General features: G+C 45.4%; 1 gene segment (V, D, J or C); it reads left to right on the forward strand.

The window, feature by feature from the left end:
- The first annotated feature begins 16,587 nt into the window (after nt 1-16,587).
- On the forward strand, nt 16,588-45,769 carry LOC142243940 (T-cell receptor gamma chain C region C7.5-like). The segment is given in 5 exon segments: nt 16,588-16,602; nt 20,456-20,582; nt 21,624-21,938; nt 23,834-23,899; nt 44,187-45,769. Coding segments are annotated over 5 exon segments (654 nt in total).
- Nucleotides 45,770-72,089: the final 26,320 nt, after the last annotated feature.

The raw sequence follows: 72,089 nt of genomic DNA on the forward strand, positions 1-72,089 counted from the left end.
TGGTGTGGTCCGTGAAACACGTGCCAGAAAAAAACGTGCATTTAAAATAATAAACATTTTTACTCACCCGGCTCCAGCGATGTCCTCTGCAGCCCGTGCAGCCTGCTGCTTCTATGCCGGCTCATTACTGTCGCGCATATTCATGATGCACGACACAGCCGACCCGGAAGCAGCTGCTGCAGGGGTCAGCGCCGGCCAGATGCTGCACCGCGGGAGCGATCAGCACCATGGAGAGCGGGAGCGGGCACAGGTGAGTTAATCTCTAAGTGCAATCACGGGCCACGGAGAACGGAGCCCGGATTGCACTTAGACAACCCACGTGTGCCGTGATTTTCGGCACACGCAGGGACATGTGCGTGTTTTACACGCCAGTGAAAAACATCACTGTTTTTCACTGACGTGTGAAACGGGCCTTAAACATACCAGAATCACTGACATACGCAGACCCATTATATTGAATGGGTCTGCTCACACGTCAGTGATTTTTCACTGCACGTGTCTCCGTGCAGCGTACCCGCGTGTGCGTGATTGCCGCACGGAGACATGTCCATTTTTTTCTGGCATCACTGATGTCCCACGGACCACGCAGTGGTGTGGTCCGTGAAACACGTGCCAGAAAAAAACGTGCATTTAAAATAATAAACATTTTTACGCACCCGGCTCCAGCGATGTCCTCTGCAGCCCATGCAGCCTGCTGCTTCTAAGCCGGCTCATTACTGTCGCGCATATTAATTATACACGACACAGCCGACCCGGAAGCAGCTGCTGCAGGGGTCAGCGCTGGCCGGATGCTGCACCGCGGGAGCGATCAGCACCATGGAGAGCGGGAGCACGCACAGGTGAGTTGATTTCTAAGTGCAATCACGGGCCACGGAGAACGGAGCCCGGATTGCACTTAGACAACCCACGTGTGCCGTGATTCACGGCACACGCAGGGACATGTGCGTGTTTTACACGCCAGTGAAAAATGTCTGTGTTTATCACTGACGTGTGAAACGGGCCTTAAGCGCATAACATTTCATGGCTTAACCCCTTAAGGAACATTGAATTTCTCATTTTTCTCTTCCGTTTTTGTCCTCCCCTTCTTCCAAGAACCATAACTTTTATATTTTTCAGTCAATATAGCTGTGTGAGGGTTTGTTTTTTTTGCAAGATGAGTTGTAATTTTGAATGACACCATTCATTTTATCATATGATGTAATGGTAAGAGAGAAAAAAAATTTAAATGTGGAAAAAAAAGCAGAAAAAAGTTAAATTCTGCAACTGTTATTTTTTTTTATTTACAACATTCATTTTATCAAAAAATTACTTGGAAGTATTATTATCCAGGTTAGTACGATTATGCACATACCAAACATGTATAATGTCTTTTTTATTTAAGTGGTGAAAAAAATTATATATTTTGAAAAAAAAAATCTTGCTTGTGTCACGACTATCTAAGCAGGGCCGGCGTCAGCACCCGGCACACCCGGGCAAATGCCAGGGCCTTGGACAGCCGGTGGAGCCCACTCGCCTTCGGCATTTCTGCTGCCCCCGGGCCGAGTTCCGGGGACCGCAGTCCTCGGCAGGAAACTGCGTCTGCTGTCCCTTTAAGGTGTGCTGTTCACTGCGATCGCTGTTTGCCCCTGGTTTGAAGTACTTCTGTGGGCGGAGCTGCCACTCGCTATGCTGCTACTCCAGTCCCACAGATGAAGAGGAGGCGCAGCACCAGCCAGCGACCCTCCGGCGCTGTCTGGGCCCCCTCTCCACCGTGATTTGAGTGGTATGTTCTACACCCCTCTCCCCTACTTGATCTGTATGTGCCCTCGCCACCGCCCGATTTATGGGCCCCAGTGAGCTGTATGGGCTTTCCCCCCCCGAGATGAATATCCTGCCCCCTGGAGCCGTATGTGCTGGCCCCCGGAGCTGTGTGTTTGAGCCCCTCAGAGCCATGTGTGTGTGGGGCCCCTCAGAGCCGTGTGTGTGGGCCCCCTAGAGCCATGTGTGCACATTTTTCACCTTTACCATCATAAGCTACAACCCCTGCATTAAAAGGAGATAACTACAACACAGTATGTCTGTCTGTATGCAGCAGAGCTGTGTGTCTGTCTTCATGCAGCAGAGCTGTGTGTGTCTGTCTGCATGCAGCAGAGCTGTGTGTGTCTGTCTGCATGCAGCAGAGCTGTGTGTGTCTGTATGCTGCAGAGCTGAGTGTGTCTGTCCATATGCAGCAGATCTATGTTGCAGCAGAGATGTGTGTATGTGTGCAGAAGAGCTGTGTGTATGTGTGCAGCAGAGCTGTGTGTCTGTGTGCAGAAGAGCTGTATGTCTGTGTGCAGCAGAACTGTGTATGTGTGCAGCAGAGCTTTGTGTATGTGTGCAGCAGAGATGTGTGTATGTGTGCAGAAGAGCTGTATGTGCGTGCACAGATCTGTGCAAGTGTGCAGCAGAACTGTGTATGTGTGCAGCAGAACTGTGTATGTGTGCAGCAGAGCTGTGTGTATGTGTGCAGCAGAGATGTGTGTATGTGTGCAGCAGAGATGTGTGTATGTGTGCAGCAGAGATGTGTGTATGTGTGCAGCACAGATGTGTATATATTTACTCTGGGGAGCAGAACTGTGTATGTGTGCAATAGAGCTGTGTGTATATATACTCTTTCGGCAGCAGAGATGTGTGTGTGTGCAGTAGAGCTGTGTGTATATATACTCTTTCGGCAGCAGAGATGTGTGTGTGCAGTAGAGCTGTGTGTATATATACTCTTTCGGCAGCAGAACTGTGTGTATATATACTCTTTGGGCAGCAGAGATGTGTGTGTCCATGTGCAGTAGAGCTGTGTGTATATATACTCTTTTGGCAGCAGAGATATGTGTGTGTGTGTGTGTGTGTGTGTGTGTGTGTGGTGTGTGTGTGCAGTAGAGCTGTATGTATATATACTCTTTGGGCAGCAGAGATGTGTGTGTGTATGTGTGTGTGCTGTAGAGCTGTGTGTATATATACTCTTTACGCAGAGATGTGTGTATGTGTGCAGTACAGCTGTGTGCATTTACTCTGGGCAGCAGAGCTTTGTGAATATGTACTGTTTGGGCTGCAGAGCTGTGTGTGCAGTAGATCTGTGTATATATACACTTTTGGTAGCAGAGATGTGTGTGCGCAGCAATGCTGTATGTATATATATCTTTGAACAGCAGAGATGAGTATGTATGCAGCAGAGCTGTGTGTATATATATACTGTATGTATATATATATATATATATGTATATATATATATATATATGCAGCAGAGCTGTGTGTGTTTGTGTCTGTACATATGCAACAGAGATGTGTGCAACAGTGCTATGTGTATGTGTGTGTATGTATATGTAGGGATCAGAGCTGTGCGTGTGGACCCCCATAGCCATCAGAGCGGCCCCCCAGAGCCATATGTGCAGCCCCCTAGAACACTATGCCACCCAACCCAGTAATGTGTACACCCCCAGAGATGTTTGCTACTCCAGTAACATCTATGCCTCCCTCAGTAACATCTATGCCCTCCAGTAATGTCTATGCCCCCTGCCCCTCCTGTGATGTACAGTACAGACCAAAAGTTTGGACACACCTCATTCAAAGAGTTTTTTTTATTTTCATGTCTCTAAAACTTGTAGATTCACATTGAAGGCATCAAAACTATGAATTAAAACGTGGAATGAAATACTTAAAAAAGTGTGAAACAACTGAAAATATGTCTTATATTCTAGGTTATTCAAAGTAGCCACCTTTTGCTTTGATTACTGCTTTGCACACTCTTGGCATTCTCTTGATGAGCTTCAAGAAGTAGTCACCGGAAATGGTTTTCCAACAGTCTTGAAGGAGTTCCCAGAGATGCTTAGCACTTGTTGGCCCTTTTGCCTTCACTCTGCGGTCCAGCTCACCCCAAACCATCTTGATTGGGTTCAGGTCTGGTGACTGTGGAGGTCAGGTCATCTGGCGTAGCACCCCATCACGCTCCTTCTTAGTCAAATAGCCCTTACACAGCCTGGAGGTGTGTTTGGGGTCATTGTCCTGTTGAAAAATAAATGATGGTCCAACTAAATGCAATCCGGATGGAATACCACGCTGTTGCAAGATGCTGTGGTAGCCATGCTGGTTCAGTATGCCTTCAATTTTGAATAAATCCCCAACAGTGTCACCAGCAAATCACCCCCGCACTATCACACCTCCTCCTCCAAGCTTCACGGTGGGAACCAGGCATGTAGAGTCCATCCGTTCACCTTTTCTACAAAGACACGGTGGTTGGATCCAAAGATCTCAAATTTGGACTCATCAGACCAAAGCACAGATTTCCACTGGTCTAATGTCCATTCCTTGTGTTCTTTAGCCCAAACAAGTCTCTTCTGCTTGTTGCCTGTCCTTAGCAGTGGTTTCCTAGCAGCTATTTTACCATGAAGGCCTGCTGCACAAAGTCTCCTCTTAATAGTTGTTCTAGAGATGAGAAGGTGTGTCCAAACTTTTGGTCTGTACGGTATATATTGTTGCCCTCAGACCCTCCTATGATGTATAAACAGCAGAGTCAGTGTGCACTGTGCGTGGCCATGTCTATTAGTGACAGCCATCATGCAGCACAGCCACATGCCCAGGAGGAGCTGGATGGAGACAAGCAGGAATGTGTCTGTATGCATGTATGATGTGTATTTATGTATGTCACTGTAAATGACTCTGTATAGATTTGTCTGTTTATATGTATTTTTGAGAGTTTGTCCTCAAATATGTATATGTACCGTACGTATGACTGTATGTGTACGTATCTGTGTCTGCGTGTGGAGGGGCCCACTGAGACTCTTCTTCCGCCCGGGGCCCACAAAAACCTGGAGCCGGCCCTGTTTCCGAGAGCCGTAACATTTTAAATTTGGGGATCTAGAGCCATGTGAGAGCTTGTTTTTTGTGCCCTGAGCTGATGTTTGTATTGATATTACTTTGGGATATATCTGATGTTCTGTTATTACATTTTTTCTCCTTGCCGCAGCTGAAAAACTGCAATTCTACTATTTTTTTCTCATTACATTGTTTACTCGTCGTATCAATTTAATTTATATTTTGCTAGACATTTCTGAAAGCAGCAATACCAAATATGTGTATTTTTTATTTTTTAAAATATTTTATTCTTAATAGGGCAAAACTTTAGTTTTTTATTTTTTATTAGATTTTTTAAATCCTTTTTTTTTTTTTTTTTTTTTAAACTTCATACTGTTTTCACTAGTTACCTTTAGAGAACTTGAAGCTACGATATTCCACATCAGCGCTGCTCTGTACAGCAGAAATCACAATCTCTTGTGCAGAGGCGTATCTAGGCTTTCCGTCACCGGGGGTAAGAATCCTGTTTGGCGCCCATCCCCCAAGTGGTTTGGGTAGTTGTTATTTGACCGATCATTCCTATGCTATTTGCACACTAAAAGTTACCTGCCAACAAGCTGCACTTCCTAATTCCCTCAATTTTTAGTAAACAATCGAGAGAAGTTGGAAAAAAAGCAAGTTTTCACATGACTGTAAAGGCTGCTTTACACCAGACAACCTATCGTGCGAAAGATCGTCGGGGTCACGGTTTTTGTGACGCACATCCGGCATCGCTGGCGATGCCGGCCTGTCTGACACCTCCTAGCGACGCAGTATCGCTCACAAATCGTGAGTCGTGTACTGGTCGTTAGGTTCCATAATATCGTTTAATTAGTTGATCATCGTTTCCGTGGTAGCACACGCTGCTCCGTGTGACACCCCGGGAACGATGAACAGCAGCTCACCTGCGTCACGCGGCCGCCGCCGGCTTTGTGAAGGAAGGAGGTGGGCAGGATGTTTACGTCCCGCTCATCTCCGCCCCTCCGCTTCCATTGGCCGGCGGCCGTGTGACGCCGCTGTGACGCCGAACGTCCCTCCCACTCCAGGAAGTGGACGTTCGCTGCCCACAGTGTGGTCGCACGAGAGGTAAGTACGTGTGACGGGGGTTACCGACTTTGTGCGACATGGGCAGCGATTTGCCCGTGAAGCTAAGAGGACGGGGGCGGGTACGATCGATTGTGAAATTGCACAATCGGTCGTACCGTGTAAAGCAGCCTTAAGGGGTACTTTGCACACTGCGACATTGCTAGCCGATGCTTGCGATGCCGAGCGCGATAGTACCCGCCCCCGTCGCACATGCGATATCTTGTGATAGCTGCCGTAGCGAACATTATTGCTACGGCAGCTTCACATGCACTTACCTGCCCTGCGACGTCACTCTGGCCGGCAACCCGCCTCCTTCCTAAGGGGGTGGGTCGTGCGGCATCACAGCAACGTCACACGGCAGGCGGCCAATAGAAGCGGAGGGGTGGAGATGAGCGGGACGTAAACATCCCGCCCACCTCCTTCCTTCCGCATAGCCGGTGGAGGCAGGTAGTAGATGTTCCTGGCTCCTGCAGCTTCACACACAGCGATATGTGCTGCCGCAGGAACGAGGAACAACATCGTACTGACATTATGGAAATGACCGAAGCTACACAGATCGCCGATTTACGACGCTTTTGCGATTGTTTATCGGCACATCTAGGCTTTACACGTTGCGACATCGTTACTGGCGCCGAATCTGCGTCACTTTCGATTTGACTCCGACGATATCGCAGTAGCGATGTCGCAACGTACAAAGTACCCCTTAGAATGAAAATTGCATGAGTGGAGTGTCCAAGTGATGACTGCTTAAACTAGAAAGCAAAGCTGAATTCTAACAAGGAATTTATTAAACGTTGTTAGAACTGAGGATACTACAGTGCTTCATTTTATAATTTAAAGGGATTGCCCAGGTTTAAGATGAAGATGTGCAGTCAGTCTAGGTGACTGTGACTCGCCGCAGAGTTATGGGGTACTCAGTCACGGGCAGTGTACCACTGGAACGGGTCACTGGGTGGCCGTTGCCCGGTTCCGTGACCCTGGGGGGTCGCTTTAAAAGGGGTTATGTACAGGGGAATATTTAATAAAGTTTATGTCGTGACGCCACTTGCGGGTTGCGGTTATGGAGATAGAACTGCCGCTGCAAAATCTCTACGCTGGGGCTGATGTTGACGGCAGCCTAGATGTTGGGCCCTCCGCAAGTAGGTGATGGAGTTAGGCATGGAAAGAAGGTAGGCCACACAAGGGATTGCAGTGTAACTGGTTCTCTTTACTCACAGCGGTTGGTAACTGGTACCCGGAAGAAGGCTGGTGCTCACCTCTGGTTCTCTTAGTCCCAGTGCCGGGCTGGTGACCTGGTGGCTTCTTCCCCCTGCACCTTTCTCAAGTTGGTGGGTCCTCATGGCTTGGAGTGTCTGGGGGTCCCCTCCTGTTAGTCTCTCAGTCTCTGGTTCGTACAGCGGGCAGTGTGAACCCTGTAGGGTCGGTGTTCCATTCCCTGGTTCTCCCATTACTGCTGGTGCCCCTGGACTTCTAAGGTCAGTGAGGTCCTGGATGGTCCACTCACTGTGCATATTTTATCAGGTCTGCCTGGAGCGTTTGCCTGACCTAGGGCTCTGTACCCCGTCGGTGCAATAGTTCCGGGAGTACTCCACCGTACTCCACCGGCAACCACACGTCTGGGCCCTCAGGTCACCGTTACACTCTCCTGTCAGTGCGGATACGTCTGTCTCCTCTCACTTCCACTTACTAACTGTCTGACTGTCCGTCCCTTCCCACCTGGTTGTCGTCTAGCGGACTGGTTCTGCTCAACCCCTGGGTGGCCATCCATTGGGTCCAACTCTAGTCTGTCACCAGTCCTTGGGGAAGGTAAAAAACTGGGATTATAATGTGTTTTGCTGTTACCGGCACTGGTCTTCCAGGTCCCTGGGGGTAGGCCCTGCATTTTTGACAGGATGCAGTACCTTGTAGTGCCCTGATGGCTTCAGGGGCGCTACAACTGCAACCTTCTGAACGCCCACAGCACGTGCACTGCACACCTTTAGGATTCTCTCATACCAGTTGTAAGAGTGGACAGTCATGTGAACACAAGTGTGAGATTTGTATACTTCTGGCCATATTCTGATTAGAAGTGTCCGATCTCACTTAATTCATTTTGATTGACTAAGGAGTCGGACATGCATGTCTAGCCGGCATGTGATCACATGTATGTAAATTGCATATTTTTTATTTTGTGACCTCCCATTATCATTGCTGGCACCAGAGAATCTTGACAGGATGCAGTGTTTGCTGTGAGAATTCAGAAGTCTACAGTCACATAGAGTGACTCATTACAATTTTGGATGGCCCTTTTAATGCTCCTAAAATAAATAAAAACATAGTAATCCTTTACTTGTCAGACAGCACAATACTTTATTAAAGAGGCTGTCCACTACTGTAACATTGATTACCCATCCTTAGTATAGGTGAACAATGTCTGATCATCTGGGGTCCGACACGTGGCACTCCAGCCAATTGGCTCTTATAGGTGTCGGCAGCGGCAGCAGGTGGCAAAAATGGACCCCGGCTAATCAGTCACTGATGGCTTATCCTAAAGATACAGTAGGTCATCAATATTTAAGTAGTGGATAACCTTATTAACATAGTCATGTATAAAGCAATCTTATAAGGTATGACTTTTTACTTGTGTACAGAATCGGAACTAGTACTAGCACAGGAATACATCACCAGAACCACCAGAGGTACAGAAAAACATAATTAGAACCTGCATCAGTACAGAAACACAGCATCACAACCACCAGCAGTATAAAAATTCATCATCATCAGAACCCCCAGTAGTACAGAAAAAAATTCATATAACCTCCATCAGTAAAGAAATGCATTCATATAACCTCCATTAATAAAGAAGCACAGCATCAAAACCCTTATCAGTACAGAAATACATCACCAGAACTATCAGCAGCACATGATATATTAATTGTAATGTCAGGTTAGTCCCATATACATTTGTATTGCATGAACCTACAACTTCCAGTACATCTTTAACAATGGTAAGGATTAGTGATGAGCGAGTACTAAAAAGCTCGGGTGCTCGAGGCTCGGGCCGAGCATCCCAAGATACTCGTGTACTCGGCCCGAGCACCGAGCCCAATGTTATCCTATGGGAGACCCGAGTATTTTTATGAAATGACCCCCGGCAGCATGTAGAAACCCTAAAAATGTCACAAAAGTCTCAGAAGAGTGCTCAAATGACATGGCAACAGCATGGGGAAGATCCCTTGAAGCATTTATCACTCAAAAGTCACAGCTGTGAACAATTTTGTCCGCGTTTTACGCCATTTTTACGGACTCACCAGAAAACCTTCCAAAATGACACCAAAATGAATTTTCATGGCGGAAATGTTAAGGGCACATACCCAATAGTGAGATAGAGCTGGTGTATGTTACTTTTGGAGATTTCATGAAAGATTTTACGTGAAAACATTGTGTGGCACTTCGATGTCCCTGAGAAGAGATGTACATGAAGGCCTCTTGAGTCTAATGTGCCCATTTTGAGGAAGTGGGTCTATTGTAGTATAGCCCTTTGGCAGGGCAGCCAAAAATTGGGAGGCTCCACGCTGTCCCTGGATAGAGACGTGCATGAGGGTCTGTAAACCTAAAGTGCCCATTGTAAGGAAGTGGGTCTATTGTAGTATAGCCCCTTGGCAGGGCAGCCAAAAATTGGGAGGCTCCACGCTGTCCCTGGATAGAGACGTGCATGAGGGTCTGTAAACCTAAAGTGCCCATTGTAAGGAAGTGGGTCTATTGTAGTATAGCCCTTTGGCAGGGCAGCCAAAAATTGGGAGGCTCCACATTGTCCCTGGATAGAGACCTGTTAGGTTCTTAGTGCATCCGTGCTTGCATTTAAAAACCGCACGTGTGTGCCTGTTGGTGGCAGCGTTCAGGTGCACTTGTGTGCGTTTTGCACAAACTTGGATATAACGCACAAGTCTAGTGAATACACATCAGCACAGCATTGCAAAATGCGCAAGGGCGTTGGCAACGAACAAGGAAGTGGACGTGATGGTGGTGCATGCAGAGACCGAGGTCGTGTGCAAGCTCTAATTTCGCCACAACAAAGGGCCACATCTACTTGCTCGCACATCCTGTCCCAAATTCTTGGGGACCGCAGCAGTACACCGCTCTTGAACCAAGACCAGTGTCAACAGGTTGTTAGTTGGATAGCGGATAATGCTTCCAGTCAGACTGGCACCACCACAAACACTCTGTCTTCCACACGGTCAAGTGTCAGTAGCCGTGATACTGCACTGCACATTTCAGAACCTGATCCTCCTTCCTACCACCAGGCTGAGTACACGTCCACGGAAATTACTGATCCCACACTTGGACACTCGGAAGAGCTGTTCACGTTTCCATTCACACATTCTGGCCTCTCACCAGCTCCTGTTGAAGTGGGCCATGACGAGATTGTATGTACAGATGCCCAAATATTTGAGCAGCCACGTTCTCACGAAGTTGGCAACGTGTCTCAACAAGGGGTGGACGATGATGAGACATAATTGTCAGGAAGTCAGGAGGAGGAGCAGGGTGCGGAAGAGGAAGACGACGTGGTGGATGATCCAGTAACTGACCCAACCTGGCAGGAGGATATGCAGAGCGAGGACAGCAGTGCACAGGGGGAGGGAGGCGTAGCATCCCAACAGGCAGTAAGAAGCAGGGTGGTGGCCCCAGGCAGACGTCAGGCAACCGTTCCCCGGAACAACAACATGACACAAGGTGCCTGTACAAATGTTAGGTCTTCCCGAGTCTGGCAGTTTTTTAAGTTGGCTCCAGATGATTCTAAAAAGGCCATTTGCAACACCTGCCATGCCAGCATCAGCAGGGGTACCAAAACTAGCAGCCTGACCACCACCAGCATGATCAGGCACATGTCAGCCAAGCACCCGACTTTGTGGGATGTACAACAGAGTCGAGGAGCAGTGCTTGCTGATGTCACTGCTACATCTTCGCTTGTTGTGCATGCGAACCAATCCCCTGTCCATGCTGCCCGCGAACAAGCCTCCTCCGGCCCTGCACCTGCAGTTGCCCACGCAGAACTAACACCATCATCAAGCACGTCCTTGTCCCAGCGCAGCGTTCAGTTATCCATTCAGCAAACCTTTGAACGCAGGCGCAAATACACTGCCAACGCCCCACATGCCACACTTCTAAATGCTAACATTTCGCGACTGCTTGCGCTGGAAATGTTGCCTTTTAGGCTGGTGGAGACAGAAGCATTCCGCGACCTGATGGCGGCAGCTGTCCCACGTTACTCGGTCCCCAGCCGCCACTATTTCTCCCGGTGTGCCGTCCCCGCATTGCATAACCACGTGTCACAAAACATCACACGTGCCCTGAACAACGCTGTTTCAGCCAAAGTCCACCTAACCACAGACATGTGGACAAGTGCTTGTGGGCAAGGCTGCTACATCTCGTTGACGGCACACTGGGTTAATATTGTGGAAGCTGGGACCCAGTCTGAGCGAGGGACGGAACACGTCCTTCCCACACCAAGTTTTGCAGGCCCTACCTCAGTCAGGGTTTCACCCACACACTACAGCTCCGGAATGTCATGCTCCTCAGCCTCCTCCTCCTCCTGCGCATCCTCATCCACTTTACCCTCCACACCAGTCCCAAGCTGGAAGTGTCGTGGGCGGAGGAGGGGACGCTGCGCTCTCCCACTGCTCGGGTCCGGCTGCCGCTGCTCTACGGCTGCTGCTGCTCGGTGGCTCGAGCGATGGCCGGATCCCGGGGACTCGAGCGGCGCTCCTCGCCCGTGAGTGAAAAGGGGTGGTTTGGGTTTTGGGGATATTGTCCGTGACGCCACCCACGGTTGTGGTGATTGTGTGGACACCACCGCTGCTCTGGACGGGGATCCCGGGAGCCTGTGACAGGGAGCAGCTTTGTTGTTATTTCTCCCCTCCGTGGGTAGGGGGGTTGGTTGTCCCGGGGCCCGGTGATGGGGTAGAGATGGATGACAGGCGGGTTGCGGGGCCTGATGAGGTGCAGGTTCGCAGGGGCAGCGCTGTGCCGCACGGCACGGAGGTACTCACTCAGCCCAATGATGATGACACAGTTCACGGTAAAACAAGCGGCTGGATGGACGGGTCCCTCGGACGGCTGCGGTTGTTCCTCCCTGCAGGTTAGTGATGACTGTCTCTCCCTGCACCTAAGTTCAGTGTTGGTAGCGATGGGTTCCCACCGGTAACCCGCTCCCCGACCTGGATATGGGCCGGAGGAGCCCCTTTTGCCCACAGGCGCTGGCCCTGGGAGACGGTTGCCCTTGGCGGTGGCGGTGTCTCCCTTTCACGGTTGGACGGTTGCCTTCTATTGGGACTTGGCTGTTTGGAAACCCGGAGGTCCCCTTCACTAACGGATTTGGCAAATTCACGGTGACACCAAGCCTTGCCGGGATCCGAAAGGCCCCTGCCAATGGTGCTGGCTTCTCTTTGTATACCGGTCCGGTACCGCCGGGTCACCACCCGTCCACGGTCCTTACGGCAGACTCCAATCGGCCTCCACTGCAGACGGTCACCACATCCTGCCAACCTTGCTGTCCTGTCCGGGCCACACACCCGGACCAACTTCAGGCTCTTTGCTGTCACTTTTCTCCTCTCTACTACTTTCCTCCTTCCACTTCCTTAGCTTAACTCTCACTGCCTGTGTTTTCCCTCCTCCAGGACTGTGAACTCCTTGGTGGGTGGAGACCAACCGCCTGGCTCCACCCCCTGGTGTGGACAACAGCCCCTGGGGAAGGCAACAAGGATTTTGTGTTTTGACTATGATGTGCCTGCAGGGAGTGTGGGGTGTGTAAGTGTTGTGCTCTGTGGCCCCTGGCTTGTCCAGGGCGACACAGAAGCACTGCAGCACTACCTCGGCGAAGCGGCAACAGGCTGTGCTGAAGCTAATCTGCATAGGTGACAAACCCCACAATGCAGAAGAGGTGTGGACAGCTCTGAAACATCATACAGATCACTGGCTCACACCTCTGAACCTAAAGCCAGGAAAGGTTGTGTGTGACAATGGCCGGAACCTGGTGGCGGCTTTGAGGCGAGGCCAGCTGACACATGGTCCATGCGTGGCCCATGTGCTCAACCTCGTGGTTCAGCGGTTTCTAAAGTCATACCCAGAGCTGTCTGATCTGCTGGTAAAAGTTCGCCGCCTGTCTGCACATTTTCGAAAGTCACCTACTGCTTCAGCCGGCTTGGCGGCTTTCAGCGCCATTTGCATCTTCCGGCTCACAGACTGGTGTGTGATGTCCCCACGCGTTGGAATTCAACTCTGCACATGTTGGTCACGATATGTGAGCAGAAGAGGGCAGTTGTTGAGTACCTGCATCACCTAAGCCGCAGGGAAATGGGTCAAACTCCCCACCACACATAACACCTGAGGAGTGGAGATGGATGTCCGACCTATGTACCATCCGCCAAAACTTTGAGGACTCCACCAAGATGGTGAGCGGCGATGACGACATTATTAGCGTCACCATACCGCTTCTCTGCCTTCTAAAATGGTCTCTGCTCAAAAACAAACATGATGCATTGCAGGCGGAGCGCGATGAGTTGGAGTAAGAAACAGTAGTGGGTGTGGGTGATAACACACAGCCCAGCCTCGTCTCATCACAACGTGCAGTAGAGGACTATGATGAGGAGCAGGATGAAGACATGGAGCAACTCTCCGGCCAAATTGAGGATATGACATGCAGTCATATCCTCGGTTCAGCGTGGCTGGCCAGAGGACAGGGTAGATGATGAGGAGGAGGAGGAGGACAGCATGTTCAGTCATCGTGTTGGTCAGGATACTGAAGTGATGGCTGTTAAGAGTCTGGCACACATGGCTGACTTTATGGTAAGCTGCCTGTCTCGTGACCCTCGCGTTAAGAACATCTTGGCCGACAATCATTACTGGTTGGTAACACTGTTAGACCCACGCTAAAAGGAGAACTTTATGTCTCTTATTCCCGAGGTGGAGAGGTCAGGCAAAATGCAGCAGTTCCAGAAGGCCATAGTCACGGAAGTAGGCAAAGCATTCCCCTCACAAAACGCTAGCGGCATAGGTCAGGAATCAGTGGACAACCAAGGCGTACAGCCGAGAGGGGCACAAGTCCAATCCGCCAGAGGTAGGGGAACAGTCTTTAAGATGTGGGACAGTTTTCTCAGCCCCTCACATACCACAGCCCCTGAGGTGCGGGGTAGTGCCACAAGAAATCCTAAGTTTGCCCAGATGCTCAAGGAGTACCTTGCAGATCAAACAACTGTACTCCGACATTCCTCTGTGCCTTACAATTAATGGGTATCCAAGCTGGATACGTGGCATGAATTGGATCTCTACGCCTTGGAAGTCCTGGCCTGCCCTGCCACTAGCGTTTTGTCAGAGCGTGTTTTTAGTGCCGCAGGTGGAATCATTACAGATAAACGCACCCGCCTGTCAACTGAAAATGCTGACAGGCTGACTCTGATCAAGATGAACAAGGGTTGGATTGGGCCAGACTTCACCACACCACCAGCAAATGACAGCGGAATTTAAAGTTTGTAACGGGAATTTGCCATGTACCTCCACTCACCCATGGTAACACACTTCTGGACTTTGGCTAATCGCTGGACTGCTCCTCATTCTCCTCATGCGCCATCATGATGACCGTTACAATAGTTAGGCCATTGTTTCAGGTATACCCCCAGTGGTACATTTTTTCGCCCATTCTTTCAGAATGAGCATTACAACGACAGGAGACCCGCTCCTTTGCAATAGGAACAATGTTTTGAGGCCCTCATGCACGTCTCTATCCAGGGACAATGTGGAGCCTCTAAATTTTTGTCTGCCCTGCCTAAGGGCTATACTACAATAGACCCACTTCCTTACAATGGGCACTTCAGGTTTACAGGCCATCATGCACGTCTCTATCCAGGGACAATATGGAGCCTGACGCTGCCACTGACAGGCACACACGTGCGGTTTTTAAATGCAAGCACGGCCGCACTAAGAACCTAACAGGTTTTTAGGAGCGACAATTACTGAGAAGTCTGACACTATCAGACACTGCTGACTGACGTGTATTATACACTAGACTTGTGCATTATATAATAGTTTGTGCAAAACGTGCACCTGTACGCTGCCACCGACAGGCACACACGTGCGGTTTTTAAATGCAAGCACGGACGCACTAAGACCTAACAGGTTTTTAGGAGCGACAATTGCTGAGAAGTCTGACACTATCAGGACTGTTTTAGACTGTGTACACCAGCCCCAGATATGATGAAGGCTGGTATACGGTCACCACTAGGAATGGCTATATACCCTGCCTGCCTGCCTGTATACTGCTACAATAGTCCTGACAAGGACTCTTCTGGTCACTAGCCTGTATTCCGACCTGGCTATACCCTGCCTGTATACAGCAACAATAGTCCTGAGAAGGACTCTGCTACTGTACTCCGACCTGGCTATACCCTGCCTGCCTGTATACAACTAGAATAGTCCTGAGAAGGACTTCTGGTCACACTGTTTGCAGCCCTGCTACGGAAATAACTATAAAGGGCCGCAAACCTTTCCCTGAAGCAGCAACACTCTCCCTGCACTGACTGTCTGGATGGCTGTGTGCAGAGCACAGCGCGCCCGCCGGTATAAAGGCTCGGTCACGCTGTGCAGGCCGGCCAATCACTGCAATTCCCCAACTAACAGGGCTGTGGCATTGCAGTGGTCTGCCAGCCAATCCCTGCATGAGGGCTGGCTCTCAAAAGAGCGCCAACATGCAGGGATGAAGACCACGAGTACAGCTCGAGTATCGCGAGATTACTCGGTCCCCGCCGAGTAGCCCGAGTACAGTGATACTCATGCGAGTACCGAGTAGTAACAAGCATACTCGCTCATCACTAGTTAGGATATACTGGAAGTTATCAATCATCATCAAACTGCAGACCATACAGGACCCACATTACTGAGGAGAATTAGTCAGTATTGGAAATAAACATTTACATCCAGGTACATTAAAGATTATGTTGTCTCTAATTGGAGTCATCTTTTTTTTCTTCATCTTGTCCAGACACCATGATAACTTTTCACATCCACAGCTTGTCTCTACAGGCTGCCATCTTCTCTCGTCTTCTGTTGCACAACCTGGCATGATACCCTTAAAAATAGCAGAATCATTATAGCTCTCCTATATAAAAATATCTGCCTTATACTGTACCCCTGAATAATTAATTGTCCCTCACTGCGTTCTCTACACAAAATATGATGCACACACTGTTCCTTTAATGGTGCATGCCCTCCACACTGCCCTTTCCTTTCCAAACTGAGGTCGATCTTCATACTGTTCTCTACACTGTTTTCCCCTATACTGCCCAGTATTTATACTGTGCCCCCTCATCACACACCCCCACCTTGCTATGGTCTCAGGCTGTCCCTCCATGTTGCCTGTGACGGGGTCCTTCTCCCATATCACACAATCAACAGAGCGAACAATCCAATGGTCTTTTATACCAAGCAAATCAAAAGATTCATAATATAGTCCACCAGACAGAGGGTAAAGTAGTCCAGTAATGGCATAAATGTCCCAGGGATCAGTCACACTCCTCTAGCAGTCCTTCTCCAGGGAAATCGGGGTTCCTCACAGTCTCTCTGAGGTGTCAACTTCCCCCTAAGAGGTTCAATCTTGCTTCTTCTCTCTTGCAAGTCTCACCCAGTATGACAATCCCCCAGGTAAGTAGAGCATTTAGGTGGATCCCATACACCTCTCTCCCAGACCTAGGGACAGAAACACAACAGGGGGTGATTACCTACAGACAATACAATGTACACACAAGCAATACAGAGAATGGGCAGTGAACCACACCTAAAATATGAACCTACACAACATGATACACAACCCCCCCATATTTCATCATCACATTACCCCCTCACCTTACCATCCCCTTACTACCCAGTCTCTATTGTATGCCTCCTCACAATTTTTTCATCCCATACTGTCTCCTCACTACCTCCGAACTCATCCCCCTCTCTCCTCATATTGTCTACGCACACATTTGCATTTTGTTCCCCATACTGTGTCCGCATACATTTCCCCATTGCACCCCATACTGTGTCAACGCCCATTCTGCATCTTTGCTTCCCATATCATGTCCTCAAATTTACCCCCTCATGCCCCATACAGTCTTTAAATTCCCCCTTTCCTCACTATACTTTGTCCTTGAAATTTCTTTCCCCGTTTGCTCTCCATACCGTGTTTGTATGCACTGCCCCCTCATTCACCATACTTTGACTTTATACATTACCACCTCACTGCTCATTCTATGTCTGTATACATTCCAACTCTCTCCACATACTATGACTATATACATCCCTCTCACCCTCTGTCCCCATACTGTGACCACATACTTCCCTCCTCACCATCTCTCCCCATACTGTTTCCATATATTTCACTCCTCACCCCCTCTCCCCATACTGTGTCCCCTCACCCCCTCTCCCCATACATTCACTCCTCACCCCCTCTCCCCATACTGTGCACCCCCTCACTGTCTCTCTCCATGCTGGCATGGCTATGATTGGCCAGGGAAATCTCTGTAAACAAAAAACCCCAAAAAACGAGTGGGCTACAAATGGAAGTTAAATGTAGTAAGAGTAGGATAGTTATACATACCATGCTGACTGGAGGATCACACTGCATTCAGACTCTTTTCTGGCCCTGCTGATTAAGGTTCATCAATATTCACTGCTTTCCCTGAATTCCCTTTGTGCCATTTTCTGTGATTGTTTCCAGACTGCTATACTCACCCCTTACCCTGTGTCCACATCTGTGACTGGTCGCAGTCAGTTTTCTGTATAGTAGAGAAAAATAAATAAATAGATCATTTTAAAGAAACTACGTAGGCTCCCAGGATATTTTGATAGCCAGAGTAGGTACAACACCTATAGGCTGCAGCCCCTACCTGAGAGCTTTTCCGTGGCTGGAAATCAAAATAAAGGGGGGAATCCATAGGTTCCCCCCAGTTTTCATACTCAGCCATGGTAGAGCAGACAAGTGGGGGCTGGTATTATCAGGATGGGACCAGCTAAGGTCATTGGCCCCACAGCCTAAAAATACCAGCCCGCAGCTGCCCAGAATTGTATCCATTAGATGCGACAATGCCAGTGCTTTACTCAGCTCATCCTGATTGCTCTGGTGCGGTGGCAATCGAGGTAATATAAGGAGTTAATGACAGCTGTGATTTGTCAAAAAAGAACAGCTACCATCAAGCCCTAGATTAGTAATGGGAAGAGTCTATGAGACCTGCCAGAATTACTAATCCTGGAAGTGAAAATAAATAAAAACACAAACACCGTTTCATTTTAAATAAAATACACACACACTCTTTCACCACTTTAATAACCCCAAAAACACTTTTGCAGATTCGATGTAATCCATATGAAGTCCCACGATGATCCCTGCTCTGCTACATACTGAAGTCGCAGCGCGAAGGCACATTAGAAAACATTGCCACCCACTATGTCTTCCGGCAGACACTAACTGAGCTACAGCTGTTAGGAGTAATGTCACTGAGTTTATGTTCTGTCACAGCTGGAGGTTGCCACGGTCCCCCACTTTTGACCACAGTTAAACTCTCACCTCAGGTGAACTCATTGAGCTCAATGAGACCTGCATCTCCTGGCAAAAAGAACACTTTTTTTGCCAAGAGATGCAGATTTGGTACAGGAATATGGTGTAAAAATTTCAAACACCAAATCTGCATCTCTTGGCCAAAAAATGCACAAAAATGGTTTTGACACTGTTTCAGTGCGATTTTCTGCCAGAAAGTACAAATTTGGTGCTGAAATGTCTGCACCAGATTTCAGCATCAAATTTGCACCTCCTGGTAGGAAACCACACCGAAATGGCATCAAAACCATTTTTGTGCATTTTTTTGTCCAAGAGATGCAGATTTGGTGCTGAAATTTATACACCATATTCCTGCACAAGATCTGCATCTCCTGGCAAAAAATCAAAAGAAATCAAAGCTGCATCATTTTGGGTTTTTTAAATTTTTAATTTAAATAATTTAAAAAAGACACATAGCATCCCTCTTATTTTGATACACAGCCAAGGTAAGCACACAGCTGGGGCCTGCGTATGCTTTATCTGTGTTGAGTATCATAATATGGGGGGATCCTACCGCAATTTATTTTATTTATTTATTTTTACACCACGATGGGGACATATACAGCATCCGTGATTGGTTGCAGTCAGACATGGTGTCACAGAGGTTTGGGGCGTGGTCTGGCTGCAACCAATCACAGATGCAGGGACTGCCAGTGTGCTGTGGAAACAGTTCATATACATGAGGTTAATGAGCGGCTCCGGAAGTATCATTACAGTCGTTCAGGAAACTGATAAGTATAACACGCTTGCTCTAATCCCCCTATCCCTTCTACCACAATTTTAAAGCACCACTTTCGGTCCCCTTTAGACTTTTATGGGGACCGGCGTCTGGGCAGAAAAAGGTATCAATTCTGGGCCAAAACTGGGTATCTGTGGGTTCACCCATCACTACTCCTGATCTGAACCTTATTGAACACCTATTATTTGGAATTTTTAAGAGACAAGTTTAGCATCACTCTCCATCAAGCATCCAGGATCTAAAAGAGGTCATTTTCGCAAAAATGTAAATAAAATAGATGTAATGTGTTGCCAATTTGTTCATTTCATGCCTAAAAGACTTGGTGCTGTTCTTATTGAAGCCATTCCATTAAGTTTTTTATTCATTAAATGTGTATATACAGTACAGACCAAAAGTTTGGAAACACCTACTCATTCAAAGAGTTTTCTTTATTCTCATGACTGAAAATTGTAGATTCACATTGAAGGCATCAAAACTATGAACTAACACATGTGGAATGAAATACTTAACAAAAAAGTGTGAAACAACTGAAAATATGTCTTATATTCTAGGTTCTTCAAAGTAGTCACCTTTTGCTTTGATTACTGCTTTGCACACTTTGATTTTTTTTCACAATTTGAATAAACGTAAAACTATACATGTGTTATATCTACAGATTCATACTGACATAGGGAATCATAATACCAGGTCAGTTTTCCCATATAGTGAACATTGTAAATAAATAAATAAATAAAAAATTTTGCAATTGCACTTTTTTTGCAATTTCACTGCATGATTTTTTTTTCCCATTTCCTTGTACAATATGTGGCAGAATAAATGTGGTCATTCAAAAGGCAACTCTTTCCGCAAAAAGCAAGCCCTCATATGGCTACATTGACAGAAAAATAAAAAAGTTATGGCTTTTTCAAGAAAGGGAGGAAAAAAAACAAAAAAGAAAAATAGAAAATCGCAAGTGGTTAAGGGGTTAAGCTAAACCTCCATCCATTCATTATATACTAGATGATGCATGAAAAGAAGACTCCTAATTGGTTTGATTAGTCTGAAATTCAGCAGTATCAGCAATGTTCAAACCGGTGACTAGCTGGCTTATCACAATTTATTATAAACATTTCAGTATCTGAGCAGCTGCATAATTTCCCGTGCCGGCTGACAATTATACAATAAACCACATTTAACAGTAGAATGTTTCAAGACTCGTACAAGTTTGCATTATATATTTTTGTAAGGAGAACTTGCAGAGTGATTATTATAAAGTGTTTGGATCTGGAACCAAGCTAATCGTTGTCAATAACACTGACCCAAGTAAAAGTAAGTAAAGATATTTTGCATATATCTCATAAAAACAAAATCCACGTTACATTGTTTTTAATGACATCTTCCTTATCTATCTAATAGATGTTTAAGTTTTCTTGTATTAAAAATGTACATTAATATGTATAGACAATGCAGATGGCTTAACTTTTAGCTTCCAGAACTCAGAAAATCATAAATGCAAAGATATCCTAAAAACATCAGGATTTAGATATTACTTAATCACAAGTCAGTTATTTCTCTTCTTTTATTTTTTTTAGTATATTTGTATATATATTCACATTTACTTTTGAGGTATCATTAAGTATATGCACATTATTGCTTAAAAATGTGTGTGAATGTGAACATATATTAAACACTTTGGTAAATAACTGATTTTGGAATATAATAATTCATTCATTCTTTCTACATCATTTGAAATTTTTTAATATAGAATTCTTAGACAAATACAAGACTGGATATAGGAAAAAATGGAAAGTAAAAAGGAAAGACATATATTACTGGATGTTTGACAAAAACTTAAGGCATCTGCATCTACATAATTAATGCAAAAAAAATATTGTTATTAATAGCGCAAAACAGTTTATACAACATTTGAGATAAAGGAATTCTCTATCCTTCTATGTAATGGTGTATAAAATATTTACAGTATTTATTATAAAAAGTAATTTACGTTATAAATTACAGTACATATATGTTTAATAGGGTTATGATTTTCAAATATTCACCGGGCTTCCTCTTTATACTGTATATTTAAAAATGAGCAATGTATAAAAATGACATTATTTGACAATATTTTGCGATATAACATAACTAAAACATTTCTCTAAAATTAGTTTTTGTTGATTTCAAATTTTCAATTCCAAAGTTGGAAAATATATTGATAGATGCTTGATCTTCTACTTTATGAGAAAGTTATATTGACTGTCAATGTTAGTATATCATAGCACCAACATATCTTTTATTTTGCATGGTCATTTTATTATCAAGTTTATTTTTTTATCTCACTAAATTATTAGCTTTGATTCTTCTTTTTAGGCCTAGACGCAAAAGCACCAAGTGTGACTATCTTAGCGTCATCCAGAAGAGATGCGAAGACAAAACGCTCTTCAATTTTACTGTGTAACTTGCAGAATTTCTTCCCTGATGCAATTAAAGTGGAGTGGAGTGTAGATGGAAACAATGGGGAGCTGAAATCAGAGCAGGGGGAAATTATAACCGACGCATCCAGCCAAATGTCCTCATTGTACACCTGGATTACAATAAAACAGTCTGATATAGGCAAAATATATAAATGCAGGTACAAACACGAGAAAAATGGGAACGCATGGCAAGAAGTAGAGTATAACACAGGTAAATCTTATCTTTTACAGACTTTTCTTTCTAATTTTTTATTAACATATAGATAGTACAATGTTAAAACTCATTATTAAACTGTCATTCAACAAATAGGAATTTGTCATTTTCCACTGTTGCTGTTAAAAAGAAAAAAAAATGTACAAAAGGTATTTGCATAAAAAATTTGTAGCTTTGTGCCTTTTTGGAAACAACCGTCAAGCAGCCCTCAATAAATTTATTCTGATGCACATTACAAAGCTGCCATAAGTTGTAGCAATGAGCTGGCACTACTGTCATGTTCTGTTACTGGTACATGAAAATAAGAAAACTGACAGCACTTTCTAACAGACAAGTGTGAACAAGTGCAAACTGAACATGAAATAAGCTAACAAATAAACAGCTGCACTCTGAGATGCTAAGGTATACAGACATTGAGTATAGGAACTTGGATATATATTACTGTTAAGGGAATAAGATACAAGATATGCCTTGACGCTGGCTGCTGGGCTCGCATAAAATTAGTCTTTTGTATATTTTGTATACTCTAAGTGTCTCAATTCTTAAATGCATTTCCTCAACAGTAATATATTACCAAATTCCTATCTTCTATGTCTGTATATCTTAGTGTCTCAGAGTGCAGATTTTTATTTGTAAATGTACTGGTACATAGACAGCCCAAAGATGTACAAAATTTACAAAATACTAAATTTGATTCTCCTTACTTCAGTGGGATTTTCATATAAGACTAGCATGTTAAATGTGAGTTCTGATGAGTTCCATCCATATATTATGTATGTTTCAGACTAACATTTAGTACTGTTAATTATTTGAAAGGGTATTCACATAGTTGAAGTTATCCCCTATTCTAACTTTACGAGTCCAACTGCTGTGATTCCCAGTGATCTCAAGAAATGGGTTCTTCAGAGTTCTGTCTAAATGGAGTAACGTTGTGTGTGCTGAAACCTCACTCCATATATTATTTATGAGGCTGCTGGAAAATGCCAAGAATAGTTCTCAGTTATATTCAGAAGTCAGTTTTTGGGATTGCAATGGGACCACCAGTGATCAGTTATAGGGGATAACTACATTTTGGCACAACTCTATAATATCCAGTATGTTTATAGTAGTCAGAACATTTTCTGTTACAGAACTTTAACCACACTATAATAATGATAAATTCTAAAATGGTGACTGCCTAGGGGAACTAAGTTACGCAACTATATAAAATTTACAGATTTGTACCATAAACTGTTCAGCACAGTTCTTACATAACCTGTATGAACAATTTGCTTTATTAGACATCATGTTTTTGGTCTTTGCCGAGCCTGCATACACTATAATCTCCACTAATTGTTACAATAAAGGGGTTTATTTATGAAAAAAATGTGGCAAATAACTTCCAGCAATCTGCGACTGCCACTGATTGTCAGGGTATGATTGGAGCTGTAGTTTCACTGCAGCTGGAGAGCCATAGGTTGCTGATTCCTGTCCTACAGTCTGTGCTCCATTTGCAGTCTACAATTATCTTCTTCATGACGTCCTGAAGCATATTCATGCCAACTTCAAATTTTGAATTAATCTTATTTATGATCAAAAAGAAAAGAAAGGTCCAGCGAATGGGCAAAAAATAAGATAAAAAAAAATTATTGAAAAATATTAAAAAAAACATAAAAATAGCAATAGTGGAATAATAATCTGAAATTGTCAAAAATTATTAATTAAACGACTACTCGCTTCAGCTGAGGAACCTTCTTCTGAGGTCATACATTTGTTTCTTGCTGCGCATCTCATTTATGGAAGCTATTCTTTTATGAACACTTTATAAGAACCTCTGAAATTTACTATTTGACTTATTTTATGCTGTATATTTCCTATTATCTATTTTTTTATATTCTTTTAATGTTTTACAGAACATTTAAAGGATGACAACAGCAATTTTAAAAGCACAGATGTCAATAACTGTACATATACTTCAGGTAACTATTGTGCAACTACAAATTTCTACATGTTTCATGCAAAATATTTTGACATAAAGGGGGTGTTCAATTTTGAGCATTTATGGTATACTAATAGTATATTTCATGAGTGTCCATTAGATGTAGGTCTCACCACATGATAAATCATGAATGTATCAGATCAGACTTATCCTCTCAAACTGGAATAAATGTAATTATAAATCTTGTAAAAACAACTCAATATCCATTTAATTTTCTCACCAAAATGAGCATTTACAATACGATCTACTTGGCCTTAATATATACTAGAAGAACACACGTGGATTCGTTCACGGATAATGATATGTTAAATTATTGGTTACGCTTGCAGGTTTATATTTTCAGTTGACAGTTTCAGCATTTAAAATTTGTTGTTTCAACTGTTTTTTTTTGTTAGCTTTTGTTTATTTTTACAAATTTGTCATAATACTGAGGAGAAGAACAACTACTTTGTGAACAATTTTTTATTAAATATTCACATTTACTCTCTTTTCACATAAAAAAAATTAAGAGGGGACAGCTTGGTGCAAACTGTCACTCCCCACCCAGTGTAAACTATGAGTGGTTAGCGGACAGACAAAGGAGTAAGACTGATTTACAGATACACATCTGTCTATTGTAATGCTTTTTGGTAAGCAACATTTTTCGCTTTACCTTCAGGTGCATACATATGAAAAGATTTATGCAGTTACCATCCTAGAGCAAGAAATGTACAGTTGACCATGACAAAAAACAGGCTCTCCAATGCCGACTACTTTGATTGACCTTGTGCTTTGTTTATAGTCATATCAAGTTGGAATGGGAACAGCAGGGCTTAAAATGGAAGGGCATGCCATTTGGTAGTAATGGACTACTCGGAATGTAAACATTTTCTCCATTAGCGTTTCCCAGAAAAACAGTATCTTCAATAATGTTGGACATGAGTAGAGATGAGCGAACCGGTCGCGGTTCGGCTCGAGGTCGGTTCGCCGAACGGAGGTCTCGTTCGAGTTCGGCTCGTCGAACGTTCGACGAACCGAACTCGAACTGCATAGGAAACAATGGCAGGCAATCACAAACACAGAAAAACACCTAGAAAACACCCTCAAAGGTGTCCAAAAGGTGACAAACAACTCACAACACACGGGAAAGTGACAAGGACATATACTCATGTGAAAACAAAAGAGCTGGACAAGGAAAAAGAGGAGGACACACAGATATATGAGTATATGCAAGGAAACATCGATTCCATTATTGTGCAACTTGAGCCCTGCTCATTTTAGGCTTCCAATCTGGATAAATTGCCTGAGCTCGCCACGTACGCCTTGGGGATCTTGTCTTGTCCTGCAGCCAGCGTTCTCTCGGAACCTGTCTTCAGTGCTGCTGGTGGTCTGCTGACAGATAAGCACACGCGTCTGTCCACTGACAATGTGGACATGGCTCTCAGAGGACTTTTCTTCCCCTGGGTCAGCCAGGGGACGGGAAAGGCACGCGTATTTTTGAGAGTGCTTCATGCAAAGCATCTTTTTCTTTTTCAAAAGGGGGCTCAACCGATGCCAGTCAAGTGGGGTGTGTGTGGCCCAGTTAGTGGAAACGAGGGAGACTGTGGTTGGAGTCCCCTCGCTGTGTCTCTAAAAGAACCAAGATGAACAAGTCATGGCTCTCAGAAGACTTTTCTTCCCCTTGGTCAGCCATGGGACGGGAAAGGCACGCGTATTTTTGAGAGTGCTTCATGCAAAGCATCTTTTTCTTTTTCAAAAGGGGGCTCAACCGATGCCAGTCAAGTGGGGTGTGTGTGGCCCAGTTAGTGGCAACGAAGGAGACTGTGGTTGGAGTCCCCTCGCTGTGTCTCTAAAAGAACCAAGATGAACAAGTCATGGCTCTCAGAGGACTTTTCTTCCCCTGGGTCAGCCAGGGGACGGGAAAGGCACGAGTATTTTTGAGAGTGCTTCATGCAAAGCATCTTTTTCTTTTTCAAAAGGGGGCTCAACCGATGCCAGTCAAGTGGGGTGTGTGTGGCCCAGTTAGTGGAAACGAGGGAGACTGTGGTTGGAGTCCCCTCGCTGTGTCTCTAAAAGAACCAAGATGAACAAGTCATGGCTCTCAGAGGACTTTTCTTCCCCTGGGTCAGCCAGGGGACGGGAAAGGCACGCGTATTTTTGAGAGTGCTTCATGCAAAGCATCTTTTTCTTTTTCAAAAGGGGGCTCAACCGATGCCAGTCAAGTGGGGTGTGTGTGGCCCAGTTAGTGGAAACGAGGGAGACTGTGGTTGGAGTCCCCTCGCTGTGTCTCTAAAAGAACCAAGATGAACAAGTCATGGCTCTCAGAGGACTTTTCTTCCCCTGGGTCAGCCAGGGGACGGGAAAGGCACGCGTATTTTTGAGAGTGCTTCATGCAAAGCATCTTTTTCTTTTTCAAAAGGGGGCTCAACCGATGCCAGTCAAGTGGGGTGTGTGTGGCCCAGATAGTGGAAACGAGGGAGACTGTGGTTGGAGTCCCCTCGCTGTGTCTCTAAAAGAACCAAGATGAACAAGTCATGGCTCTCAGAGGACTTTTCTTCCCCTGGGTCAGCCAGGGGACGGGAAAGGCACGCGTATTTTTGAGAGTGCTTCATGCAAAGCATCTTTTTCTTTTTCAAAAGGGGGCTCAACCGATGCCAGTCAAGTGGGGTGTGTGTGGCCCAGTTAGTGGAAACGAGGGAGACTGTGGTTGGAGTCCCCTCGCTGTGTCTCTAAAAGAACCAAGATGAACAAGTCATGGCTCTCAGAGGACTTTTCTTCCCCTGGGTCAGCCAGGGGACGGGAAAGGCACGCGTATTTTTGAGAGTGCTTCATGCAAAGCATCTTTTTCTTTTTCAAAAGGGGGCTCAACCGATGCCAGTCAAGTGGGGTGTGTGTGGCCCAGTTAGTGGAAACGAGGGAGACTGTGGTTGGAGTCCCCTCGCTGTGTCTCTAAAAGAACCAAGATGAACAAGTCATGGCTCTCAGAGGACTTTTCTTCCCCTGGGTCAGCCAGGGAACGGGAAAGGCACGCGTATTTTTGAGAGTGCTTCATGCAAAGCATCTTTTTCTTTTTCAAAAGGGGGCTCAACCGATGCCAGTCAAGTGGGGTGTGTGTGGCCCAGTTAGTGGAAACGAGGGAGACTGTGGTTGGAGTCCCCTCGCTGTGTCTCTAAAAGAACCAAGATGAACAAGTCATGGCTCTCAGAGGACTTTTCTTCCCCTGGGTCAGCCAGGGGACGGGAAAGGCACGCGTGTTTTTGAGAGTGCTTCATGCAAAGCATCTTTTTCTTTTTCAAAAGGGGGCTCAACCGATGCCAGTCAAGTGGGGTGTGTGTGGCCCAGTTAGTGGAAACGAGGGAGACTGTGGTTGGAGTCCCCTCGCTGTGTCTCTAAAAGAACCAAGATGAACAAGTCATGGCTCTCAGAGGACTTTTCTTCCCCTGGGTCAGCCAGGGGACGGGAAAGGCACGCGTATTTTTGAGAGTGCTTCATGCAAAGCATCTTTTTCTTTTTCAAAAGGGGGCTCAACCGATGCCAGTCAAGTGGGGTGTGTGTGGCCCAGTTAGTGGAAACGAGGGAGACTGTGGTTGGAGTCCCCTCGCTGTGTCTCTAAAAGAACCAAGATGAACAAGTCATGGCTCTCAGAGGACTTTTCTTCCCCTGGGTCAGCCAGGGGACGGGAAAGGCACGCGTATTTTTGAGAGTGCTTCATGCAAAGCATCTTTTTCTTTTTCAAAAGGGGGCTCAAACGATGCCAGTCAAGTGGGGTGTGTGTGGCCCAGTTAGTGGAAACGAGGGAGACTGTGGTTGGAGTCCCCTCGCTGTGTCTCTAAAAGAACCAAGATGAACAAGTCATGGCTCTCAGAGGACTTTTCTTCCCCTTGGTCAGCCAGGGGACGGGAAAGGCACGCGTATTTTTGAGAGTGCTTCATGCAAAGCATCTTTTTCTTTTTCAAAAGGGGGCTCAACCGATGCCAGTCAAGTGGGGTGTGTGTGGCCCAGTTAGTGGAAACGAGGGAGACTGTGGTTGGAGTCCCCTCGCTGTGTCTCTAAAAGAACCAAGATGAACAAGTCATGGCTCTCAGAGGACTTTTCTTCCCCTGGGTCAGCCAGGGGACGGGAAAGGCACGCGTATTTTTGAGAGTGCTTCATGCAAAGCATCTTTTTCTTTTTCAAAAGGGGGCTCAAACGATGCCAGTCAAGTGGGGTGTGTGTGGCCCAGTTAGTGGAAACGAGGGAGACTGTGGTTGGAGTCCCCTCGCTGTGTTTTACATGCTTTTAGAAGGGCATGACATGGCTTGGAGGTTGACTTTCATCATCTGCAAACTGTTGGCTACCAAAATGCTGCCTTTCCAACAAATGTGGTTATAGACAATGAGGAACATACTGATGAAGATGAGACGCAGATACCCGATTGGGATGACAACTTAAATATTCGGTCAGGGCAAGAAGAGGCTCTGTCTGAGGGGGAGGGGAGTGCAAACACAACAATTGATGATGAAGTCCTAGATCCCACCTACTGTCAACCCACAGTCAGACACTCGAGGAGGTCAACAGAGGCGGTGGAGGAGGATGCAACCGACGTCGAAGTAACCTTGCGCCTTCCTGGATACAATCGGAGCACTGGTAGCACGTCTACAACTGCATCCTCAGCCAACACTCTGCCTCTGAGCATTATTCGGGGTGGACCAACAGGTCGCATGGCCTCTAAGCCTTGCCTAGCCTGGTCCTTTTTTGACATAAAAAACGATCGCCCTAATTATGTGATCTGTAACATTTGGCATGGTTATCTTAGTAGAGGTCAAAACCTCAGCAGTTTGACAACTTCTTCCATGAATCGTCACATGAATAAATATCATATGGCCTGGTGGGAAGCTCACTGTGCTGCAATGCGGCCTAGCGGAGCCAACCATCCACCGCCTGCCCCTTCCAGTGCATCCGCGCGCTCGTCATCTTCTAGGACTGTGGGGACAGCTGTCACACCTGTTTTTCCACCCACAACTTCCACCACTGTAAACGCAACAGGCAGTTTGCTTGGTAGGTCGTCAGTTGGTTTGGAAGGGGAAACAAGTGATTGTGTACAGCTCTCTCAAACATCGATAGCACCAACGTTGGATGAAGGCAACATCATGTTTCCGCCTGCACTTTCCTCACAAACCTGCATTTTTCCAGTGACACCCTACTGAACACCGTCTACACACAGCAGCCAGATCTCTGTCCCTCAGATGTGGTCAAATAAAAGGCCACTTCCTGCGACCCATGACAAAGCTAAGAGGTTGACTCTATCCCTCTGTAAGCTGTTGGCTACCGAAATGCTGCCTTTCCGCCTAGTGGACACACAGGATTTTAGAGACCTTATGTCTGTCGCTGTGCCCCAGTACCAGATGCCTAGTCGCCACTACTTCTCTAAGAAAGGTGTGCCCGCGCTACACCAGCATGTCACACACAACATCACCGCTTCCTTGAGAAACTCTGTGTGTGAACGGGTGCATTTCACCACCGATATTTGGACCAGTAAGCATGGACAGGGACGTTACATGTCGCTGACTGGCCACTGGGTAACTATGGTGATAGATGGTGAAGGGTCTGCTGCACAAGTCTTGCCGTCCACACGACTTGTGTGTCAATCCTCTGTCTGTCCAAGTTCCGCCACTGCTTCTGCATCCTCCACCTCATCTGGGTCCTCCACCTCCGCCCCAAGCCTGCCTGGTCAGGCCACCAGCGTTCTCACTGCGCAGAAGGAATCACGCAACCCTCATTACTATGCTGGCAGCAGAGCGCAACGGCATCAGGCGGTCTTTAGCTTGACATGTCTTGGGAATAAGAGTCACACAGCTGAGGAGTTGTGGTCAGCTCTGCGGTCCGAGTTTCATAAATGGTTGTCTCCACTCAACCTGCAGCCTGGTAAGGCCGTGTGCGACAATGCTGCAAACCTGGGTGCGGCACTTCGCCTGGGCAAGGTGACACACGCACCTTGTATGGCTCACGTGTTGAACCTTGTCGTCCAGCAATTTTTAACACACTATCCCGGCCTAGATGGCCTTCTGAACAGGGCACGAAAACTGTCTGCTCACTTCCGCCGTTCAAGCGCCGCAGCTGAGCGACTTGCATCGCTCCAGAAGTCTTTCGGCCTGCCGGTTCATCGCCTGAAATACGATGTGGCGACACGCTGGAATTCAACTCTCCACATGTTACAGCGACTGTGGCAGCACCGCAGAGCCATGGTGCAATACGTCATGACGTATAGCCTGGGCCAACGAGATGCAGAGGTGGGGCAGATCACCCTGATGGAGTGATCTCAGATCAAGGACCTATGCACCCTTCTGCACAGTTTCGACATGGCGACGAATATGTTTAGCGCTGACAATGCCATTATCATCATGACGATTCCAGTCATTTACATGCTGGAGCACACGCTAAACACTATTCGGAGTCAGGGGGTGGGACAACAGGAAGGGGAGGAACTACAGGAGGATTCATATGCGCAAGACACAACAACATCACCAAGGTCCAGATGTTCATCATCACCAACGCGGCAGGCATGGGACCATGGGGGACAGGGATCAACAAGGGCGCATGGTAGCAGGAGAGATGTTGAGGAAGGTGCAGGAGGACATGAAGATATGGAGGACGAACTGTCCATGGACATGGAAGACTCAGCAGATGAGGGGGAGCTTGGTCAAATTTCAGTTGAAAGAGGTTGGGGGGAGATGTCAGAGGAAGAAAGAACGGTTAGCACCTCTATGCCACAAACACAGCGTGGACTTGGTCCGCATGGCTGCGCAAGACACATGAGTGCCTTCTTGTTGCACTACCTCCAACATGACCCTCGTATTGTCAAAATTAGAAGTGATGATGACTACTAGCTTGCCACACTATTAGATCCCCGGTACAAGTCCAAATTTTGTGACATAATTCCACCCATAGAAAGGGACGTACGTATGCAGGAGTATCAGCAGAAGCTGTTACTCGATCTTAGCTCGGCTTTTCCACCAAACAACCATGCAGGTGAAGGGAGTGATTCTTCCAGTTGTAACTTGACAAACATGGGACAGCCTCGTCATCTTCAACAGTCTACCCGTACCAGTAGGACCGGATCTGGTGCTGGTAACAGCAATTTTATGGAATCTTTTAATAATTTTTTTAGACCCTCCTTTGCAAGGCCACCAGAGACAACAAGTCTGACACATAGTCAACGGATGGAGAGGATGATACAGGAGTATCTCCAAATGAACATCGATGCAATGACTTTTCAAATGGAGCCTTGCTCCTTTTGGGCTTGAAATCTAGAAAAATGTCCAGAGCTCTCCAGTTACGCCTTGAAGATTTTGTCGTGTCCAGCTGCCAGCGTTGTGTCTGAACGTGTCTTCAGTGCTGCTGGGTGTGTGCTGACAGATAAGCGCACGCGTCTGTCCAGTGACAATGTGGACAGACTGACGTTCATCAAAATGAACAAGTCATGGATCCAGAAGGAATTTACTACACTTGTGTCATCCTGGGGAGAGTAAATGCTTGTGGATTTGGAATGTGCTTGATGCAAATCAAAACATCCTGTTTGCAACTAGGGCACAAGTGCTGCCACTGAATGGGTGGGTATGTGTGGGGCACAATTTTTGGAAAAAAGGGAGGCTACGCTTGGAGTAACCCTTGCTTACATTGTTTTTAAAAGGAGACAAGATGACCAAGTCATGGTTCAGCAAAGACTTTATCTACCTACCCCGGTGTCATGCTGGGGACGGTTAATTATGGCGTATTTTTGAATGTGCTTGATGCAAATCAAAACATCCTGTTTGCAGCTATGGCACAAGTGCTGCCACTGATGGGGTGTCTGTGTGCCCAATTTTTGGAAAAAAGGTAGACTCCGCTTGGAGTAACCCTTGCTTGCTGTGTTTTTTAAAAATGATACAAGATGAACAGATCTGAAGGCAAGATGAAGGCAACATCATGTCTCCGCCTGCACTTTCCTCACAAACCTGCATTTTTCCAGGGACACCCTACTCAACACCGTCTACAGACAGCAGCCAGATCTCTGTCCCTCAGATGTGGACAAATAAAAGGCCATTTCCTGCGACCCATGACAAAGCTAAGAGGTTGACTTTATCCCTCTGTAAGCTCTTGGCTACGGAAATGCTGCCTTTCCGCATGGTGGACACACAGGATTTTAGAGACCTTATGTCTGTCACTGTGCCCCAGTACCAGATGCCCAGTCGCCACTACTTCTCTAAGAAAGGTGTGCCTGCGCTACACCAGCATGTCGCACACAACATCACCGCTTCCTTGAAAAACTCTGTGTGTGAACAGGTGCATTTCACCACCGATACTTGGACCAGTAAGCATGGATAGGGACGTTACATGTCGCTGACTGGGCACTGGCAAACTATGGTGAGAGATGGAGAAGGGTCTGCTGTACAAGTCTTGCCGTCCCCACGAGTTGTTTCAATCCTTGTTCTGTATGTAGAAGTTAATACACTGCTTCTGCCTCTTCAACCTCGTGTGGGTCCTCCACCTTGGCGCAAACCCTGTGTGGTCAGGCCACCCTTCCTTGCAACTGCGCACAAGGACTACCACACACCTCCTTACTATGCTGGCAGCAGAGCTCAATGCCATCAGGCGGTCAAAGTTTTACTTTGAAATGTATGGGAAATGTGAGTCACACCGCTATTCCAGAGAATAGTAGTCAGGCAGGGTCAAAACATTAATTGAGGAACAGGAACAGAATGGGACGGCCATGACTTAATCAGAAAACAAGCAGAGGTGAAATGCGGATCGGCCAACAAGGTACATAAACAGCAAGCAGGAAAAGTAGTCAGGTAACAAGCACACAAAATCATAAAACTGAACTGGGGGTAAAATTAACCAGAGGTTCATAGCTATGTCTGGCAGTGGTCTGCAGACAGGATGGGCATAAAAAAGGGTGTGGTGTCTTCACATTGGTTGTAGCTGAATGATGGTATTTCATCTGTGAGATACCCACCAGCTACATTCAGCCAGAGATTCTGCATCTGTCAAGGTAATGCAGCCCAGTGGGTGAGCATAACCTGCGTCCACCTGCGCCGCTGGCATCGACTCCTCTCCCATCATCAGCACTATGCATGAAAGGAACACGTTGTCACCTGGCGACTGGAGTACAAATTGCCGGAGCGGACTCCGTTGGTGACTTAACAGCCGTGTGCGTCAATGATGCAAACCTGGCTGCGGGCCATCCTCAGGGCAATGTGACACACGTGCCTTGTATGGCTCACGTGTTGAATCTGATTCTCCAGCAATTTTTAAAACACCATCACGGCCTACATGGCCTTGTGCAGCGTGCACGCTCGCTATGTGCTCACTTCCATCGTGCGCACACAGCAGCTCCACAACTTTCATCACTCCGGAAGTCTTAGGGTCTGGCAGTTAAACGCCGGAAATGCGATGTTCTGACACGCAGGAATTGGAATCTGCACATGTTGCAGCGTGTGTGGCAGCACCGCAGAGCCCTGCTGAAATACGGTATGACATATAGCCTGGGATAACTTGATCAAGAGGTGGTGCAGATCACGCTGCTGGAGTGGTGTCAGATCAAGGACCTATGCACCCTGCTACACAGTTCACAAATGTCGACGAAGATGTTTAGCACTGGCAATGTCATTCTCAGCGTGACAATTCTGGTCATCTACATGATGGAGCACACTGTAATTATTATTCGGAGTCAGGTGTTGGGACAAGAGGAAGGGGAGGAAGTACAGGAGGAGTCATATGCGGAAGGGATAACAAGATCTACGAGGTCCAGATGGTCAGCGGCACCTATGCGGCAGTCATGGTGAGGGAGAGGGATTAACAAGGGCGCATAGTATCAGCAAAAAGTGTTGATGAAAGTGCAGGAGCCCATGAAGAAATGGAGGACGAACTGGCGATGGGCATGGAAGACTCAGCAGATGAGTGAGAGCTTGCTCACATTTCGGTTGTGCGAGGTAGTGGGCAGAGGGCAGAGGAAGGATGCACGATTCTCACCTCTCTGCCACCAACACACCAAGGACTTGGTCCTCCTGGATGCACAAGACACATGAGCGCCTTCTTGCTGCACTACCTACATAACCCTCGGATTGTATGAATTTGAAGTAATCCTGAATACTGGGTTGCCACACTGTTAGATCCCCGGTACAAGACAAAATTTGGCGAACTAATTCCTGCCATAGAAATAGACGCACGTATACAGGAGTATCTGCAGAATGTGGTACGCAATCTTAGATCTACTTTTCCACTAAACACCAGTGCTGCACAGAGTGAATCTCAACGCTTTGTCATGGATAGGAGGAAATGGTCTTTTACTTGTCCACATGGGAGGGACCGAGGGATGGCTGCTGTGCTGAGATGGCGTTGAGTACGGTGTCCCTGCACAGTTGCACTTTTGGTCATATCCCAAAATGAGTTGAAAAAGGACAGATGCTGTTGGAAAGGGGAACAGGTGTGTTGGAAAGGGGAAAAAAGTTTTGGTCCGTGGATTTGGTGGTTAAGCAACTGTAACATTTGCTGAAGAAACAACATCTGTTACAGTGGGACTGGCAGATTTGGATAAAGTGGTATATAATCTGTGACCGCTATATAACGAAAATTAATAAGAAAAGAAAGAGAAAGGTATATATCCCCATCAGCAGTCAGTGTCCACCGTGCTCCCAGTTGGAAAAGGAGAGGTTGGCAACTTGAAGGTTTGGTGGAGGATACAGAGCTGTGTGGCTATGAAACTAATAGTAGCCTGAACCGAGTTAGACGCCATTTGGATCTGGAGACTGTGAGCCCTGTTAACGTCACAGGGTCCACATGCCCACCCAGCCCAGGAACTCCCTGTTAACAACACAGGGGCCATTGAGTACGCTGACCGTGTGCGTAGGGGGCACACCTGTGGACAGCAGGCGCATCAGCAGCAGCAGGCCTGTTAATGCCACTGGGCTGCACAAGCAGGACTGTTAGGACAGGAGCTGGTCTTAACCGTTCTGCGTTACCAACTGTGGTGGTGGCCTGCATCCACCACCCTATCCCTGCCTACCTCTGGCCTAAAGCCGCAATGGGTTCAACACATGGAGGTGTGCTCTTTCGGAGCATAATAGAAGACTGCGCACCTCCTTGTTGGCTCCAGCCCCTTTTATAACCTGGGTCTGCCCCAAACCAGGGTGAACCACAATGCACCTCCTGGAGACAAAAGTAGAGTGACACGTCATCAGTGGCATAACTAGCGTCCTATTTGGAAACGCAACTTCAATTATGACCTCATGGCTGCCATGACCCAAACACCTCACCAGTCATCGTCTGACCATCAATAATGCGGTGACAAGTCATAGGTGTGGGCCTCTGCAAGCCATTTGGGAGGACACCTGATGCCCTGTGGTCTATATGGGACCCCCACATCAGGGCCAGGGCCAAACAGTTCATTACCGGACCTAGTCTCTGATGCAGGAAGTGCCTGAGCATGCTCAGTAGCATGAAATACAGTCTCTGAAAAAAGACTATCAGCTTTAGCATGGTGTCTAGGCACAAAACAGGACTTAGACCCGGCACGGAATGCAAGCACCTGTGCTAAGAGGCTTTTCACACTTAGTGTGGGAGCATGCGCTGTATCCCGAAAAGAAGACTTAGCGTCAGGAATAACACAGTCAGGCTGAGCATACTCACTACGCGAAACACTGTAATTATGCTGCAGCTGGGGTACATCGGCACACGCATGCGCACTAGCTGACTCTCCACACTTAGACGTGGAGGGGAAATTTGTCTTGGAGATGCTGTCTATGAACAGAAGGAAAAGCTAAAGGAAGCCTGACTTTCTATCCCTCCGAATTATGAAATGCATCAATGAATTCCATGAGTTTGCTATAACATTAGCGTATCAAAATGTGCATGAGGGTGTGATGTAGAGGTGCTAGAAATAGCTTGTCACCAGTGGGGCACTAATGGAATACAACAGCCAGTTCTATGATGCCACTAAATGGCAGTATTTTGTGCTATCATTATAGCTTATTAAAAACAGAGCAGGAGGTTGTCATGCAGAGGTGCTGCACATAGATTTGCAGTAGTGTGAATAGACAAAAGTACAATAGCCACGTTTAGGATACAACTAGGTACAGTGAGTGTTTGCTAGTATAATGGCTGAGTTTAAAAAAGTTTGAGTGTGCAATGCAGGCAGACATGCTGCAAATATGTTTACAATAGTGTGAATAGACAAAAGTACAATAGCCACGTTTAGGATACAACTAGGTACAGTGAGTGTTTGCTAGTATAATGGCTGAGTTTAAAAAAGTTAGAGTGTGCAATGCAGGCAGACGTGCTGCAAATAACGTTCCAATACTGTGAATAGACAAAAGTACAATAGCCACGTTTAGGATACAACTAGGTACAGTGAGTGATTGCTAGTATAATGGCTGAGTTAAAAAAAGTTAGAGTGTGCAATGCAGGCAGACGTGCTGCAAATATCGTTCCAATACTGTGAATTGACAAAAGTACAATAGCCACGTTTAGGATACAACTAGGTACACTGAGTGTTTGCTAGTATAATGGCTGAGTTTAAAAAAGTTTGAGTGTGCAATGCAGGCAGACATGCTGCAAATATGTTTACAATAGTGTGAATAGACAAAAGTACAATAGCCACGTTTAGGATGCCACTAGGTACACTGAGTGTTTGCTAGTATAATGGCTGAGTTTAAAAAAGTTAGAGTGTGCAATGCAGGCAGACGTGCTGCAAATATCGTTCCAATACTGTGAATTGACAAAAGTACAATAGCCACGTTTAGGATACAACTAGGTACACTGAGTGTTTGCTAGTATAATGGCTGAGTTTAAAAAAGTTTGAGTGTGCAATGCAGGCAGACATGCTGCAAATATGTTTACAATAGTGTGAATAGACAAAAGTACAATAGCCACGTTTAGGATGCCACTAGGTACACTGAGTGTTTGCTAGTATAATGGCTGAGTTTAAAAAGGTTTGAGTGTGCAATGCAGGCAGACGTGCTGCAAATATCGTTCCAATACTGTGAATTGACAAAAGTACAATAGCCACGTTTAGGATACAACTAGGTACAGTGACTGTTTGCTAGTATAATGGCTGAGTTTAAAAAAGTTAGAGTGTGCAATGCAGGCAGACGTGCTGCAAATAACGTTCCAATACTGTGAATAGACAAAAGTACAATAGCCACGTTTAGGATGCCACTAGGTACACTGACTGTTTGCTAGTATAATGGCTGAGTTTAAAAAAGTTAGAGTGTGCAATGCAGGCAGACATGCTGCAAATATGTTTACAATAGTGTGAATAGACAAAAGTACAATAGCCACGTTTAGGATGCCACTAGGTACACTGACTGTTTGCTAGTATAATGGCTGAGTTTAAAAAAGTTAGAGTGTGCAATGCAGGCAGACGTGCTGCAAATATCGTTCCAATACTGTGAATTGACAAAAGTACAATAGCCACGTTTAGGATACAACTAGGTACAGTGAGTGTTTGCTAGTATAATGGCTGAGTTTAAAAAAGTTAGAGTGTGCAATGCAGGCAGACGTGCTGCAAATATGTTTACAATAGTGTGAATAGACAAAAGTACAATAGCCACGTTTAGGATGCCACTAGGTACACTGAGTGTTTGCTAGTATAATGGCTGAGTTTAAAAAAGTTAGAGTGTGCAATGCAGGCAGACGTGCTGCAAATATCGTTCCAATACTGTGAATTGACAAAAGTACAATAGCCACGTTTAGGATACAACTAGGTACAGTGAGTGTTTGCTAGTATAATGGCTGAGTTTAAAAAAGTTAGAGTGTGCAATGCAGGCAGACGTGCTGCAAATAACGTTCCAATACTGTGAATAGACAAAAGTACAATAGCCACGTTTAGGATACAACTAGGTACAGTGAGTGATTGCTAGTATAATGGCTGAGTTAAAAAAAGTTAGAGTGTGCAATGCAGGCAGACGTGCTGCAAATATCGTTCCAATACTGTGAATTGACAAAAGTACAATAGCCACGTTTAGGATACAATTAGGTACACTGAGTGTTTGCTAGTATAATGGCTGAGTTTAAAAAAGTTGGAGTGTGCAATGCAGGCAGACGTGCTCTGCAAATGTCTTTGCACTAGTGGGACTATAGCAAAGTCCAATAGCCACGTTTAGGATGCCACTAGGTACACTGAGTGTTTGCTAGTAAAATGCCTTAGTTTAAAAAAGTTGGAGTGTGCAATGCAGGCAGACGTGCTCTGCAAATGTCTTTGCACTAGTGGGACTATAGCAAAGTCCAATAGCCACGTTTAGGATGCCACTAGGTACACTGAGTGTTTGCTAGTAAAATGGCTTAGTTTAAAAAAGTTGGAGTGTGCAATGCAGGCAGACGTGCTCTGCAAATGTCTTTGCACTAGTGGGACTATAGCAAACTCCAATAGCCACGTTTAGGATGCCACTAGGTACACTGAGTGTTTGCTAGTCTAATGGCTTAGTTATAATGAGTTGGAGTGTGCAATGCAGGCAGACGTGCTCTGCAAATGTCTTTGCACTAGTGGGACTATAGCAAAGTCCAATAGCCACGTTTAGGATGCCACTAGGTACACTGAGTGTTTGCTAGTAAAATGGCTTAGTTTAAAAAAGTTGGAGTGTGCAATGCAGGCAGACGTGCTCTGCAAATGTCTTTGCACTAGTGGGACTATAGCAAACTCCAATAGCCACGTTTAGGATGCCACTAGGTACACTGACTGTTTGCTAGTATAATGGCTGAGTTTAAAAAAGTTAGAGTGTGCAATGCAGGCAGACATGCTGCAAATATGTTTACAATAGTGTGAATAGACAAAAGTACAATAGCCACGTTTAGGATGCCACTAGGTACACTGACTGTTTGCTAGTATAATGGCTGAGTTTAAAAAAGTTAGAGTGTGCAATGCAGGCAGACGTGCTGCAAATATCGTTCCAATACTGTGAATTGACAAAAGTACAATAGCCACGTTTAGGATACAACTAGGTACACTGAGTGTTTGCTAGTATAATGGCTGAGTTTAAAAAAGTTTGAGTGTGCAATGCAGGCAGACATGCTGCAAATATGTTTACAATAGTGTGAATAGACAAAAGTACAATAGCCACGTTTAGGATGCCACTAGGTACACTGAGTGTTTGCTAGTATAATGGCTGAGTTTAAAAAAGTTAGAGTGTGCAATGCAGGCAGACATGCTGCAAATATGTTTACAATAGTGTGAATAGACAAAAGTACAATAGCCACGTTTAGGATGCCACTAGGTACACTGACTGTTTGCTAGTATAATGGCTGAGTTTAAAAAAGTTAGAGTGTGCAATGCAGGCAGACGTGCTGCAAATATCGTTCCAATACTGTGAATTGACAAAAGTACAATAGCCACGTTTAGGATACAACTAGGTACAGTGAGTGTTTGCTAGTATAATGGCTGAGTTTAAAAAAGTTAGAGTGTGCAATGCAGGCAGACGTGCTGCAAATAACGTTCCAATACTGTGAATAGACAAAAGTACAATAGCCACGTTTAGGATACAACTAGGTACAGTGAGTGATTGCTAGTATAATGGCTGAGTTAAAAAAAGTTAGAGTGTGCAATGCAGGCAGACGTGCTGCAAATATCGTTCCAATACTGTGAATTGACAAAAGTACAATAGCCACGTTTAGGATACAATTAGGTACACTGAGTGTTTGCTAGTATAATGGCTGAGTTTAAAAAAGTTGGAGTGTGCAATGCAGGCAGACGTGCTCTGCAAATGTCTTTGCACTAGTGGGACTATAGCAAAGTCCAATAGCCACGTTTAGGATGCCACTAGGTACACTGAGTGTTTGCTAGTAAAATGCCTTAGTTTAAAAAAGTTGGAGTGTGCAATGCAGGCAGACGTGCTCTGCAAATGTCTTTGCACTAGTGGGACTATAGCAAAGTCCAATAGCCACGTTTAGGATGCCACTAGGTACACTGAGTGTTTGCTAGTAAAATGGCTTAGTTTAAAAAAGTTGGAGTGTGCAATGCAGGCAGACGTGCTCTGCAAATGTCTTTGCACTAGTGGGACTATAGCAAACTCCAATAGCCACGTTTAGGATGCCACTAGGTACACTGAGTGTTTGCTAGTCTAATGGCTTAGTTATAATGAGTTGGAGTGTGCAATGCAGGCAGACGTGCTCTGCAAATGTCTTTGCACTAGTGGGACTATAGCAAACTCCAATAGCCACGTTTAGGATGCCACTAGGTACACTGAGTGTTTGCTAGTCTAATGGCTTAGTTATAATGAGTTGGAGTGTGCAATGCAGGCAGACGTGCTCTGCAAATGTCTTTGCACTAGTGGGACTATAGCAAAGTCCAATAGCCACGTTTAGGATACAACTAGGTACACTGAGTGTTTGCTAGTAAAATGGCTTAGTTTAAAAAAGTTGGAGTGTGCAATGCAGGCAGACGTGCTCTGCAAATGTCTTTGCACTAGTGGGACTATAGCAAACTCCAATAGCCACGTTTAGGATGCCACTAGGTACACTGAGTGTTTGCTAGTCTAATGGCTTAGTTATAATGAGTTGGAGTGTGCAATGCAGGCAGACGTGCTCTGCAAATGTCTTTGCACTAGTGGGACTATAGCAAAGTCCAATAGCCACGTTTAGGATGCCACTAGGTACACTGAGTGTTTGCTAGTAAAATGGCTTAGTTTAAAAAAGTTGGAGTGTGCAATGCAGGCAGACGTGCTCTGCAAATGTCTTTGCACTAGTGGGACTATAGCAAACTCCAATAGCCACGTTTAGGATGCCACTAGGTACACTGACTGTTTGCTAGTATAATGGCTGAGTTTAAAAAAGTTAGAGTGTGCAATGCAGGCAGACATGCTGCAAATATGTTTACAATAGTGTGAATAGACAAAAGTACAATAGCCACGTTTAGGATGCCACTAGGTACACTGAGTGTTTGCTAGTATAATGGCTGAGTTTAAAAAAGTTTGAGTGTGCAATGCAGGCAGACATGCTGCAAATATGTTTACAATAGTGTGAATAGACAAAAGTACAATAGCCACGTTTAGGATGCCACTAGGTACACTGACTGTTTGCTAGTATAATGGCTGAGTTTAAAAAAGTTAGAGTGTGCAATGCAGGCAGACGTGCTGCAAATATCGTTCCAATACTGTGAATTGACAAAAGTACAATAGCCACGTTTAGGATACAACTAGGTACACTGAGTGTTTGCTAGTATAATGGCTGAGTTTAAAAAAGTTTGAGTGTGCAATGCAGGCAGACATGCTGCAAATATGTTTACAATAGTGTGAATAGACAAAAGTACAATAGCCACGTTTAGGATGCCACTAGGTACACTGAGTGTTTGCTAGTATAATGGCTGAGTTTAAAAAAGTTAGATTGTGCAATGCAGGCAGACATGCTGCAAATATGTTTACAATAGTGTGAATAGACAAAAGTACAATAGCCACGTTTAGGATGCCACTAGGTACACTGACTGTTTGCTAGTATAATGGCTGAGTTTAAAAAAGTTAGAGTGTGCAATGCAGGCAGACGTGCTGCAAATATCGTTCCAATACTGTGAATTGACAAAAGTACAATAGCCACGTTTAGGATACAACTAGGTACAGTGAGTGTTTGCTAGTATAATGGCTGAGTTTAAAAAAGTTAGAGTGTGCAATGCAGGCAGACGTGCTGCAAATAACGTTCCAATACTGTGAATAGACAAAAGTACAATAGCCACGTTTAGGATACAACTAGGTACAGTGAGTGATTGCTAGTATAATGGCTGAGTTAAAAAAAGTTAGAGTGTGCAATGCAGGCAGACGTGCTGCAAATATCGTTCCAATACTGTGAATTGACAAAAGTACAATAGCCACGTTTAGGATACAATTAGGTACACTGAGTGTTTGCTAGTATAATGGCTGAGTTTAAAAAAGTTGGAGTGTGCAATGCAGGCAGACGTGCTCTGCAAATGTCTTTGCACTAGTGGGACTATAGCAAAGTCCAATAGCCACGTTTAGGATGCCACTAGGTACACTGAGTGTTTGCTAGTAAAATGCCTTAGTTTAAAAAAGTTGGAGTGTGCAATGCAGGCAGACGTGCTCTGCAAATGTCTTTGCACTAGTGGGACTATAGCAAAGTCCAATAGCCACGTTTAGGATGCCACTAGGTACACTGAGTGTTTGCTAGTAAAATGGCTTAGTTTAAAAAAGTTGGAGTGTGCAATGCAGGCAGACGTGCTCTGCAAATGTCTTTGCACTAGTGGGACTATAGCAAACTCCAATAGCCACGTTTAGGATGCCACTAGGTACACTGAGTGTTTGCTAGTCTAATGGCTTAGTTATAATGAGTTGGAGTGTGCAATGCAGGCAGACATGCTCTGCAAATGTCTTTGCACTAGTGGGACTATAGCAAAGTCCAATAGCCACGTTTAGGATGCCACTAGGTACACTGAGTGTTTGCTAGTAAAATGGCTTAGTTTAAAAAAGTTGGAGTGTGCAATGCAGGCAGACGTGCTCTGCAAATGTCTTTGCTCTAGTGGGACTATAGCAAAGTCCAATAGCCACGTTTAGGATGCCACTAGGTACACTGAGTGTTTGCTAGGAAAATGGCTTAGTTTAAAAAAGTTGGAGTGTGCAATGCAGGCAGACGTGCTCTGCAGATGTCTTTGCACTAGTGGGACTATAGCAAAGTCCAATAGCCACAGATAGGATGACACTAGGTACACTGAGTGTTTGCTAGTCTAATGGCTTAGTTATAATGAGTTGGAGTGTGCAGAGGACAAGAGGGTACAGTGGCAGGATTGTGGTGCTCTGGGTAGAGGAATGGAAGCCTGCCTTTCTATTCTCTCCTAATGGTGAAATGCAGGGAGGAAATCCCTGACCTTGGCTACACAGACGCTGTTGCTGTTTGCAGGACCTGTCACCTATGGCTCTCTGACCCTGCCGGTTTGAGCCCTTAAAAGGACTGCTATAAAGTGCTCTCCCTAAGCTGTCTAACGCTGTGTATGCAGCGCATACAGCTGTATCGGCTATAGGACTCAGGAGGACGGAGCTGCGACAGTGATGTCTGACACCAAAGACGCAGAAGGCAGATAATGACGTCCTGGAAGAAAATGTCCGGTTTTATAATGCAGGGACATGTGACATGGACATCCTATCACACATGCCGTTGCTTCTCTGGCTCAAAGTCCACTTAGCTGTGTGTGTGTCTGGGATTGGCTGACATGCTGGCCCGCCCCACAAGACGCGCGCGCTTAGGGAAGGAAGACAAGAAAAAAAAAAAAAAAATGGCGATCGCCATTATACAAACAGCAGTCATCTGAAGGCGCTGTTCACGCACACTATACACTGAAATGTGATAATAGTGTGATTCACAGAGTGACTTACACTATTACAGCAGAAACCAAGCTATGATTTAGCTTGTTTTTTGCTGCTAGAACCGTTCTCGAACGTTTCTAGAACTATCGAGCTTTTGCAAAAAGCTCGAGTTCTAGTTCGATCTAGAACATGCCCCAAAATCACTCGAGCCTAGAACTGGAGAACCACGAACCACGAACCGCGCTCAACTCTAGTGTGTATATAAAGCCCACAGCAGTTTCTATATATATGTAGGTGTATACAGCCTGCAACAGTCACTATTTTATTTATATATATATATATATATATATATATAATTATATACACATACACATATGCAGCCTGTGTAGTCACATATGCAGGGCGTTTTCCAAGAGTGGGAGGTGGGGCTGTGGAATGTTTGAGGGGTGGAGGCGGGGCTGCGGCATGAGCACATTCTGAACTGGGCCCAAAAATGTTGCCAGTATGGGGCCCTGAAATTCCTGGTGACAGCCCTAAGTAGACCTGCAAGAGAGCGGGCTCAGTGGGGATTGGATGGCTGAAAGACCCCCCCTCCTGTCCAGTGAGCCATTGGTTCCTCTCCCAGGCTGCCTGACAAAATTAAGTTCGGCTTTCCGGTAGCTTCTAAAGACTGGTAAAGAAAAAAAAACCATGAAGGGTATTTTTTACTGCCAGATGCTATAGCAGCAGAAAAAAAACACAAGCTTTTTGCTATCTGTGAATTTACAGACTGTTGGCAACTTTGACATGGGGCCCCCCAGCTCACAGGCTACATGGTTACTGAATGGTCTGCCGCTGTGTGGTGCATGCCCCTGCTGTCACGTGTGGGTTAGGAAACCAGCAGCTGGTTCATGAATTCTTGTCCATACTCAGACTGTGACATATGGATGTGGGAATGCAACATAAAGGACTTGAGGGAAAAAGCTGGTCATACCCTAAAAACATTACAATATAAAACAATTCAAACTAACAGACTCATATTTTTTTATCTTGCAGGTGGTAGAATTGAAGCAGAAAAAAAAACTATAATCATTCGGACGGCACAGCTCATCTACGCTCTACTACTCTTAAAAGGCTTCATGTATTCTCCACTCCTGCTGTTCTTTACTTATAAAGCCCCAGAATGAATACTTTCTTCTAAATTCAATACATAAAGAATAAAAAAAAAGCTTGTTGGTTAAAGAGGAGCAATGGCTGGATTTTCTAAGTTAAAACTGAGTACATCCTCCAGTTGGCGCTGCTCCACTGATTTTGGAACAGTTTCTCTTTTTCTTACGTGCCCATCAAAAGTCATGTTCTCGAGTAATATTGGTGCAAATTCTATTATCAACCAATTGTGCATATACCACAGAACGTCATTGTGAGCATGACTGTGTTTTGATTGATCAACATCACAGACGAAAAAACAAATGATCAAAGAGAAGTTTTGTTTTATACGTCCAGTAAGCTGAAAGGGAAATTTGCACCGCTGTTTCTAGGGGGCATAAATTTGGACCTGTTAAAAAACTGCTCTAGAATCAATGGATCAGCACCAACTGGAGGAAGTAATCTGATTAAATGAATTACATCTAGTGAAAGATTCTCTTTAAGATAAAAATAAACTTGCTTCTGAGTTATGCAGTACTGTTACACTTCTATATGTACTATTAATAAATACCAAATATACTGTTATTAAAAATATCATTTAATAAAATGTCATTGGTAATCAGTATATCTGTAAAACACAGCATAACACAACACATAATATTATATGTCAGTAAAAGGGATATTTTCAAACAATTAAATTCAAGAATTATATAGAAATTACAAAGAATAATTCTAATAGTTACACCAACTACCACATATGTGTGACTGTGACTCAGCTGATCTTTAATTTTCCTTTAACTCCTTTACCATCATTCAATATTACATATTTCGTTTTCATTTTAACTCCCCTTCTTCCTAGAACCAGAGCATTTATATTTTTCCATCAATATAACCATTTGAGGGCTTGTTTTTTGTGGGACGAGTTGTACTTTTGAATGACATAATTTTTTTTTGCCACATATTGTACTGGAAAACACAAACAAAATCCAAGTGCGGTGAAATTGTAAAAAAAAGTTCAATTCCACAATTGTTTTTTATTTACCATGTTCAGTATATTTCCTGGCAATATGATTCCCCTGCTCAGTACGAGTTTGTAGATAGCAAAAATGTATAGTTTTATTTTTATTTAATTGGTGAAAAAATGTTCAGAAATATGTAAAAAAGAAAAACTGAGCTTTTGTCGCCATTTTCCAAGACCCATACCGTTCTCATTTTTTGGGAATTGGAGTTGTGTGGGGTCATATTTTTTTACGTCTTGAGCTGATATTTTTAATTATACAAAGTTTTGGTTCTATGCATTGTTGATCACCTCTTATTGCATTGAAATGTTGCGGTGACAAAAAAAAACAAACTAATTCTTGCCTTTTTGATTTTTTTTTCTCAACTAGGCAATTTTTTAAAATGCTTTATTTTCAATGGGGCAGAAGGGGGATGATTTGAACTTTTATGTTTTTTATTTTTTCTTATTTTCTTTTTAAACTTTTAGCTGATTCTGTCCGATTGCTTCTGCTGTAAAGAGCCGTGCTTCAACATTGCTCTGAACACCAGAAATGCTGATCTCCTGCGAGTGTTGGCGCTCTGTGAGATATAATAAAATATTTACAAAAATGTGATGGGGTGTACTCACTTTTCTGATATACTGTATACATACTGTATCTATCCACTGAGCAAAAATATAAACACAACAGTTTTGTTTTTGCTCCCATTATTCATAAGCTGAAATAAAAGATCTAAGATTATATCTATATATACAAAAGGCCTTTTATAGTCCAGGCTGCACTCCAGAGCTCAGATGAGAGCTCCGGAGTTCAATCCAGTTAACCGCAGCCAGGAGTGGTATTACTGGAGGTTCCTCCAGTAGCCAATCCAACACTGCTTGCATGGCCAGCATACTGACCAGACATGTCCCCATTGAGCATGTTTGGGATGCTTTGGATCGGCATATATGATAGCGTGTTCAAGTTCCTGCCAATATCCAGCACCTTCGCACAGCCATGGAAGAGGAGCGGGTCAACATTCCACAAGCCACAATCAACAACCTAATCAACGCTATGTGAAGGAGATTGCACTGCATGAAGCAAGTAGTGGTCACACCAGATACTGACTGTTTTTTTGACCCTCCCCCTGGACCCGCCCAATACTGTAAAACCATAAATTTTAAATTGGCCTATTATTGTGGCCAGCCTAAGGCACACCTGTGCAATAATCATGCTGTCTAATCATCACCTTGATATGACACATCTGTGAGGTGGATGGATTATCACAGCAAAGTTGAAGTGATCACTAACATAGATTTAGACAAATTTGTAAACAACATTTGAGAGAAAAAGGCTTCTTGTCTACATATGAAAAGTCTTAGATCTTTCAGTCCAGCTCATGAACAATGGGAGCAAAAACAAAACTGGTTGGGAGCAAAAACAAGACTGTTGTGTTTATATTTTTGTTCAAAAAAAAATTAAACAAAAAAAAAAAAAATATATATATATATATATATATATATATATATATATGTCGCACCCCAGGGCTTTGGGGTACTCGGTCCTGGGCCTGGTTTCACTGGGGAATTGTCACAAGTGTAATGGCCGGTGCCCGGTTCCTTGACCCTGGGGGGCTCGCTTTCAAAAAGGGGGTATTTACAAGGATTATAATAACGTTTTTATCGTGATGCCACTTGCAGGTCGCAGCTATATGGATAGAGCCGCCGCTACACAGTCACTCACTGCTGGGGCTGATGTTAATGGCAGCCTGAGTGTTTTGGCCCTCCGCAAGTAGGATGATAGTGTTTGTAGCTGCCGGAGCGCGGGACGGCGTCGCCAGTAAATAATGGGAACAAGGCAAGAGCTTCGGTTCATGTGTTTTACTCACTGGTTAAGAGATTGCCTGAGAGCATATTGGTTCACTGCTGGTAAGTCTCTGGTTATCCGGTGCAAGATTCAGATGGTTACCTGTGTCAGTGTAAATGTCCTGTTTCTCCTCGCTGTCCAGCGATCAGCAGAAGGAACCTGGGCTGAGCTCCAGCTCACAAGGCCCAGGTTCCACAATGGAAAGATAAGCTGTGTGTCTCCTGCATCCAGTCTGGTCTCATGGGACATCCCTCCAGAAAGCTATCTATGTGTCATGGCTACCTTCTCTTATACCCCATGCGGCAGTCGCCCCCCAGTGGTTGTCCTGGTGACCGGGAAGTCCCATACTACTCGATGGCTAACTCTCCCTGTCCACCCAAGTCCACCCCCCTGTGGGGAAGGCACCTAACTGCATGTGAAACGAGTCTGGTGTGAGCACCGGCAAACCACCTGTCACTTATCCTAGATGGATACTACTCCTTAACTCAGTTACATTACCCTGTGGCGACCAGAGCCTCAGGAACGTCATATATATATATATATATACAGTGCCTACAAGTAGTATTCAACCCCCTGCAGATTTAGCAGGTTTACACATTCGGAATTAACTTGGCATTGTGACATTTGGACTGTAGATCAGCCTGGAAGTGTGAAATGCACTGCAGCAAAAAAGAATGTTATTTCTTTTTTTTTTTTTTTTAAATTGTGAAAAGTTTATTCAGAGGGTCATTTATTATTCAACCCCTCAATCCACCAGAATTCTGTTTGGTTCCCCTAAAGTATTAAGAAGTATTTCAGGCACAAAGAGCAATGAGCTTCACATGTTTGGATTAATTATCTCTTTTTCCAGCCTTTTCTGACTAATTAAGACCCTCCCCAAACTTGTGAACAGCACTCATACTTGGTCAACATGGGAAAGACAAAGGAGCATTCCAAGGCCATCAGAGACAAGATCGTGGAGGGTCACAAGGCTGGCAAGGGGTACAAAACCCTTTACAAGGAGTTGGGCCTACCTGTCTCCACTGTTGGGAGCATCATCCGGAAGTGGAAGGCTTATGGAACTACTGTTAGCCTTCCACGGCCTGGACAGCCTTTGAAAGTTTCCATCCGTGCCGAGGCCAGGCTTGTCCGAAGAGTCAAGGCTAACCCAATGACAACAAGGAAGGAGCTCCGGGAAGATCTCATGGCAGTGGGGACATTGGTTTCAGTCAATACCATAAGTAAAGTACTCCACCACAATGGTCTCCGTTCCAGACGAGCCCGTAAGGTACCTTTACTTTCAAAGCGTCATGTCAAGGCTCGTCTACTGTTTGCTCATGATCACTTGTAGGACTCTGAGACAGACTGGTTCAAGGTTCTCTGGTCTGATGAGACCAAGATCGAAATCTTTGGTGCCAACCACACACGTGACGTTTGGAGACTGGATGGCACTGCATACGACCCCAAGAATACCATCCCTACAGTCAAGCATGGTGGTGGCAGCATCATGCTGTGGGGCTGTTTCTCAGCCAAGGGGCCTGGCCATCTGGTCTGCATCCATGGGAAGATGGATAGCATGGCCTACCTGGAGATTTTGGCCAAGAACCTCCGCTCCTCCATCAAGGATCTTAAGATGGGTCGTCATTTCATCTTCCAACAAGACAACGACCCAAAGCACACAGCCAAGAAAACCAAGGCCTGGTTCAAGAGGGAAAAAATCAAGGTGTTGCAGTGGCCTAGTCAGTCTCCTGACCTTAACCCAATTGAAAACTTGTGGAAGGAGCTCAAGATTAAAGTCCACATGAGACACCCAAAGAACCTAGATAACTTGGAGAAGATTTGCATGGAGGAGTGGGCCAAGATAACTCCAGAGACCTGTGCCGGCCTGATCAGGTCTTATAAAAGATGATTATTAGCTGTAATTGCAAACAAGGGTTATTCCACAAAATATTAAACCTAGGGGTTGAATAATAATTGACCCACACTTTTATGTTGAAAATTTATTAAAATTTAACTGAGCAACATAACTTGTTGGTTTGTAAGATTTATGCATCTGTTAATAAATCCTGCTCTTGTTTGAAGTTTGCAGGCTCTAACTTATTTGCATCTTAGTCAAACCTGCTAAATCTGCAGGGGGTTGAATACTACTTGTAGGCACTGTATATATATATATATATATATATATATATACTGATATATATATACACATACCGTATTTTTCGCTTTATAAGACGCACCTGATTATAAAACGCACCCCCAAATTTGGTGAAGGAAAAGAGAATTTTTGTTTTTTAATGTTAAATGGGGTCCATCTTATAATGCCCGTGTCCGTCTAACAAATCATATAGGGTATATGTCCCACATAGCCCCCATCCTAAAATTAGCCCCCCTTAATCTGGATATGGCCCCCTTATATTGAATATAGCCCCCTTGTGCTGGGACACGTCCCCCTGTGCTGCCCATGGCCCCTATAGATGGGACACCTCCCATGTGTTTGATATGGCCCCCATCCTGCTGCCCATGGCCCCTATAGATGGCACACCTCCCCTGTGTTTGATATGGCCCCCATCCTGCTGCCCATGGCCACTATAGATGGCACGTCTCCCCTGTGTTTGATATGGCCCCCATACTGCTGCCCATGGCCACTATAGATGGCACATCTCCCCTGTGTTGATATGGCCCTCATACTGCTGCCTATGGCTAATATAGATTGCACATCTCCCCTGTGTGTGATATGGCCCCCATACTGCTGCCCATGGCCACTATAGATGTTACATCTCCACTGTTTTAGATATGCCCCCCATACTGCTGCCCATAATAAAATAAAACACTTTCCTTACCTTCTCAGCGCTGTAATCCCTGTGTCTCCCTCCGTGGGGTTGAGCTCCGGCTTCCTCCACTTCCTGGTTCTTGCTGCCAGTCATGTGATCGGCACGGCAGAGTGATATCATCTCTGCATGCCTTATCACAGACAGCAGCAGCAGGAGACTGGGAGATCAGCGCTGGAGGTAAGTAAAGCTTTTTTTATTTTACTATGGGCAGCAGTATGGGGGCCATATCTAACACAGGGGGATCATGTGCGATCAAAGGGAGCACAGTCAGATATAATATGCCCCGCTGCACCAGCCAATGAGCGCGATGCGGTTTCAGCACCACGCTGATGGACAGCGGCTGTGCATATTATTTGAGCGGGAGCAGGAGATCTAACGCTGCCGCCCGCAGCTTTCACCTGCCCCCAGCACCGCTCCAGAGCGGACCCTGCAGTATATATATATACAGTTAGGTCCAGAAATATTTGGACAGTGACACAATTTTCGCGAGTTGGGCTCTGCATGCCACCACATTGGATTTGAAATGAAACCTCTACAACAGAATTCAAGTGCAGATTGTAACGTTTAATTTGAAGGTTTGAACAAAAATATCTGATAGAAATTGTCGGAATTGTACACATTTCTTACAAACACTCCACATTTTAGGAGGTCAAAAGTAATTGGACAAATAAACCAAACCCAAACAAAATATTTTTATTTTCAATATTTTGTTGCGATTCCTTTGGAGGCAATCACTGCCTTAAGTCTGGAACCCATGGACATCACCAAACGCTGGGTTTCCTCCTTCTTAATGCTTTGCCAGGCCTTTACAGCCGCAGCCTTCAGGTCTTGCTTGTTTGTGTGTCTTTCCGTCTTAAGTTTGGATTTGAGCAAGTGAAATGCATGCTCAATTGGGTTAAGATCTGGTGATTGACTTGGCCATTGCAGAATGTTCCACTTTTTTGCACTCATGAACTCCTGGGTAGCTTTGGCTGTATGCTTGGGGTCATTGTCCATCCGTACTATGAAGCGCCGTCCGATCAACTTTGCGGCATTTGGCTGAATCTGGGCTGAAAGTATATCCCTGTACACTTCAGAATTCATCGGGCTACTCTTGTCTGCTGTTATGTCATCAATAAACACAAGTGACCCAGTGCCATTGAAAGCCATGCATGCCCATGCCATCACGTTGCCTCCACCATGTTTTACAGAGGATGTGGTGTGCCTTGGATCATGTACCGTTCCCTTTCTTCTCCAAACTTTTTTCTTCCCATCATTCTGGTACAGGTTGATCTTTGTCTCATCTGTCCATAGAATACTTTTCCAGAACTGAGCTGGCTTCATGAGGTGTTTTTCAGCAAATTTAACTCTGGCCTGTCTATTTTTGGAATTGATGAATGGTTTGCATCTAGATGTGAACCCTTTGTATTTACTTTCATGGAGTCTTCTCTTTACAGTTGACTTAGAGACAGATACACCTACTTCACTGAGAGTGTTCTGGACTTCAGTTGATGTTGTGAACGGGTTCTTCTTCACCAAAGAAAGTATGCGGCGATCATCCACCACTGTTGTCATCCGTGGACGCCCAGTCCTTTTTGAGTTCCCAAGCTCACCAGTCAATTCCTTTTTTCTCAGAATGTACCCGACTGTTGATTTTGCTACTCCAAGCATGTCTGCTATCTCTCTGATGGATTTTTTCTTTTTTTCAGCCTCAGGATGTCCTGCTTCACCTCAATTGAGAGTTCCTTAGACCGCATGTTGTCTGGTCACAGCAACAGCTTCCAAATGCAAAACCACACACCTGTAATCAACCCCAGACCTTTTAACTACTTCATTGATTACAGGTTAACGAGGGAGACGCCTTCAGAGTTAATTGCAGCCCTTAGAGTCCCTTGTCCAATTACTTTTGGTCCCTTGAAAAAGAGGAGGCTATGCATTACAGAGCTATGATTCCTAAACCCTTTCTCCGATTTGGATGTGAAAACCCTCATATTGCAGCTGGGCGTGTGCACTTTCAGCCCATATTATATATATAACTGTATTTCTGAACATGTTTTTGTAAACAGCTAAAATAACAAAACTTGTGTCACTGTCCAAATATTTCTGGCCCTGACTGTATATATATATATATATATATATATATATATGTACACCACCCCATATACTCAGTTTATAAGACACACCCCCTACTTTCCCCCAAAATTTGGGGGAACAAAGGTGCGCGAAAAATATGGTACATTACATACGTAAAATATATATATTTTGTAAGGTCCTCGACTCGTTAGGTTGCGTTTAAGGTGAACATTGGAGGCGATTTAAGTAAAACGTCCAGACTGCTCTATAAAAACTCCATAAAAGACACACAAAAAATAAATGGCCTTTCAGTGGAGGAAAAACAGGAAACATACTCCAAGCGCAATAAAACTTCAGTGACATGCAGTAAGAAGAATCAGATCAGGTCACCTTTTTAATCTTGACGTGGATCATTGTTCCTGGGCGGTGCACAGAGAGCAAAACTTCTTGTTCAAAAGTGAAAATCAATGAGAGGCCTTCTTACCTCCACACCTGGACTTCCTTATGTTCACCATACCATGCTCCGGGGTGGAAATATGTGAGCAGTTAGTCCCACTCATCTCTCTGATTGCTCGTAAATCCGACACCCTGCTGCACCCTATTGACACTCTCAGTACTACACGTGCTGGAGCTTGCTTCCGAGGTTACATCACTGATAGTTACCTCTGTTATACATGTCTCTACTCCATGACATGTTCAGTGGCCATCTTACATACTCCCCTTTCTTCACAAAGCAAGGGGGCTTGGAATCTTCCACCATCATACAGTAAACGTCAGCACTGTCATGTAGTTTCCTGGGCCTATGCTCTACATGCAAGCTAAAGGCCTGGAGTGCTGAGAACCATTTGGTCACTCGGGCATTATTCTCTTTATTTTCTCGCATCCATCATAGTGGGGCATGGTCTGACATTAACCTAACTTAAAGTTTCCAGAATGCCCATAAATGGCCTAACTTGCTTCTTTGAGAGTGGTTGTGGCCAATTCTGGATTGCATCTATCTTATTCACTTGGGGCTTGATCTCACCCTTGCCTACAACCTAACCCAAGTACTTTGTGTCTTCCATCCCAATGGCAAATTTCTTTGTGTTAAATAAAAAACATGTCTTCCTTAAAGCATCAAATATTGCCTGGACTTTGCTCAGATGGCTTCACCAGTATTGGCTGAAGCTCATAAGTTCATCCAGGTAGGATTCTGCGTACTTTTTGTGATGAGCTAGGATTCGGTGCTTGGCTCTCGGGAAGGTGGCTGGAGCTCCTTGCAACCAAAATGGCATCCTGACATACTGGAAACAATCATTTGGTATTGAAAAGGCTGTCTTTTTCTTGCCATTTTTGGATAGGTAAATCTGTTAATACCCTTTGGTGAGGTCCAGGGTGGTAATGAATCAGGCTGGCAGAAGCCTATCAATCAGCTCATTCACATGGGGCATTAGATTTTTGTTGAACTTGTAAACCACATTCAGCTTCCAGTAGTCATTGCAGAACCACCATTCTCCATTTGGTTTCAGAAACAAGGCCTCTCTTGGACTCTTCAATTACTTATACGTTCAACATCCGCTTCACTCCCTTTGTGATTACCTGTTGTTGGGCCTAGAGAATCTGATACTGTTTCGAACTTACTCGTACAAGAGGTTCCATTAGGATTTTGTGTTCGATGACCCAAGTACAACCTGGCAATTCTGAGAACAAGTCTCTGCTCCATTGAAGCAATTCTTGGAACTGCTGCTTTTGGGCATGTGAAAGCATCTTTTCCACCTTGACATCTTCCACACTGGCTTTGAATGTAGCCACGAAACACTGAGCGTCCACAGGTTTCCTATCCTTCCATGGTTTTATCAAATTGGCATGGTACATCTAGTAGGGCTTCCCTCTTCCTGGTTGGTGGACTTTATACTTGACTTCAGCAATCTTTTTGACTACTTTGTAAGGTCCTTGCCATTTGGCTAGAAACTTGCTCTCTACCGTGGGTACCATAACCAGTAGCCGATCCCCAGGGCTGAATTGTCTCACCCTTGCTGACCGATTCTATACATCTTGTGCCTGAAGGAGGTGCTATCCCATGATGGGGATTACATCAGCAGTCCTCTGCTGCATTTGTGCCACATGTTCAATTACACTCCTGTAGGGTGTAGTCTCCGCTTACCAGGTCTTCTTTGCTTTATCCCGGAGTCTATTGAAGTGTCAGTCATATAAGAGTTTAAATGGGAAGAGTCTAGGAGAGGCATGTTGGACGTCTCTGATGGAGAATAACAAATAAGGCAGTGGACAGTCCCAGTCTCATAAGTCCTTCTTTACAACCTTCTTTGGCATGGCCTTCAAAGTTTTATTAACCCATTCCATCACACCGACGGTCTGAGAGTAGTATACCAAGGTCCTAAATTGTGTGATCTGCAGGGATTTGCACTACTCCCTCATGACCTTCAATATGAATGTAGTCTGTTGGTCCATCAGGATCTCTTTCGGTAGTCATGTTAGGGAAAAGTTCTGGACTACTTCTCTTGCTATACTCTTGGCAGAATATATATATAATTTATTTATATATATATATATATATCTACAACATAAATTAATGAACCCCATTGCTCATTAGTTTTAGTAGAAAAATGTAAAAATCTTTTGCTGCTTCTCATTAAGTCGTGTTTGACTCACACGATTATAGGATCACATCACCTGGCATGGTAGCACAATCTCCTGACAGGAGCGGGTCGGCTGTATTTCTATGCAACTGAGACGCTCCTGTCCGGAGAGTGTGCGGCCGTGCCAGGTGATGCGATCCGATAATTGTGCGAGTCATATGCTCATGTGAGTTTACTCTTATTCATGTTTGCATCAAGCCAAACTGCCAAAGAACCTCTACTAAGAATTAAAGTTGATTTTCATGCAAGGGTTGAATAATTGGGAGACTGCAGTTGTCATTATCAGTGGTATTTTGTGGCAAATTTGGAGAAACCACTAACCTACCTAACTATTCGTACTCGCTATACTCATAAAGAGTACTGTCTAATACTCGCATATTCATTCAGAATACAATGTACAATGCAAGTCAATGGGGGAAAACTTGCAAAGTAACGAGTAACCCGAGTGCGAGTAGCGAATAATGTGGAACTCGGATTAATCGTTACTTTGTGAGTTTTTCCCATTGACTTGCATTGCACACATTATTCAGAACGAATACGCGAGTAGTAGACAGCACTCGTTATGAGTATAGCGAGTACAAATAGTTAGGTACTCGCTCAGCTCTAGTGGCAAACTCAGAAACAAATCCAACACTTGTTAAGAGACAACCTGGTGCCTCATTGTCCTTACTATATAAACAGATAATGTTAGCAGTATAATACTGACAAATTTTCTTCTAATTTACCCTCCATGAGCCTGTGCAGATACATTATTCTCATTAACCAAATATCTTGTCAATTGATTCATCATGTTTTTGTATGACACATATAAACCTGCAAAAGGATAAGGGGAGCCAAAAGGGTTATCAAATGTATACAAAAAAATATTTATTAGTTCAATATGAATACATTCAATGATAGATAATAAACATAGGAAACAAAGAATATGATGCCAATGCTTTTATAAATTTAATTATAAAAAGATCATAATACAATGTAGTTTACATTATCAGGTGTGATAAATTCAGTACAATTTAGTTGATCTTTAGAGATGGACCACATAAACTGTAATCAGCCTGTAATCTAAGGATCTTGTGCTGATGTCCGATCTAGTTATTTTTAAGTATTATACAACACATAGGATATTAGAATAGAAATGCCGCGAATATGTATGATTTCTGCTATGAAGATATTTTCTTTTTTTTTATACAATGTACTTTAGATTTAGTTCATATATAGTTAAAAAGCTTGTGCATACTGTAAGTGAAAAATGCAGAAAAAATACACAAACCACGTGTTGCAGCTGAGTAGAAAAAGAATGGAGAAGGATGTCGTAAGACTAAATACTGTTAATATGTGCTCAGAAACGTCCACTGAAATGTCAGAAGTTGCACCTTGTTCAGTTTTCAAACATAAATTTACCACAATCTGAATGCACCACAAACAGCATTTTCTCATGGTACTTAGAAACCAAGCGACTGTACATTATATTCACCACAGTCTGAAGCAGGAAACATACGTGGGCTAGAGATATCAGATCTCAAATGGATTCCACTTAATAATCTTTATTTATCTTTTTTTTGGTACTTGTAGTATTTGCAGACTATGTAGCATTTGAACAATTGCCCCCCTTTGAACTTTATCACTTTATTACTTCTTTAATGGAGCACTGGGTGTGCATCTGCACATTTGACCAAGAACAACATCTTTATGGACTTCCCAAATTCTTCTAGTTTTGCATGAGTTTCCTGCATGTATCTGGAGAACTGTAACACATGGAGAGCCATTATTTTAGTAGGGAAAGTATATGAATACATAAGGGCATTCAGAAATGATTAAACTGCTTTAATTGAAAAAATTGCATGGAAAAAAGCAAGCATAATTCAATCTGTTGTTATTCTCCTGCATTGAGAATTTTATCTTTCATGGTGTACAGCTGGTTTCCATGTGGCTCAACCAATAGTGCATGTCCAGACTCTGGCAGAGAGTATGCAGTAGCTACATTACCAGAGAGGGGTTAACTCCTAACATACCAGTCACCACTCTAAGGCCCGTTTCACACATCAGTGAACAACATTGACGTTCTTCACTGACGTGTAAAACACGCACATGTCCCTCCGTGTTCCGTGATTCACGGCACACGTTTGTTGTCCATGTGCAATCCGTGATCCCGTGATTGCATATGGACATTACTCACCTGCCTTCGCTCCTGCTGTCCATGGTGCTGAACTCCTTGGCTCTCCAGCGTCCGCCCACCGCTCTCTGCAGCTACTTCCGTTTCGGGTTTTCCTGCTCTCATGAATATTCATGAGCCAGGCAGGAGCTGCCGAGAACGGAGCAGGCACAGCGAATCGCAGGCCAGGTAAGCTGAAAATTTTGAATACTTAATATGTCCGTGATTTTCTGGTACGTGTTTCACTGATCACACACGGACCACACCATAGTGTGGTCCGTAGGTCATCAGTGATGCCAGAGAAAAACCGACTTGCCTCCGTGCAGAATCACGGCCAAGGGTGCACGCTGCACGGAGACACGTTTAGTGAAAAATCACTGATGTGTGAGCAGACCCATTGATTAGAATGGGTCTGCGTATGTCAGTGATTCTGGTACGTTTTAAAAAAAGCACAAACGTACCAGAATCACTGACGTGTGAAAGGGGCCTAAGGCCCGTTTCACACGTCAGTGAAAAACACTGACGTTCTTCACTGACGTGTAAAACACGCACAAGTCCCTTCGTGTTCCGTCATTCACGGCACATGTGGGTTGTCCATGTGCAATCCGTGATCCGTGATACGTGATTGCATATGGACATTACTCACCTGCCTTCGCTCCTACTGTCCATGGTGCTGAAGTCTCCAGCTCTGCAGCGTCCGCCCACCGCTCTCAGCACCTACTTCCAGGTCGGCTGTTCCTGCTCTCATGAATATTCATGAGCCAGGCAGGAGCTGCCGAGAGCAGAGGCTGCAGAGCGAATCGCAGACAAGGTAAGTTGAAAATATTTAATATGTCTGTGATTTTCTGGTACGTGTTTCACTGATCACACACGGATCACACCATAATGTGGTCCGTGGGTCATCAGTGATGCCAGAAAAAAACTAACTTGTCTCCGTGCAGAATCACGGCCACGCGTGCACGCTGCATGGAGACAAGTTCAGTGAAAAATCACTGATGTGTGAGCAGACCCATTGATTATAACGGGTCTGCGTATGTCAGTGATTCTGGTACATTTAAAAAAAAGCACAAACGTACCTGAATCACTGACGTGTGAAAGGTGCCTAAAGCAAACTGTTTCCTATACAGCAGCTAGTTGCTCACCTCACTCCCCTCCCTTTCGGCTTCTGATGAGCTGTTCCTATAAATTTTGTAAAATCGCCAGCCTGCAGCATCAGTTTCTCCCATGCAGGTCTCCTAATCATGGATTTCATTGTTCGCAGCTGTGTGCTTGTTCACATGCTCTATTATATGTAGATCCAGTGATTTCAATGTAGGCTCCAGAAAAATTTACTGAGGGCTGAATGTGTTACAGTAAAACTAGTGCTCTACTACTGCTGCTAAGCTCTGCTCACCAGACATGTCACTCAAGGAGAAGAGCCTGCCCTGCCAGAAACCAGAAAGTAAGGGGACTGTAAATAGACTGCTTAGTATTGAGCTGATCAAGAGACAACTTGAGAATACCCCTTATATTTCATCTTAATTTAAAAGCTGGCCCATGAACATCTAAACTATTTATCCAATACAGAATTCCCTTGATACTGTTGTTGAGTAATTTGTAATGCTCGAGTGCTTGTCTAAAGTAACGAGCATAATGGAAAGCAATGGGAAACGCTAACATTTTTACTGCGACCCTCTCAGGAGGACCGGGGGGAAGGAAAATCGCTAAGATGGATGGAAACAGCTCAAATTGAATGGGATCAGCATGGGGAAGACACCTGGACACATCTCTGACTACCAGGATGCTGCTGGGAACAATGTTGTCAGATTATTATGTCACTTTTACAGACTGACAATAAAACATTCCACGGATTTAAAAGCAAAAAAATGTTAGGAAACGTGGTTTCCTGTATAATGACTTGGATATAAGACAAAGGTAACTTAAAAGGAAAACCGCTTGCTCTACCCCTTAGGCTATGTTCACACTTAGAATTTTTGCAGCTTTTTTACACTTTATTTTTGCAATTGCTTTCAATGTTTAAAATATACTGCAATAATGCTAAAAGAATTGACATTCTACTTTTTTCAAAAAGCAGTTTTCTATTTCAGTCAGAAAAAAAATAAACAATCGTGTGCATTAGATTTATGAAATCTCCTTATTTTTGCTGGTACTGTAAAAATCAACTTTTAATTTGCATAAAACAGATGTAAAATGCTGCAAAAAACAATGTTGTTTGCAACATGTGAACATTGCCTTAATAACCAGGCCAACTGTCACCGTATTTCACCATAAAGGAAAGATTGCATTACACCCTGTAAGACACGTAGAGAAGGGCCTCAGAATACCATTTTTAGGATTTTAAAGAGTGTGACTCTTACACTAGTAAAACCTATGCACTAAGGGCAAGGACTAGCAAATATTTAAAGGGATTGCAATACATCTCGGAAGATACGTAGAGGAGGACCTCAAAATATTCTTTTTTTACAACTTTAAAAAAAGTAGGACTTCTATAGTGGTAAAGCCTATGCATGCAGTGCAAGTGTTTAGTGTTTGGACCTGTGGGTGGATGGTTGTGTTTTTCCGCTTGTGTTCCAAGCCCGGGGTAGGGAGAGCTCTGAATGCTGTACTGGGACAAGAAAGTGCATGTGATTGCTGATGGTGGTTGTGAATGTGCAATGACAGGTGCAGGGCAGGAGGCATCCATGCCTGCATCCTGGACAGGGGATTGGCAAGGCCGTAGTACAGGGGAAGAGGCAATGGTGTACCAACAGACACTGATTGTGGACCTAGGCTTTAGGCCCGCCTAGTCAGGTGAGTGAACATGCTGGTGGTGGTCAGGCTGGTAGTGGTCAGGCGTCTGATGATCTTGGTATGGCACGAGTTTTTTTTTTATCACCCACATTTTCTTCAAAAAAGTGCCAGACTGGGGAACACCTAATCCTTGGCCTGTGAATTTACTGCATGCCTGCTATATAATGGTATAATGGCTACTCCCTCTGGCCACCCCATTGCCTTTTCCTGCTTGTTGTGGAGCTACAGATCCCTCCCCCTTTGCACAGCTGGCCTAACTTTGCATGTCACCTTCCTAAGTTGCGTCAGTGACTTCATTGTCTATCACCTCAGCTTCCACTTCTGTACTCTGGTTCTTCTTCTGACTAGTTGACTTAGCAACATGACTTGTTGGCAACTCTGTCACATGATCGTCCACCTCCTAAGACAGTAATTGCTGTTCCCACCATCATTTTCTTCTGACCGTGGCTGCTTCAATATTTGGGCATCACAGCACATGATTTTCTCACATCATTCTTGAAATGTGCAGGAGAAGCAGCCATAATCAGTAAATAGAATTGTAAAGTGCTCCTCAGAGTCTCCCAGTGTGGGATCATTTGTCTCCTGAGACTCTCTATGGTGGGAGGATCAGGGATCAGGGTGAGGATTATGTGGTCTAGACTCTTGGGAATGAGACTGGTCCATGTGGAAGACAGGGTGGTGCTGGGAAACATACTGTAAGCATTATCTGCCATCCAACCGGCCAACTGTTTGCACTGTTCTGGCTTCTACAGTGGTGTCCCATGCCCCCCTGCAAAGTGGGACAGAAAGATAGGTTTCATGAATGTGCATGTTTGTTGCACAGTTTCACCTGGTTTATGGCCTTGGCCTCTGTGTGCCCCATCAGCAATATGCCCACCTCCCTGTCCATTACTGCATGTCTTGGACATATTAAATTAGGTTTGCAACTATCAGCAGTACTAATAGAGACTAGAATAGAATAGATGTAGGACTGAAAATGACTTGTGGTTTTACGTTGCATCAGCAAGGACTGTAAGGCAATAATCCCTGGCTATATGCCTTTAATGCTGAACTAATATACTATTTCTTCTTCAGCAACTCTCCCTACACTAAATATAGCTAAGAGTGGTATTAATACAGATTACAATAGAATAGATGTAGGACTGAAAAGAAATTTCCTTTTACGTTGCAGCAGGAAGGACCGTAAGGTAATAATCCCTGCCTATATACGGTACCTTTAATGCTAAACTAATATACTATCCCTTTTCCAGAAACTCTAGCTACACGAAATGCAGCTAAAAGTGGTATTAATACAGGCGAGAATAGAATATATGTACGACTGAAAAAGACTTTTGGTTTTACATTGTCTCAGCAAAGACTGTAAGTCAATAATCACTGCCTATCTTCCTTTAGTTCCAAACTAATACACTATGCCTTCTCCAACAACTCTCTTTACACTAAATTCTGAGTGGTATTAATAGGGACTAGCACATAATAAATATAGGACTGAAAAGGACTTTTGGCTTTATGCTGCAGCAGCAAGAACTGTAAAGGAATAATCCCTGATTATATGCCTTTAATGCTAAACTTATATACTACCTCTTCTCCAACACCTCTCCCTATACTAAATGCAGCTAAGAGTGGTATTAATAGGGACTAGAATAGAATAGATGTAGGACTGAAAAAAACTTTTGGTTTACGTTGCAGCAGCAAGCACTGTATAGAAATGATCCTTGCCTATATACCTTTAATGCAAAACTAATACACTATCCCTTCTCCAGCAGCTCTCTCTCTACACTGTTTCCGGGGTAGAGTGTGCTGAGCATCACGTCACTAGGTTTTATATTGTTGGCAGCGGATAATCAAAAATACTCTCTAAGCGTGCAGCACAGTAAAGGCCGCTTTACACGCTGCAATATCGGTACCGATATTGCTAGCGTGCGTACCCACCACCATCGGTTGTGCGACACGGGCAAATCACTGCCCGTGTCGCACAAAATCGCGCGGACCCGTCACACTACTTACCTGCCTAGCGACGTCGCTGTGACCGGAGAACCACCTCCTTTCGTTCGGCGTCACAGCGACATAACTAAGCGGCCGCCCAATAGAAGTGGAGGGGTGGAGATGAGCGGGACGTAACATCCCACCCACCTCCTTCCTCATTGCGAGGTAAGGTGAGGTTCCTCGTTCCTGCGGTATCACATGTAGCGATGTGTGCTGCCGCAGGAACGAGGAACTACATCGTTACTGCTGCAGCAGCGATAATGGAGAATAGGGGGGCATGTCACTGATGAGCGATTTTGAACGTTTTTGCGACAATCCAAAATCGCTCATAGGTGTCACACGCAACGACATCGCTAAAGCGGCAGGATGTGCGTCAATAAAATTTCGTGACCCCAACGAGATCGTTTGAGCGATGTCGCAGCGTCTAAAGCGGCCTTAACTGTTGGTTTTATTCAGGAACAAACAGTAACAAATATAATCACCTTCATAAATCAGCAAGTAATCATTTCTGTGTATCTGTATCGCTGCAGCATCTGCAGGTACCTTATATCATATCTCATATAAACATAGGAACTAGACTAAAAGCATACAGTCACATGTTCTTCCTGTTACCTCATCTCTCTCCTTTTTTTTTGCTCTAACTTTATTAACAGCACACAAACCTAGCAACTGACCACTAATAGACAGGATTGGAGTTGTACTAAATATACAGTATGCCAATGTAGAGGAGTGCAGCCCCTACTAAGGATGTTACTTTACTGTGACTTTAAGATTGTGTTTCACTGTGGCTTTAAGAGACTGGCTCACTAGCAGAGCACAATGGTCTGGCCCAATTCTCCCCGTGCAGCTGGGAGCTGCTTTGGTCTGATCGCAAAGAAGTGAGAGAGAAGCAGGAAGTGGTACAGGGAAGTCTCAGAAAAATGGAGGAATAGGAGAGTAAGCACCCGTCCTGCCAGAGTTACTTGCCAGGGAAGCCCACATGTTCAGCAATATGGGAAAGAAGTCCTGCATTGCCCTCCTGAAATGAAGTGCACACCATCGTACTGATAAACCCCAGAGTGGACCGGTCCTGCGCAGAGAGCCGTGAGTAGTGCCTGGGTACGCGGTGAGGGAACCAGTATAGGCCTCCACTGTGAGAGTGTGATATCCGCACGGTCCCTTTAGAGGAGACTAGCCAGGTTAGTGGATAGAGCAGGATTGCCTAATGTTATATATGTGCACATTATTGTATTGCTATTTGAACTTGTATAGCTTACTGTACTAGTTATGGCGACCTGGCCTGTCCGCCTCAGCTAAAGTATACACTGTTGTATCTGGAATTGTCCCTTTTACCATTTGTTCCTTTATGCCCCTATCCTGCCGCTGCTCTGCAGCTTACGTTTGTTACATTGATAAATAAACTTTCTTCTTGGTTTACCCATTACTTCTGCAGAGCGGAGGGCCCTCAGTTCATTGCTCAACCAAGACCCCCACTCAACAACTACTTATCCTGTTCGTCCCATTGCGGTTCTGAAGTCCTCAAACTTGGCTATGGATAATGGCATTGTCATGCCATTAACTATCATCTTGCTAGACTCACAATAAACAAACTCGAGTATTGCATGTTCTAATAACTCGTGTAAGTGGTGATGTTTAGATCGATGTGCCTAGTTCTTACACTATTCTTTTCACTGCTGGCGAGTTTAATGCAACCTTGGTTGTCCTCGTAGATAACAGTTGGCCAAGCTAATGGCTTGCCGAAATCTTCCAAAAGTTGTTTCAACCAAATTATTTCTTGACTGGCGTGAGCAGCAGCGATACATTCTGCTTCTGTAGAAGATAATGCGACTGACACTTGCTTTCTACTGGACCAAGAAATTGAAGTTTCTCCTAATTTGAACAAGTTGTCACTTGTTGATTTCTGATCACTTGAATATCCAGCCCAATCGGCATCCACATAACCTCTGAGAGTCAGGCCTCCTGATGTTGATATCTTAAGATTTAACCTTTGAGTTTCTTTAAGATAAAATTCTCTGAATTGCATTCCAGTCTCTTTTGCATGGCTTGCTTACACATTGGCAGAGAATTCCGACCGTGGCTGTGATATCTGGACGAGTTGCAGTTGCTATGTACAGAAGTGCCCCCACTGCTTGTCTGTAACTCTCATTGCTGGGTAGCAGATCTTCTTCTCCTTCCAACTTTAAGTAGGATGGATCCACTGGTGTTGACGCACCTTTCGCTTCTGACATTCCAAACTGGTTTAAGACTGCAGAAATTTTAGAACTTTGAGAAGAAAACTCCCATCCTCCTCTCTCTGGATTTGGATCCCCAAATAATGTCACATTTCCAAGGTCCTTTGTCTCAAAGTGTTGGTTGAGAATTTCACCTAGCTTTGCAGATTCCTTTTCAGCTTGATGAGATACAATTACATCGTCTACATATAGAAGAACATACATCCACTTCTCCGCTACACTTTTTATGTACAAACATGGATCAGCTTGAGATCTTTTAAATCCTTCATTGATCAAAACTTTGTTCATTTTGGAGTTCCATGCTCTTCCAACTGCTTAAGACCATAGACAGATTTTTGCATTTTGCAGACAAGGTGCTCTTCAACCCTTTTAGTATATCCTTCGGGTTGGTTCATATACAACTCTTCTTCAATGTCACCATGAGGGAAGGCTGTTTTGATGTCAAAGTGCCTCACTTTCATCTGCTGAACTGCAGCTACGAACATTAAAGTTCTGAATGTGGTCTGCTTCACAACTGGGGAAAATGTAGCATCTTAATCTTCATCACATTTTTGCGAGTACTCCTTTGCGACCAATCTTGCCTTAACCTGATGAACTTTACCTTCAGAGTCATATTTGTTTTTGAAGACCCACTTAAATCCGCTAACTTCCTTTCCTTGCGGTAGCTCAGTAAGCTCCCTTGTCTGGAGTTGGTGAAGGGACTCTATCTCTTCATTAGCGGCATTAATCCACTTCTGCTTCTTGTGCACAGGCAGTTTTTGCATCTCTTGCAATGACTGTGGCTCTGGCTCAGGAAGTGGTCTGACCATATAAGAAATGCACTTAGCTGGGATACCTTTGTTTGGCCTTTCTGAACTCCGAGTCCTGACTGGAGGTTGATCTGGTTCTTCTGTGTCTTCCTTGGTGGCTTCAGATCTTATCCAGACTTCAGTGTTTTCTTTTTCGGTGTCTGAATTTGGTGATTGAGATTCTTGTTCTTGTTTTGTAGGTTGAATTACTAGTGTAACTTCATGGAATTTGAGCGATACAGAGTACTTATCAATCACTACCTCTCTACTGATTGTTATTGTGTTGGTCTCCAGGTGCAGGATTCTGTATCCTTTTTTAGTTTCTCTGCAACCCACCAGGACCCCTTGCTTTGCATGTGATTCCCACTTGAAACGTTTTTCTTTGGGAACATACACAAATGTTTTGCTTCCAAATATCCTGAGTTGCTTCAGGTTAGGCTTCTCGCAGTTCCATAGCTCATATGGAGTTTTATTTGAGGCTTTACCTGACAGTCTGTTTTGAAGATAGTAAGCTGTCATGATGACATCTCCCCAATAAGTTTTAGGTACCGTAGATTTGCATCAAACAACATACCCTACTTCTTCCACTTTCACAGAGAGTACGGTCCTTTCTCTCTGCAATGCCATTCTGTTTTGGATTTTATGGAATGTTAGTCTGGAACACGATTGCGTTCTTTTTTAAAATGGTTTGCACCTTACCACTTGGATATTCATTTCCATTATCTACACGCAGGGTTTTTGGTATTCTTCCAAATTTGTTAAACACTACTGCAAGATATTCTGCAAGTTTATGTGGAACTTCATCCTTACTGTTAAGCAGATACGTGACTGAGTATCTGGAATAGTCATGAATTAATGTGAGAAAATATCTCTTCTTGTTAGGACTTTAAATACTCATTGGACCGCACACACCTGTATTTATCAAATCAATGGTTGTGCAGATCTAGTGGTGCTTACTTTAGGAAAGGATTTTCTGGACATTTTCCCTTTAAGACAGCTAGTACATTTCATCATTTGACAACACTGGTTAATTTCAATACAATTTGCAAGTTGAGCTAGCTTTCTTACTGTTTCTGGGTCTCTGTGCCCACGACGTCTGTGCCATAGATGGATACAGTTCTTATGCAGATCTTGTCTAGAACTGTACACACTTTCTTTGCATTTTAGCTGATAAAGTTCATTTTTTATTTCTCCTTCTGGAAGAGTGTGACCCTTCTTTGAGATGATGTAGGTGTTATCTTTAAAAGTAACTACATTCCTGTTGTGAATGTCAGTTATGCTTTGGCTGCTGGGAGGCTTCCTCTTGTAGCCAGGAATGGTTTGGACATAGATCAGGTGTGTTGAGCAATGGGCGTTTCCATTGCTAACTCTCTGCTTATTTAAATCCTGGTCTGATAGCAGGCTATGCCGGATGTCAGTTGTTCTTTGTTTACCAGCCTGCTTCATTCTGCTCCACACCACATCTACCTCAGATAAGTGCTTGCTCTTTATTTGTTGTTTGGTTCTTTTACTCTTATCTGAGTTTGTCATTTGCTGTGGTTGTTTTCAGTTTATTTGCATGCAGGGATCTTCCCTTTCAGTTGCTTAGCTGGGAAACTCCCTGCAGTTATGTTTGGAGTATAGCTCTTTTATGTCCATGTGTTTGTGGCTTTTTGAATTTGTAATGATTCTTGTTTTCTGTTCATTGGTATGACAAGAGCGCCTGGTATAGGACGGAGTGCAGATCGTGTGATCTGAGGGCCTTTTTGTACTATCAGGAATTTGGAATTTTGCAGGGTTTTTATCTGGCCATCATCAGCCCCTTTCCTGTCCTTTCCTATTTTAGTCAGTGGGGGCCTCACCTTTTGCTAATCCTATCATCTATCTGTGTATTGTGTTTTCCTATATCACCGCAGTCTTTGAATGTGAGGGGCTTGCTATTCTTTGTCTATTTTATAAGCCAGAGAGTTATTCATCTTTCCTTCCTTTAGGATAGCTAGTTCTCCGGCTGGGTTCGCGGTGCACAGAATGTTAGTTCACCCCTCGGCTATTTCTAGTGTTGATGGTTAGTAAGGGGATGGCGGCCAGATTAGTTGCCAATGCTCTTGTCACCTTTTACCAATGATTTGTGGTGGTCTTCCATGGTTCCGGATCATAACACATTCCCCTGTTGTGTGAGTGTACCGCCCCACACTCGGCTGCAGCCGAGCCACTCGGATCCGGGCTCGTTGGTGGGTGGCTCCAGTGCTCCGGACCCAGGGTCACTTCGCTCTGAGAGGGGATGCTGGCGCTTTTGGTGGGGGTTAGGTAGGTGCACGGCCGGAGACGGGCTTGAGTTTGTGACGCCACCCACGGGATGTGGTGAAGGTAGACACCACCGCTGCGGTTAAGGGGGACCCGGGGGAGATGGTAGTGCAGCAAGATGTTAACCCCTCCGTGGGCAGGGATGGTGGCCCCGGGACCCATTGGGAGTAGCTGGGCGGTGCAGGGCGGTGCACAGCCGGATGGCACTGTTGTACTCACTATTATTGACACACACAAGTCTCTGGTAAACAAAGTTGATGGTGGTCGGTGCCCGCAGCCGGCTGCGCCTGTCCCCCTACCCGGTTCGGTGGTCTTGGCCTTTTGTCCTGCACCGTGTTGTGGATTTGGGCTGCCTGCGCTTCAGCGACAGGAGTCCGTTCCCCGGCTTTGTATATGTCGGGAGAGCCCTTTTGCCCACAGACGCTGGCCCGTGGGATCTCTCTGCCTGTGCGGTGGCTTTCTATCCCCCTCGGTGGGCTGTTGTCTTCAGTCGGGACTTGGGTGGGAAAGGACCTATAATCCAGACCGCAATCAGTTAATTAACTCAGTCCAGTGTATTATGGACCTCGTTTCAGGGTCTGAGTACCCCCCTGTGTGCTCCGGCTTCCGAGTTGGTTCCCCGGGTCGGTACCGGCGGGCCACTACCCTGTCCCAGTCCACCACGGTTCCACCGAGCCATCTTCCCGGCTCCTGCAGGCTAAGGCCACAGTTTGCCTCCTAGCCAAAGGTGTAGGGGCTCCAACAATGGCACCTGTCAGACTCCTTCACTCCTCACTCCTCTCTCTACAACTCAAACTCCTCTACTGTGTTTCCTGCCTCAGGCTCTCTGAACTCCTCGATGGGCGTGGCCAACTGCCTGGCTCCGCCCCCTGGTGTGTTCATCAAGCACTGAGGGAGGTGACTAGGTTTTAATGGTTGGCTGATGACACCTCTTTGGGGGACAGGTATTGTGCGGGGGTCTATCTGTGACTACCTGGCTAGTCCAGGGTGTCACATGAGCTTCTTTACTGACAGAAGATTGCTTTCAAGACTGGGGACATAGAGAACATCCTTCACTGGGATCTTTATGCTTAGTGCTGAGGAAACTGGACAGTGGAGCTAGCCGTCACCTACTCCTTCTGAAGTCATATAGTGACTATTAGCTAAGATGACCTTTTCTGACTTGCTTTCATTAAGGTCAAAGAAGAAATCCTTGTTGTTTGTCATATGACTTGTTGCACCAGAATCTATACACCATATATGCTTTGCAGATGGGCCTGTGACATGCCCCAGGACCATGGGGTACCCAGTTTCGGGTGTTGATTGACAGGATTATGTCACGGGGGCTTGTGCCCAGTCCCATGGCCCTAGTGGTCGCTGAAAGTCAGTAAATAAAAATAAAACTGTTTTGTGACGCAACCTATGATTCCGGTATGGTTACTGGGCTGCGGATCAGACCTCAGGGGCGATGGTTGGGCAGCCAGTTGATTACACTCCCCGTAGGTGAAGCGGGATACCTGGGGCAGTTTTTGTCATCCTCTCACAGAAAATGGCAGTTTTCAGCACAGCCTTTTCAACCGTCACTTTGGTACAGCAGTCTATGGCTCCTCAGATGAGAGAAATAAAGTACGTCACACCAATCCATTAACTCTGACCTTTTTTTACTTGCGGTTATAGTCCAGGGTACAGTCTCTGATATAACAATTCCGGGTGATCTGGAAGCAGTTCAAGATCTCCACACCTGGTGAGTTATGAGGCCTCCCTGTTGCGCTGTGTCTCCCTTTTGGTCCTAGGCTGCCTGGAGCTACACCCTGACCCCCTCTTACTGTCTTCACTTGTATGGCAGGCGGCGGAAGCTCCTTTAAGGGGCACCGTTGTATTCACTGGGTACCTAAGCTCTGGGAAGCAGCTTTGCCTTCAGGTGCTGCTGTGGCCAGGAGACATGGAGTCTCCCTGGCCTCCAGTCTTTACTGCTGAGCAATTGGATCCCTCACAGTCTCGGACGCCGATGTCTGGTAGTCAGCACTGTTCCTCTGGGTTGAACCAATCTGGCTCCACTTCCCCGGTAACTCCTCTTTTGCCTTTAACTTCTGGAACCCTCAGTCTGTCTCACAGCTTACTCATACGAGCTTAACGCAGCTCCGTGAACCCAGATGTTCTCACAGTTCTCCCCGGAACTCAACTGCCAGACTCCGCCTCTAGACCTGGATTCAAAGGGGACCTCACCCGAGCTCGGCTTGTAGAGCTCCCCCTCCATGCCTGGAGTGGAAAGGGTTATGTGGCGCCCTGGACAAGCCAGGACGTCACAAACACAACACCAACACACCCCACACTCCCGGTCAGGCACACCAAAGTCAGAGGAAAACTCTTGTTGCCTCCCTCCAGGGGCTGATGTCCACACCAGGGGGTGGGCCAGGCGGTTGGTCCCGCCCACCGAGGAGTTCACAGTCCTGGAGACGGGAAAAGTTTAGAGACTAGTTTTGGAAGTGAAAGTGGAAGGACGGAAGTAGCAGTTGAGCAGACAGAAGTTGGTCTGGGTGTGTGGCCCGGACGGATCAGCAAGGTTGGCAGACGGTGGTGACCGTCTGCAGGAGTGGCCTTTTGGAGCTAGCCGTAAGGACCGTGGACGGGCGGTGGCCCGGCGGTACCGGACCGGTACGCAAAGAGAAGCCAGCACCATCCGGCAGGGGCTTACGGACCCCGGCAAGGCTAGGAGCCGCCGTGAATTTGCCAAATCCGTTAGCGAAGGGAACCTCCTGGGTTTCCCAGCAGCCAAGTCCCGACAGAAGGCCACCGTCCAACCGAGAGAGGGAAACACAGTCACCGCCAAGGCTAAAGTTCCCAGGGCCAGAGCCTGCGGGCAAAAGGGGCTCCTTCAGCAACCATCCAAGCTGGGGAGCGGGTTACTGGTGGGAACCCATTGGAACCGTCACATTACACAGGTGCAGGGAAAGCCAGTCACCATCAACCTGCCGGGAGGAGAAACACCGCAGCCATCTGTGGGACCCGTCCATCCAGCCGTTTGTTTTACCGGAGACTCTGTGTACATCATTGGCTGAGTGAGTACCACCGTGCCGTGCGGCACAGCGCTGCCCCCGCGACCCTGCACCTCACCAGGCCCTGTAACCCGCCTGCCATCCATCCCTACCCCCATCACCGGGCCCCGGGACAACCAACCCCCTACCCACGGAGGGGAGAACTAACATCCAGGCTGCTCCCTGTCATCGCTCCCGGGATCCCCGTCCAGAGCAGCGGTGGTGTCACCAATCTCACCACAACCGTGGGTGGCGTCACGGACAATATCAAATCCCCACAATCAATCCCCACCCTTTTCACTCAAGGGCGAGGAACGCCGCTCGAGTCCCCGGGATCCGGCCCACCGCTCGAGCCACCACCGAGCAGCAGCTGCAGCAGCAGCGGCCGGACCCGAGCAGTGGGAGAGCGCAGCGTCCCCTCCTCCGCCCGCGACAACTTGGCGTCACGAACAGGATCTTACCGCTCTGCCGTCTGGTAGAGGTGCGCCTTGTTACCGCCGGAGGTGTCCGGCCGGAAAATTTGAGAAGCCGCCACCTTGAGCGCGAAGAATTCCCGCTCGAGCGTCTCCTCGAGCAGTGGAGGCACGAAGGCCTAAACCCCGCCCCTGTAGAGGAGGAGCCGGAAAGAGACTAAGGGGGACGGAAACAAGATGTCTGCGCCCGACGAAGCCGCTGGAGGAGCGGCGGTCGCAGCCGCGGGGGCACCCGTAGATGGGAATGGGCCCGCCCAGGTCCCGGCCACGCTGGCGGGGGGTGCCGCGGCCCCAGCTCTCGCTCAGGTGATGCCGTTCTCCTTGCCCTATGTGCCCGGAGCTGCCTGGCTGCTGCAGTACGATGGGAAACCTGATGCCTTGCAGGTTTTCCGGAAGAAGCTTAGTCCGCTGCTGGAACTGTACCCCCTGACTGATAAGCAACGTGCAGCGCTAGTGCTAGGGCAGCTAACCGGCGCGGCTGAGCAGGAGGCGGAGACCTGGGCCGAGGGGGACCGGTCCTCTGTAGCCACCATCTTTGAGAAGCTGCAGACTGCCTTTGAGACCCGTACCAAGGCAGAGTTGCGGATGCAGTTCTATAAATGCCGGCAACGGCCCACAGATAGCATTCGGGACTATGCCTTGCGCCTGCAAACCGCACTCCGCACATTGAAGCGGGTGGACACCATCAACAGTGCGGACAGTAACAAAATGTTAAGTGAGCAGTTTGTGCAGGGGATGAGGTCCTCAGAGGACCGCAAACAACTTCGGCTGTGGTCCCTAGAACACCCTGATGTGGACTTTGCCGTGTTAAAGGAACGGGCCATCAAAGCTCTGCAACCCCTCGCATCTGAAGCCCCTGAGCTAGCCCCATGGCCGGTTGAGACTGCTCCCGTCGTGGTGGCCCCTACCCCACAAGCACCTCCAGCACCTGCAGCCCCAAGCGGAACGATGGAAGAACTCGCTGCTCAGGTTCGCCGCATGGATGGCGACCTCGCTAAGATCCTCCACGCACTCCAGCCTCCGACCAGATCCCAAGCCCCAGTGAAGATGCAGCTCGCTGACAGCCCTGAGGACGTCCCCTGGATGCAGCGGAGGAGGGCCAATGACTCACGGTATGGACCCCCAATCTGTTACAGGTGCAGCAAACCCGGACACTACTCCCGACGGTGTCCGTTAAACAAGCAACCCCTGGGGCCACGGGCCAATCCTCAGGAGTAGAACCCCATGGACCCCCAGACTGGCGGGACCGGTACATCGGAGCCCGTCCCATCATCCCCGTGGCCGTGGATGGCATACCGGTGATGGCTCTCCTGGACACTGGATCACAGGTAACCACTATACCATACACACTGTATCAACGGTATTGGGGAAAAGACGAACTGGCTCCCCCAGACGCCAGTATGACACTGATTGCGGCTGATGGACTCCCATTGACCCAAGTGGGGTACAAACAAGTGGCCATGACTGTGGGACGAGCTGAACTGCAACACCAGGGTATGATTGTGATAATGAATGAACCCAGTGATCATAACCCGAAGGTAGTGCTAGGGACTAACGTGATGGAGCACTGTATGAGTGACGTGCTGACCCTACTGCAGCAGCTGCCCGCCACGGTGGCGGGGAGCCGACAGAGAGCGGTGCAGCGTGAGATCCGAGCCCTGATGTACCGCCAACATGTGAACTCGACAGGAGGAGAGATTGTTGAGAGGTGAGAGTGGTGGATGTTGCCCCTTTGATTGTACCTCCTAGGTGTGAGAT

This window comes from Anomaloglossus baeobatrachus, chromosome 6 (assembly GCF_048569485.1).
Source record: "Anomaloglossus baeobatrachus isolate aAnoBae1 chromosome 6, aAnoBae1.hap1, whole genome shotgun sequence".
Classification (NCBI taxonomy): domain Eukaryota; kingdom Metazoa; phylum Chordata; class Amphibia; order Anura; family Aromobatidae; genus Anomaloglossus; species Anomaloglossus baeobatrachus.